Source organism: Sphaerodactylus townsendi, linkage group LG17 (assembly GCF_021028975.2).
Source record: "Sphaerodactylus townsendi isolate TG3544 linkage group LG17, MPM_Stown_v2.3, whole genome shotgun sequence".
NCBI classification, from domain to species: Eukaryota; Metazoa; Chordata; class Lepidosauria; order Squamata; family Sphaerodactylidae; genus Sphaerodactylus; species Sphaerodactylus townsendi.
Window position 1 is genome coordinate 24,224,680 of NC_059441.1, and position 57,635 is coordinate 24,282,314.

General features: G+C 45.5%; 1 protein-coding gene across 4 annotated transcripts; it reads right to left on the reverse strand.

Moving 5' to 3' along the window:
- Positions 1–519: 519 nt before the first annotated feature.
- On the reverse strand, positions 520–56,360 carry LRRC28 (leucine rich repeat containing 28). 4 transcript variants are annotated; one of them, XM_048482010.1, is made up of 10 exons: positions 56,242–56,360; positions 54,140–54,366; positions 48,342–48,382; positions 39,549–39,586; positions 37,751–37,888; positions 15,706–15,912; positions 8,253–8,355; positions 4,806–4,981; positions 4,171–4,330; positions 520–2,860 (listed from the first exon to the last, which is right to left on the reverse strand). In XM_048482010.1, the coding sequence occupies exons 2-10, from the start codon at positions 54,329–54,331 to the stop codon at positions 2,788–2,790; spliced, it is 1,128 nt and encodes a 375-aa protein (XP_048337967.1). In that variant the 5' UTR covers positions 54,332–54,366; positions 56,242–56,360; the 3' UTR covers positions 520–2,787. The 4 variants fall into 4 exon arrangements, with proteins under 4 accessions (XP_048337967.1, XP_048337968.1, XP_048337966.1 ...); XM_048482011.1 differs by lacking the exon at positions 56,242–56,360 and adding an exon at positions 56,055–56,233 and having other exon boundaries at positions 37,751–37,882; XM_048482009.1 differs by lacking the exon at positions 56,242–56,360 and adding an exon at positions 56,055–56,231.
- Between the last annotated feature and the right edge of the window lie 1,275 nt (positions 56,361–57,635).

A 57,635-nucleotide genomic window follows, 5' to 3' on the forward strand; every position in this document is an offset into this window, starting at 1 on the left:
ACTCAGCAGCAGTGGCGTAGTGGTTAAGAGCAGGTGTACTCTAATCTGAAGGAATCGGTTTTGATTCCCTGCTCTGCCGCTTGAGCTGTGGAGGTTTATCTGGGGAATCCAGATTACCCTGTGCACTCCAACACATGCCAGCTGGGTGACCTTGGGCTAGTCACAGTTCTTTGGAGCTCTCTCAGCCCCACCTACCTCACAAGATGTTTGATATGAGGGGGGAAAGGGAAAGGAATTTGTAAGCCCCTTTGAGTCTCCTACAGGAGGGATATGAATGGGGATTCAAACTCAGGTCTCTCAAAACCTAGTTTGACCATAGAACCACACAGCCTCTTATTAAAGCCATGCCATCCTTTCTAACTAAGTGACTCTCGGGCGGTAGGAGGACGCCTCGCAGTCTTCTTTGACTGGCCGTGTTTTTTACTTTTCAAGGCCAAGCCGAACGCGCCTGAAAGCCCAGAAACAAAACAAGACAGGAAAGAGCAAAGTGGCAGAAATCCACACGTACAAACACCAGCCTTTGGATGCTTCGGTTTGGTTTTATTCCAGCACAGGTGCCTTTTGGAAGACAGAGCTCTAAAGTCAAGTTTCCAATCTGAGGCTGCCCCACAAGGCTTGAAGAGCAAACTGGTGTGCATTATGGCTGCATCTGGGGGTTGTTTAGAAACCTAGAAGTCTCCCCCCCCCCCCCATAACCATCCAAATGGGCAGGAAGACTAAAATGTCTCATGGCTGCTCATGGATTCTCGCCCACCCAGAAAGGCGTGAGGGTCACAGGTCAATCCAAGAGAAAGGGAATAGCTCTTTGCATGCAGGGACCTCACAGCTGACACAACCTCTTTAATTTTATTTCATCCTCTTCAGGAGGAACTTCCAATACTCAGTCTGCAGGGCTGAGCACAGGAGGGAAATCGAGGAGCTATTTCTGCTTCCTCTCTGATTTGCGCAGGGCTCTCTGGGAGGGCAGGGGAGAGAGAAAAAAATAGTTGATCAGCCTTCCTTGTTGAGTTAGTGCATTGGCTTCCCTGCTTGCTGGGACACATGTGGGGAAGATACCTTGCGAACTGCAAGAAGCTTCTGGCCAGAGGGTGAGAAATCAGAATAGTACTGTTACGTCCTGCAGCCAAGAGCTGATATTTCAAAAGTCTCCCCTACACAAAAATCCTCTTCCTGTGTACAACAGGATAACAACTAAATCCTCTCCTTCCACCTGGCTTTCAAAGAAGGAAGCTTTTTCATGGGGGTGGGGAACTAAAACCATGACTGTCTGCCAGAGTCCCGGATGATACCGTTTCGCTTTGGTCTGCGCTGTATGGAAACTGGGTCTTGTTTGAATGCCAGAAATGTTTCTGGTCTTCCCGTAAGGAAATGACCGATGAAGGCGACTCACCCTGCTCAAAAAATGCCTCTCTTCCAGGCAACACTAACATGTCTGCTGTTGCCACTAACATGGAACGTGTTTGCATCCCCACTAGGGATGTCCCAACTCCCTTAAATATGCAGTTTTCAGGATTCTGATCTTCCAAACACGTTAACTACTAAAACCCCAAAAACTTCATGTGTCAAAACCCACAAGCAATTTGTGGTCCTTAACTACACTGGCACTAGAGAATTAGTGAAAATAAATATCAGTAAACTGTCTAAGCAGGGCTACGCTTCACTCTTTACTTATTTTTAAAATCAAAGTGGCAAATCACACCCTCCTCCAGGGCTTCCCTCCGGCTTTTGGGCTATTAAGCGCAATGAAAAGTTTCCAAGAAACAATCCTCAGAAGGCAGGAAGAATATTTGCGAGGTACTTTTCAGTTCCAAGCATCTTGAAAAAGCCTCACAGCCCTTTTAAAGAAAACGGAACCTCAGGAAAAAAAGAGAATTTGTTCTGTCTTCCCTTTTGCGGCCTCCTCGGAGGTTGGGATGTTTGACTGAAGCTTCTTGGAAACTGACGGCAATTTTGAAGTGAAGGCCTTTGTAGACTGCGTCATTTTATGTCTTACGAGTATTGTTTGTTTTCACGTGACTCGTAAATTCTTAGTCGGTCCACGGCTTGCAGAATTAAGAGTGCAGCCTTCGACTCCAACCTATTGTTACTTTCTAAGTCCTTTTAACCACCTCAGGATGCAAAATTAGAATAATCTACAAGCAAGACATTTGTGGCTCCTTGCGGCAGACCCATGGCTTCACAGCTCAGCGTGAACTCCTGATTTTCCAAAGAAGATTGACACTTCTCACCAATAGTCAAGAAGGTCAGTTTGGTGGGGGGTGGAGAGAGGGAGAAAATATGGAAATGGAAAAAAGAAAGGAAGCAATATTCTCATTGGCAAAAACAAACTGTTACCTTAAGTGGCTTTTCTCCAGGGAGTAGCAATACATAGCTAAGAAGGAAAGCCACAAAAAAAGTATCATTCAATCAGGTTTTTTTGCATTCAAATAGGTGAGCCTGGTTTTAACATAAATCTTATGTGAATACAGCTAGAGTCCTAGAGAATTCCAGAGGCCATTGGTTCATCTCATGTTCGCTTGTGTACATTCTGCCTGAAAGAGGGACGGGGAAGGTGTTAACTTCCCAAAGAGTTTTTGCCTTGCATCCAAATTTATTAGGTATGCGGATCCAAGTGGTTCTCAGTAGTTCCTGCGTAACCAGGCAACTCCTCTTTCACTGCTTTGGCAATAATACGCAAATAAAACAGCCAAACGCAGCGACGTGGAGCTCCTCTTCCGGCGCCATCTGGAGACACAGTTGAAAGAAGCTTGGAAGCTGGCTATCCTCCTGAGCAGCTATAAGTTTTTATCAGCTCAACAGGTCAAAAGTCTGCAGACACTGGGTGGAACAGCAGTACGCCACGAAACTAACGCTCGTCCTCCTGGAACACAGAAGGGGGTGGGGGGGGTGGGGGGGGAGAAAAAGAAAGCAGGCATTGGCTTCAGATAAAAACTTGGGCTCTCCTCCACAACAGACAACTTTTCTGGACAGTTTAAAAACACACAGAGAGAAAATTAAACTGAGTATACAAAACATTTGAGCCTGTAAAAATAGCACAATGGCTTTCTTCTGTCAACACACGCAGAGTTCAGTTAAAATATTACAGCTGTGATTGCTGTGTAGCTAGCATGGACACATCTGGAGAATTCCACAATTCATCCTGCCCTTCAAGTTTTTAGGTGACATGCTGTGAATGATACTTCCTCTGTTAACTGCCTGTGCTTAATGCTCCATGCTCTAGGTTCTGGCACAGGGGAAGCTTGAAAAGGAAACCTATTAAAAAGGTGCGCCTTCCCCACAAATCAGCCCCCAAAGGAATTCTGGGTTATTGCTCTTCTGCTGTTTCACCCCTTTTAAATTAAGCCACAGAAATGTTCCGGCTGAACACTGCTTCAGGCATGAGACACGGATTTGGGGGTTCTTCGGCTGTCAAGTCACATGTGACTTACGGTGACCCCTGGGTGTTTTTAAGGCAAGAGTTGTTCAGAAGCAGTTTGCTGTTGCCTGCCTCTGCATCATGACTTTGTTATTCCTTGGAGGTCTCCCGTCCAAACACTTGCCACGGTTAAAATTGCTCAAGTTCTGAGATCTGATGAGTGTTCCCCTAACACCTTCCTGGTTCCCCCCACCCCTGACAGCCCAGCTAGTGCAGTGGCAGCCCCTTGGTGGCCATTGCTCCACCAGGCCCAACACCCTCCCGCTTCCCCCCACCCCGAGCTCCCCATTCCATAGAACAGGACATCATTTTGAGAGAGGGTGTAAATATTTGCATGCATGTCACTTTCAAGAACGCAGAAACAGAAGTCTTGGGGACAAAGATTGATCTCTCTGGCTTTTGAGGGGGTTCCGGGGTCTGTGGCCATGGTCTGGTAGGTTTTGCTTCTAACATTTCGCCTGCATCTATGGCTGGCATCTTCAGAGGCATGTCACGGTAAGGTGTGCTTGGTGCCACCGAGAGAAACCCATCTTACCATAACATGCATCTGAAGATGCCAGTCGTAGATGTGGGCGAAATATTAGGAGCGAAAACTACCAGGCCATGCCTGCACAGCCCAGAAAACCCACAATAGTCAGTTGATTCACTATAGAACCGGTTAAATATACACACATATACACACACGCATCTAGCTCCATGCAGATAGTACTTTCCCCTGTAGCCAAAACCCCAGGGTAATTTCTCCCTATAATTACCCCTGATGCAATCCAGCCATTGGTGTTTCTCTCAAAGGGAAGAGCTTTGGGTAGACAATTGTAAACATGGGTTGGCTGCAACGGTGGCAGTGTCCCAGAGGGCAGCGCAACAGTTCTGAGAGACTTCTGGGTAGCAAGATCGGAGTCAGGAGCTGGAGATCTAAAGGGGAGAGGGGGGGGGGGAGAAAGCAAAGAGACTGATTATGATGACTCGAAGACAATATACTTGTGGTTCCCTTAAAGAAGCAGAAGAGATGTACGTTAAAAAGAATAAGAGTTTGACTTTTAGGATGCCTCTCACTCAGCAGCTAAGGAGACTCAAGGTGGCTTACAAGCTCCTTTCCCTTCCTCTCTCCACAACAGACACCTTGTGAGGTAGGTGGGGTGGAGAGAGTTCCAAAGAACTGTGACTAGACCAAGGTTACCCAGCAGGAATGTAGGAGTGTGGAAACACATCTGGTTCACCAGATAAGCCTCTGCCACTCAGGTGGAGGAGTGGGGAATCAAACCCAGTTCTCCAGATTAGAATCCACCTGCTCTAAACCACTACACCACTATGGAAGGGTTTGACAATTTACCCATTCAGGTGCTCAATGATGTGTGATATGGCAGGAACCCAACAGCAGCTCGGTTACCTTTGGAAAACCCGCAGAAGGTGTTATGCAGCACCCGCATAGCCATCTCTTGCAAGGGCAAGACAGGGTCCAAATGGGTCCCGATCAACTTCACCTCTGCTGGGAGAAAAACAGTCAGCTGCCCCGAAGAAAAGGAGAGCAGCTTCGCCTCGGACTTCTGAATGGGAGAACCACAGCTGGGGAAAGTTGTCGAAAAAGAAGACCGTTTCAAAGGAAAGGACTTCACACAGAAAAAGCCACTACATGATCTATTCCAGAGTCTTTCTTCTGTAGCATGCTGCTTTTTCCAAACAGCTCTTACTTTTATACACAAACACACATGAAACAGCACTGAGGAGGCCTACCTTCACAAGCCCTGGGAACTGAAGTTGTGCAGTTGCACAAACACTTAAAATGGATTACAAACTATTACAAGTTATGGGTTCATAAATGCATTTGGGGCATTCTCGTTGACATTCTTCGGTACAACTTAACTGCTCTTCAGTGTATACTTAAAAGTGTGAACTGGCTGGCAAAATGGGAACAGGTCACAACAAGTCAAGTTTTAATGCTATAGTGCGATTCCAAGATAGATTTTCAAAAACCCACTAAGCCCAACTCCTAGATTTAACTAGTTTGGCTGAAATCTGCAGTTTCCATGAAGCAAGCTGATAGGCAACTAATTTAAAAGTGCTTTGGAAGGTCACCATTAGAGTTCTTGTATTATGTTCGATTGGACACTCCACCTCTATCCTATATGAGCTGCTCTGAGAAGGCTTGCCCGGATTCCGTGGGGGCGAAAAATAAGCCATGATTTTAAAATGTTTGCTTTTAGTATTCGAGAAAAAAGGGAAAGGTCTCAGATTCAACGTGGTATGGGGAGAACTTGAATTTAATCAACATTTAATGCAAATCTAATATATAATAATCAATAAACTCTGTTTGCAGAGTAAATAGAACTTCTCGGTAGCATCACATATCCACACTGTGAAGAACTGGGCTACAGAGACTTTTTGGGGGGGGGGGGGGAAGGGGGGTAATTCCAAAGAACAGAAAGAATTCTCCACTTGGCAGGCCTAATCTGACCCAATCAATTTTCATTAGCCTCAACGGACATCTGACAGATGGATGCAGGATTCTTTCAAAGCGGTGTTCTTGCAATGGGTTTTTTCCCGCTGAGGTGATTGCTTTATCTCACAATAGTGCCAGAGATTATTTAAGCGGAAGTGTCTATGAAATTTTGGCAGGTTGCAGGAGGTTGTAATTGTACCTCTCTATTCCGCATTGGTTAGACCTCACCTGGAATACTGTGCATAGTTCTGGGCACCGCAATTCAAGAAGGATATTGACAAGCTGGAACGGGTCCAGAGGTGGGCAACCAAAATGGTAAAAGGTCTGAAATCCATGCCCTATGAGGAGAGACTTAGGGAGCTGGGGATGTTTTGTCTGGAGAGGCGAAGGTTGAGAGGGGACATGATAGCTATGCTTAAATATTTGAAGGGATGCCATGTTGAAGAGAGAGCAAGCTTGTTTTCTGCTGCCTTAAAGACTAGGTCACAGAGTAATGGATTCAAGGTGCAGGAAAAGAGATTCCACCTAAACACTAGGAAGAACGTTCTGACTGTCAGGGCTGTTCAACAGTGGAATTCACTGCCTTGGAGAGTGGTGGAGTTTTCTTCTTTGGAGGTTTTTAAACAGAGGCTGGATGGCCATCTGTCAGGAGTGTTTTGACTGTATCTTCCTGCATTGCAGGGGGCTGGACTTGATGGCCCCTGGGGTCTCTTCCAACTTTATGATTCTATGTCTGGGGTTCGAATCTCTGCTCAGCTGGGAAACCCACAAGGCCTTGGGGAAGCTGTTCGTTCAGACAATGCAAACCAATTCAGACAACGCAAACCAATTTCCAGATAAATCGTAATTCAGTCAAAGTCAAAGCCACTGGCCCGTTTCTCACTAACATCCTCAAACTTTAAGAAAGGAGAGGGAAAGAATCTTGGCTGCAAATCCTGGTGTGGAGTGAAATGTTTGGATTTTGGAAGCACAGTCAAGTTTCAAGGATACAGCGGGAGATAAATCTGAAACCAGACGAAGTTGTTATAGCTGCCCTAAAAGTAGATCGAAGTTGGTTCTGCAAACTTGGCATCCTAAATAGGTGCTTTATTGAATTTATATTCAACGCGTCTACCTCTTCTGAAGTTAGGATTTTATACCTCGAAGAAAAAAAAGCCAGTTGGTGAATTTGCTGTTTTGATCACACAAAAAGTCATGAGGTTTTGGCAGTCCTTCGTCAGAGAACTTCCAACGGCTGTTGTGGGTTTTCTGCCAAGTGCATGTAATCACGCTGCCAGGCTTATGGACATAGTTATCCAGCCTCGGAGGTAACCTACAACAGCCAGTTGATTCTGGCCGTGAAAGCCTTTGACAATACATTGAACTGGAAGAATCAAGTAGACTTCCTTTTCTTCTGGACAATTCTGACAATGAAACTTGTGAATTGGTTGCACAATTTTTACTGGAGGTGATGCACAATCAATAATTTATATTTTATCTTAAACCTTTGTATTTGTATACCTTTTATCTTAAACCTTTGTATTTGTATACCTTTTATCTCAGGTTTTTTATTGTGTTATGATTATTGTTATGCCAAATAAAGGCTTATTATTATTATTAATACATTGAACTTCCAATGCTTTAGCCAGCAGAAATGAACACAACATGAATACAGAAATGAACACAGAGCTTCCTTCCTTCCCCAAACACATCCACTTCCAACAGCTCTAGTTACACGATCACCTTGTAAGAGGCAATTCAAGCCTCCAAGAGGGTAGATCTGCCATTGCTATTTTTGTTTATCTGCAAGCTTTTAAGTTTTGCCAAACATGCCTACAGCAAATAGAAAAGGAGCATTTTACAGGACAGGTTTCTCCAAAATTAAACTGGGAGGTGCTATTCAGTTTGCTAAGGCAATACATTTTTTTTGCCACAAATTACTGTCTTCACGCAGCAAGGCAAATAAGAACCTACATGCTGTCCCATACTGAACAAACAATTCAGGAAAATCCTTACTGATGTATTTAATCTCCAAAAAGAAAAAACCCCAAACCGAAAAAAAACCCATGCCCCCAAACCAGAAGAACAGTCAGTTGATTAAAAAAATGTCCAAAAATTGCTTATGAAATGCACAAACTGAGACAGACTTTTATTCCATTGGCACCAAGTTACCCAAAAACGTCCTCTATAGCATCAAAGAAATAGACAGCCTGTCAGGAGCTTATGGAAACTAAATACTAATATGAATGGTAAAAGGACTCCATGTTCAGAAAATTAATGTAGGAGATTCAGTCAACTGTCGGGAGCTGGCAGCCCAAGTAATCCTTCCGAAGTATGAATAAAGCTTCCCAAGGTTCTACCTGAAGAAGGCAGCAGAAGTGATAAGAGGACGCGAGACAACTTAATCCAAACACTTACCCACTGCAGCCAATGACTTTGTTGTAAAGGTAAGAGGGAAGCCCTTTCAAGTAAATATTGTTATCCACATAAACGTACTGCAGTTCTCGGGAGCGACCTAAATCTGGATTTGGGAGACAAAACAGGGAATTTAGAAAAATCAGATTTCTGCCAGAAATTATTATACAGATGACCCCCCCCCCCCCCCCCACACACACACACATTCCAGCATCCGGGCAAGGTGCTGTGTAAGAAGAAGCAGCAGAAGAGTTGGATTTATATCCCCCTTTTCTCTGCTGTAAGGAAACTCAAAGGGGCTTACAAACTCCTTTCCCTTTCCCCACTCACAACAAACACCTTGTGAGAGAGCTCCATAGACCTGTGACTAGCCCAAGGCCACCCAGCTGGCATGTGATGGAGTGCACAAGCTAATCTAGTTCACCAGATAAGCCTCCACAGCTCAAGTGGCAGAGCGGGGAATCAAACCCGGTTCTCCAGATTAGAATGCACCTGCTCTTACCCACTACATCATGCTGGCTCTGAAGTATTTTGGGCTTTGAAGTATTAATGGCAACTGTCCAAAAACTCATTTGTGAAAAGGATGGGGTTTGGGCAAAACCAAACACTTTCCAGATAAATCGTAATTCAGTCAAAGCCACTGGCCCGTTTCTCACAGGAATGTCACCACGGGTGCTCTTTGTGTCTTGGGATATGTCATAAGAACCCCATGAACAGATGAAGGGCAGGCAGAAAGGGATTCTTCCAAATGAAAGTTAATTTGATTAAAACCTTTGAAAGAGCACCATAGCATCAAAAGGTATATATTGATCACCTTTAGAGCAGAAAAAACATACAAGAGCATTTGTATCTACTTGGGCGATTTTTTTGAGGCTAAGAAAATACGAGCTTTCCATGCCAAACTGTAACTCAAACTAACCCCTAGAACCGTGGTGGCGAACCTTTGGCACTCCAGATGTCATGGACTACAATTCCCATCAGCCCCTGCCAGCATGGCCAATTGGCCATGCTGGCAGGGGCTGATGGGAATTGTAGTCCATGACATCTGGAGTGCCAAAGGTTCGCCACCACTGCGGCCTAGAATGTATTGTCAAAGGCTTTCACGGATGGAAACGTTATACACTAACGAACTTCTCTCTGTGATACACCTCTGAAGATGCCAGCCACAGATGCAGGTGAAACGTTAGGAACAAAATCTACCAGACCATGACCACATAGTTTGGAAAACCCATAACCCCTAGAAATTTTAATCAGGGTGCTTGTTCTATTTCCATTTATCTTCCAGGTTTTTTGTTTCAACCTTTTGAAAACACTACAATTTAGAGCTCTCAAAATGGACTGACAACACAATGATGTGAGCGCCTCGGGGAGCGGAGAAAAAGAGAAGTAACATCAGTCACAGGTTCAATCTGCAAATATTCTTCACAAAGAAAGGAAGACGCTCCACTCCAAGTAATGGGGATTTTGTCACGGGACGGCAGCGGCAATCTATGGGGTACACCTTTTCAGGGGAACAATATAGTAATCAAATTACTCTTGAGTGGCGATTGCAATAAGATTTTGGAGCCAGTAGCAAACATTTTATGTCTTGTTATTGACAAATGTGTACAAATGGGTTTTTATTGTATTTAACTTGTATCATTATGCCAACAAAGGTAAATAAGAATAAGTGTAAAAACTAACTTTGGGGGAGCTGTTCTCATCCAGCTAGAAATCCTGACCTTTTGCAGAATCAGCTGGGGGTAGAGGTGGGAGGGAATGGTGCCCAGGGCAAAACCTGCTCTGGGCACCCCCCGCCCCCGGGGCCCACTTTCCTGGCTGGGCCACTGCTGGGCACCCTTCAGCCCCGCCTTGCAAGACTGCTCCTTCAGCCGTTGGCGGCTCCGCTGGCTGAAGGAGGAGCCTGGCGGGGTGGGGTGGGACCAAGGGGAGGGTTGTGGGGGTTTTCCACCCCTACGTGACCAGCTGGTATGCGCCCGGGGACATGTGACCCCACATGTCCCCGTGAGCACTCTGTCTCTGGCTCGGGGGAAGGGAAACAGGGCAGGGCACCAGGATCCAAAACCACATTTCTTTTTCCATTTCAGACGACTCTGAGCCAATCTTGCCAGCAGAGATGAATAATAATAACGGCACGCCAACACGTTGCAACTGCCTCATGGCGATCCCTTGACCAACAGCTGAGAACTGCCTTCCTCTGCACAGATAACCTTTTCTTCCTCGGTGGTCTCCCATACATGCGCTAATCGTGGCTCACTCTGCTCAGCTTCCAAACTATAATAAACTCAGGTAAGGCTTAATGGATCCGGGTTCTAAAACAGATTGTGGACATTTGATGGGTTTCAGGCTGAACTGAGCAAGTCAAAAACTCAACAGCATAGTCAACTGGGTGTTGTGGGTTTTCTGGCCTGTGTGGCTGTGGACTGGCAGGCCACGGCCACACAGCCTGGGAAAACCACAACAGCCACAGAGAGCTCTTTTCCCATGACTGCAGTTTGTCAGGATAATACATTTTGTCTTCCTCCTTTGCAACAACTGCCTGACGAAAAGTTCTGATGAGGTCAAAAGCTCGCATGAGGCTGTGAGTCAACACGGTCAGCTCCAATAAAAAAACTTCGTGTGGCGTTTATTTCTTGTTCTGGATTTGGCACAGCCGTGGACAACTTTTTCATCTTTTCTTTCGACATTCAAACAGGGGCCTGGGTGCAGAATTTCTTTCTTGCATAGTACAGTGCAAGTGACCCTCACTTTCAGTTCTCTTGGAAAGATGTTCTGCAGACCAGCCGTCGAGCAGCTAAGAAGCGTCTGGGTGTTGCATCAGCATTTGATACCGTCTCACCTAAATTGCTTGCAGGCAAACAACCATGGCCAGGAGAACCTCAAAAAGATTTTCTAAACATTCAGCTGTTACTGCTGTCAGAGTCTGTCTGTCTGTCTGTCTGTCTGTCTGTCTGTCTGTCTGTCTGTCTGTCTGTCTGTCTGTCTCTGTCTCTGTCTGTCTTTCTGTGCTGTCCTTAATTTTGAAGCATCTCATCATGCAATAAGAGTTCTTTGCTCAATGTATTCCCTTCGGGACTTTGTCCGGTAAAGAAGCTGCCCGTCTGAAACTACAAAGCCAGAGTTTCATGTGGCTTTTTAAAAGCACTGCAGTGTTTTTTCAAAAAAGAGTTTCCACTCTCCTTCTTCAGAGCGAAAGATCAAAGCCCCGCTGCCAGAAAGGACCAACTGCTTTTGAGTCCTTAATAGCACCCCCCCCCCGTTCAAGTTCTTCTCCCCCCTCTGCCCCCATCATGTTTTAACCTCAAGGCACTGGCATATGCATTCCACATGGCTGAGGATGGAACAGGCGTGCTTGTGCCTCTCTCGTGATGTTTTTTAACTCTGTTGCGAAAGCAAACACACAGGCGAGATGTGCACTGGCAGAGGATAACTCCCCCCCCCCCTTTATCACGCAGGGGACACCAGATCAGCTTGTCTAGCACCAAATACAAGTACACCTACAAAAAGACATGACCATAAAAAGATTTTAGCCATAATATCCTGCCACCCCAGAAATTCAGTGCTCACTGCAGCAGTTACTTTAGAAGCTGTAGCAAACAATGGCCCCCTTCGCACATGCAGAATAATGCACTTCCAATCCACTTTCACAATTGTTTGAAAGTGGATTTTGCTATTCTGCACAGTAAAATCCAGCTTCAAAGTGGATTGAAAGTGGATTGAAAGTGTATTATTCTGCATGTGTGGAAGGGGCCCATGGGTTGGATGCAGGCTAAATCAGGTGGAATGAATGATAAATACAAACAGGCAGTGTGATGCAGCGGCAAAAAAGGGGATCCCAGTGGATTGACAGAGGCATAACATCCAAATCATAAGGTGTCACATTCCCACTGTACTGGCGTGCAGTTCTGGAGGCCTTACTTCAAAAAGGATGATGAGGAAGAGTGAGTTTGGATTTATACCCCACCTTTATCTCCTGTAAGGAGACTCAAGGCGGCTTACAAACTCCTTTCCCTTCCTCTCCCCACAATAGACGCCTTGTCAGGCAGGTGGGGCTGAGAGATCCTGAGAAAACTGTGACTAGCCCAAGGTCACCCAGCAGGAGTGTAGGATTGCAGAAACACATCTGGTTCACCAGATAAGCCTCTGCCATTCAGGTGGAGGAATGGGGAATCAAACCCAGTTTTCCAGATTAGAATCCACCTGCTCTTAACCACTACAGGAGCAGCAGTGGCGTAAGAGGTTAAGAGCTCGTGTATCTAATCTGGAGGAACCGGGTTTGATTCTCCGCTCTGACGCCTGAGCTGTGGAGGCTTATCTGGGGAATTCAGATTAGCCTGTACACTCCCACACACGCCAGCTGGGTGACCTTGGGCTAGTCACAGCTTCTCGGAGCTCTCTCAGCCCCACCTACCTCACAGGGTGTTTGTTGTGAGGGGGGAAGGGCAAGGAGATTGTAAGCCCCTTTGAGTCTCCTACAGGAAAGAAAGGGGGATATAAATCCAAACTCCTCCTCCTCCTCCTTCTTCAGAGGTGTCTGGCTCTCAGAACAGAATAGAGTGGGGTGCAGAGGATGATCAGGGGCCTGGAGATCAAACCCTGTGAGGAAAGTCTGAGGGACTTTGGAACGTTCAGCCTGGAGAAGAGGAGGCTGAGAGAGGACATGATTGCTTTTCTTAAGTATCCAGCAAGCTGTCATTTCGAGGAGGGCAGGGAACTGTTCTTGTTGGGAGCAGAGGATAGGACTCACAGTAATTAGTCTAAATTATGTGTGGAAAGGTCCTGAGAATATTAATACCTCTGGATATTAAGGGAAAAATTTTTTTACAGCAAAAGTAATCAGCCATAGAATTGGCTACCTAGGGAGGTAGTGAGCTCCCCATCTCTGGTGATCTTCAAGTAGCTGCAGGACAAACACTTTTCAAGGATTTACCATCTAGATCCTGAGTTGAGCAGGGGGTTGGACTAGATGGCCTGCATGGCACCTTCCAATGATTTCAAGTGGTAGAATCATACTTTCCTAAGATTCTACACTTAGGCAGAAAAAATGAAATGCACAGATATAGGATGGGGGACACCTGGCTTGGCAACAGTACATGTGAAAGTGATCTGGGAGCCATAGTAGGCCACAAACAGAATATGAGTCAGCAGTGTGATGTGGCAGCCAAGAAAGCCAATGCTATTCTGGGCTGCATCAATAGGAGTATAGTGTCTAGATTGAGGGAAGTAATGATACCACTCTACTCTGAATTGGTCAGACCTCGTCTAGAGTACTGTGTTCAGTTCTGGGCACCACAATTTAAGAAGGATATTGACAAGCTGGAACGGGTCCAGAGGAGGACAACCAAAATGGTACAAGGTCTGGAATCCATGCCCTACGAAGAGAGACTTAGGGAGCTGGAGATGTTTTGTCTGGAGAGGCGAAGGTTGAGAGGGGACATGATAGATGTGTTTAAATATTTGAAGGGATGCCATGTTGAAGAGGGAGCAAGCTTGTTTTCTGCTGCCTCAAAGATTAGGTCACAGAATAATGGATTCAAGGTGCAGGAAAAGAGATTCCACCTAAACATTAGGAAGAACCTTCTGACTGTCACGGCTGTTCAACAGTGGAATTCACTGCCTTGGAGAGTGGTGGAGTCTTCTTCTTTGGAGGTTTTTAAACTGAGGCTGGATGAACATATATTAGGAGTGCTTTGATTGTGGGTTCCTACATGGCAGGGGGTTGGACTTGATGGCCCTTGGGGTCTCTTCCTACTCTATGATTCTGTGATTTCCTGTTCCACGCCCCCACCACTAGAAGCAAAAGATGCCAACAATAATAACTGCAGTGGAGTATTCCATTGTAAATGTGACCTCCTGGGCTATTCAGTCTACCACAGTTTTTATCTTGATAACTCTTTTGAACTCCCTTTTACTAGCATATGCCTCAACCTGCATTCTCAACACAGCTATGATAAAAGGTACCAAGTCCTATTTGGACTATGATTTCAAACCAGCTTGGCAAAGACCAAGGAGCTTATTGCTACATCAAGAGATGCTGTTGGCAGCCAGAAAATAAATGGTGTGGGTATAATTATACATTATAGTAAAATATTTGCCAGACAAATCTATTTATTCGCCTCGATCAGAACATTTATTGAAGGCCCAGAAGCCACCAAATCTAATTTTAAAGCTTCTCCCCCGCACCTTTTGACACATTGGTTGACTTTTTAAAATGCAGATATATAATTATGACCGGCCTCACGGAACTCAAACTGCAAACATGTGGGAAGACAGCTTGTGTGTACATCTACGACCATCTTGACCAAACTATAGTTAAAGCCCTCTGTGAAGAAGCCTCTCCTATACAGGAGGCAAAAAGGAGAGCTTTCATTGGAAAACGTTCACCAGGCTAGACAGCCGAGAACCAAGGCCACGCATCATGTTTATTTTATTTTTTTCAGAAGGTAGGGCGGTCACTCTGGAGACAGTTCAACAGACTCCTTCAGTCATCATCTTAAAATTTAAAAAAATGGGGTTGCAAACAATTCCCACAACGCTAGTTCTTTAAAGCAACATCTCTCTCCCAAACTAAGACAACTTAGGGGGTAAAGGGAGACATGGCCCCTTTTTTAAGTGTCCAACTCTGCCGCTTCAGATGTTCATGGACTACAATTCCCATCAGCCCCTGCTGGAATGGCCACCCTGTTTTAAACCTTAAGGATAATGTGGAGGTTTTATGTTTCATGTGGAGGAGTGGGGAAACAAATGCAGTTCACCAGATAAGAGTCCATCGCTCAGGTGGAGGAGTAGGGAATCAAACATGGTTCTCCAGATTAGAGTCCACCCCTCATGTGCTGGTGAATCAAACACAGTTCACCAGATATGAATCCGTCACTCATGTGGAGCAGTGGGGAAGCAAACCTAATTCTCCAGATTAGAGTCTGCCCCTAATATATAGGAGTAGGGAATCAAACTCAGTTAACCAGATAAGAATCTGTCACTTGGGTGGAGGAGTGGGGAATCAAACCCGGCTCTCCAAATTAGAGTCCACCACCTCTCAACCACTACAGAACGCTGGCTCTTGAGATGGTTCAAGCAAGAATGGTATCACTTAAGGACGTCGGTGCAAGGAGGGATTTAGAAGGAGGAGAAGAGTTGGATTTATATCCCCCCTTTCTCTCCTGTAAGGAGACTCAAAGGGGCTTACAAACTCCTTTCCCTTCCCCCCTCACAACAAACACCCTGTGAGGTCGGTGGGGCTGAGAGAGCTCAGAAGCTAATCTAGGTCACCAGATAAGCCTCCACAGCTCAGGCAGCAGAGCGGGGAATCAAACCTGGTTCCTCCAGATTAGAGTACACCTGCTCTTAACCACTACGTCACTACTGCTCCTTAGGAATACTGATTGATCAAAAGGAAAACAGAACAACATCACAACACCTCACCGCACCCCCCATATTAACCAAAGCAGCAACTCACCCAGTGGCAAAAACGCCAACCGGTTCCCAGCCATAGAGAGCTCGTTGAGACTGGGTAGTTGGCAGAGGTGACGAGGGACGCACCACAGATGGTTCCGGTCAGCCGCCAGGTACTGAAGAGAGAGGCACATATGGAGCCTCTCAGGCAAAGTGATTAAATGATTGGTCGACAGGTCCAATGTCTGCAGTTCTCGGAGGTCTCCAATTTCTGCAACCAAAACAGCAAATGTTATGGCGTAACATTTTCACGCCATTTCAAACACCAGCTAAACTGAATTTAGGAGAAAGAAAGGGTTGGGGGGAATAATACTAATAATAAGAGTTGGATTTATATCCCTTTCTCTCCTGTAAGGAAACTCAAAGGGGCTAACAAACTTATTTCCCTTCCCCCCTCACAACAAATTCACTGTGAGGTGGGTGGGGCTGAGAGAGCTCCACAGAACTGTGACTAGCCCAAGGTCACCCAGCTGGCATGTGTTGGAGTGCACAAGCTAATCTAGTTCACCAGATAAACCTCCACAGCTCAGATGGCAAAGTGGGGAATCAAACCCTGTTCTCCAGATTAGAGTACACCTGCTCTTAACTACTACACGATACTGGCATTTTACACACTGTAATTTCCACTCAGGTCCATTCCTAATATCCATGGAGGCTATCGGAGAAAAGCATGGGGCCACTTAGACACGAAATGAGTCCCTAAGGGTTACTTGCAATAGATTAACAGATCTTTAACGCATGACAAATGGTTTTTAAATTTCTATTAAAACCAAACATGGTTCAGACAGTAGCTTTGGAAAAGGAAAGCAGCTGAGATTGTGTTGATCTCTTCTCTTAGCTGCCACGGCCCAGTTAGAGCACCTTTAAGAACACCACACAGGCACACAGTTTTTATATTGCTTTTAATCATCTTTGACATTCAAAATACTTTTGGTAGCAATTTTGAGCATCCCTTTGAAGTTATCTGATGGAAAGCAGAATTGGACATTGGCTAAACAGTAAAAATGGTTCTGCAACTTGGTAAGAGCACTTGGAAGACGATTTCTAACGCTCTGCCAACTTTGTTCGTGATGCTTCTCTGCCACCAGGTAAACTAAAAGCTACGTTAATTTGAAGCTCCATTAGACACAATGGAGAGAGAGGGAGAGAAAGAGAAGTATAGAGAGAAGTTACATATCCACAGGGAGGGACACGGAAGAAGAACCAATATGAAAACGTTCTTGCCAATTCTCCGAAGTTTTTTTGCAAACCCCACCACGTAACTTCCAGGGTCGTCTTGAAATGTAATGCTGCAAGACTTGCAATAAAACCACAGCCATCACATTTTAATTAAAATAAGATGGTTTCCAGTGGCCCTGATAAGGAAGAAGCAAGACACCAGCATACACACAAGGATTTTTTTTTAAAAAAATAAAGCAAGCTAGGAGAACAAGTGCTTGTTTTGAAGAGGTGAATAGTTTGTACTTTCTTCAAGAGTTTTGGGGTTTTTTGGCATTGTTTACATCTGATTTCTGGTGATGCCTGATGGCATTTTCAAGGCAAGCAAGAGACACCCAATATTTGGATGGGGGACCACCAAGGCATACCAGGATCATGACACGGAAGTAGGCGATGGACACACTTATACATTTGTAAAGAGTACTCCCTCATCTGCAAAATATTCTAATGGCACTTCTAAGACCTAAACAAAAACCACCACCATCAAACGTGCCACCAAACGCCTACTCCACAGCATTCCTGAACAAGAAGGCCGTATTGTCGAAGGCTTTCGTGGCTGGATTCAACTGGTTGTTGTGGGTTTCCCGGGCTGTGTGGCCGTGGTCTATAATTTGTATAGCCTGAAATGCTTAGTCACCATCTGAAATTGGTTCTATTTAGTCTTATGTATTTTATTACTGATACTGTTTGTTATTGCTATGTGGTTGAAATGTATTGTTTATCATGTTGTTAGCCGCTCTGAGCCCTTTGGGGATAGGGCGGGGTACAAATATAATTGAAATGAAATGAAAAATGAAATGGTCTGGTAGATCTTCAGAGGTGTATCACAGAGAGGCATCTGTTACACACTGTGTCTAGTGAGAAGGGAATGTTTAGTGGGGTAAACATTAAACATTCCCTTCTCACTAGAAACAGTGTGTAACAGACTTCTCTCTGTGATACACCTCTGAAGATGCCTGCCACAGATGCAGGCGAAACGTTAGGAACAAGGTCTACCTGACCACAGCCACACAGCCAGCAAAACCCACAACAACCACAAGGAAGCAGTAGTGCAGCAAGAGGGAATTTCAGAAGTGTTTTGGGGTGTTACGTAGATTTGGCTGGTGGGATCCTTTTCCGAAGCTGTGAAAATGATGATTGAGCATTGGCTACTAAAGACACAACCAAAGATACTACAGTTGACCGGGGCGGGGGGGTGGGGGGTGTCCACAGAAGCAGGCAATCAAAGACGAGGGAGCTGGGTAACACTAAGCTAAGCAGAGAAATGGCTCAAAAAAGGTAGAAAAATAGGGAAGTGGATATTGAAAGTCACAGAATACTCAGAAATAGCAAGATTAACAACAACAATTATTAGGTAATAAAATAATACAGAGAAGTAAGAAGATAGTAATACAGAGAAGTTTGCAGAAAACTGGAAACCTTTTATGGATTATCTATTGAAAAAATACGGTAGAAGAGAAATAATTGCAGGATTTGAGATCAAAAAGGAAACAGTAGAATGAGTTAGAATATTCGTATTGACACAGCGTGTAACTGATTTTTCATTTTAAATGTGTGGTCCTAGAATGGATTTGAATTCAACAACGAGATAGTGGGAAGTCATTATATAGTTTTATGTTTAGTTATAACAGGTTGTGTTTAGTTATTGTAAAAATTATGTTTTAATTTTTTTGTGCTTTTTTTTGTATTTTTTTACTTTTATTTTGTATTAATGTAATGGTAGACATTGAAGTGTTTAGTAATATATGTCTTTTCATGGGGAGAAAATTAAAATTTTATTATGAAAAAAGGTGGGAAAAAAACAGAAAAAGGGCAGACAAAGCAGAGCCAAGTTAGTCAGCATCAGACAAGAAAAGTAAGAATTCTACCCTGAGCCACACAAAAGCTAGACGGGGCAGCAGGCGGATCCACCCAATTACTCATTTGTTAGATCTCAGCCATGAGCGATGACTTATACTCTCCCCTCCTCCCCAAAATTGATTTGCAGAACCCTCGGCCGTTCTGCAGGATAAGGCATGAATGGCCTTGCTTGTGCGCAGAATGTAGCCAGCAGCAGCGGGGGGGAGAAAAGCATCCTCCACAATGCCAAAAACCACTAACTGGCAAGAAAGAACGCAGCTATTTTCAGATACCACTTCTCCACCACGACTAAAAATAGCCGCGCAAAGACCGCCCAGGCCCAAATCCTTCAAAGCTACAGTTGGCAAACCAGCAAAGATTCCAGAGGCGGTGCAGGCAAATTCCAGAGCACACACAAGAGGTATTTTTTTCCCAAGTTTTAGGGAGTGACAGATCGCATGCTGGGCTTCGTTCTTCCATTCAGTTATTGGAATCTCTTTTTCCCTTCCAAGGGCACAAGACATAGTTGACTGAGCCAGTCCAACTTCAGATGATGCTGGAGACGCAAACACTGAACAAATAAATCCATTCAAGCTGGCAGAATACTGTACAGCAGGATTTGGGCTTCACACTAACGTAGTGATCCCAGTGACAAAGGAATTTCTTGTGCAAGGGGCAAGAATCAGTGGAAAGATGTGGAGTTTACTTTTATGTTAAATTTTTTTTTCAAACAGAAAACTACCACCCAAGCAAACAAGAACAAAAAAGTCCTTTAAAAATACAAACATAGAAACAATATAATAACAAAAAATAAATAAAGCCAAATCAAATGATCGACAGAGGAATTAGCATTTAACACATTTTAAAATTTAACTCACAATTACAGGTAAGACAGGAATTCATTCATGGCACTGAGGATTTAAAAAAAACACCACAATTCTTTATCGATTTTGTACTTACCGGTAATTCCTTTTCCATGATCTGAGGAAGGACTTAGATTCTGAATACCTTTCTGATTCATGTTTGAAATAAAATCATGCCACATTTCATAGAAATCTGATATTTAAGCTTTACCTTTGACCACTCTAAGTTGAGGTCTCAATTTTTCTGCCATAACTATTTCACACAGTTCGGAATCCCAAGAGTATAATGTCATAAGTTCGGTGGTTTTTTAACATTTTGCCATTACACTGTGGGCTGCCATCAACATAAACACTATAAATCCTTCGGATGTCACTTTTCCATTTTATTCTCCCCAGACTGTTAACACAGACAATGCTGGTGCACTAACAAGAATGATTTCATGTGTAATATTTGCCATGTTTGTGGAGTGGAGCTTACGAAGAACACTGCACTTAAAAGTTTATTCTTACTCACACGCTTTTGGTGATATTACGGGTTTGAAAGGTTGTATTTACAAAATAGCCAGCTCAGATAAACATATTCACACTAGAGGTTCTCTGTTGCCTCTAGTGTGAATATGTGTATCTGAGCTGGCTATTGAGAAGAAGAGGATTTGAAGAAGGGGAAGGAGGAAAAGCAGAGGAGGAGGAGGAGTTTGGATTTATACCCCACCTTTCTCTCTGGTAAGAAGAAGAGTTTGGATTTATATCCCCCCTTTCTCTCCTGTAGGAGACTCAAGGTGGCTTACAAGCTCCTTTCCCTTCCTCTCCCCACAACAGACACCTTGTGAGGTAGGTGGGGCTGAGAGAGGTTTGAAAAACTGTGACTAGCCCAAGGTCACCCAGCAGGAATGTAGGAGTGCGGAAACACATCTGGTTCACCAGATAAGCCTCTGCCACTCAGGTGGAGGAGTGGGGAATCAAACCCAGTTCTCCCGATTAGAATCCACCTGCTCTTAACCACTATGCCACGTTGGCTAAACAACTGAGGCTCAACGACACGCCCCAGAAGGACAGATGAGAAACTTTTGATGAAAGGTAGGAGCTGCAGCTGTAGAACTAACAGTAACTAAAAAGAGAATTCTGGTACAATTTAATGCATTGGTGGAGAGCCAGCGCTGTGTAGTGGTTAAGAGCAGTGGACTCTAATCCGGAGAACTCAAGGTGTCTGTTGTGGGGAGAGGAAGGGAAGGAGTTTGTAAGTCGCTTTGAGACCGACTACAGTTAAGCAACTATAAAAAGTAGCAGCAAACATAGAAGTTTGCTAAAATGTTAGGACGTGGAGCGCACAGTAAAGTTAGGAGGCTAAAACACTCCCTTACACCCACACATGACTCATCTTGATAGCTGCCATTCTGGGGTGGGGTGGAAGATCTGAATCTCAGGACCTTTGATGATGCTTCCAATGCCCTACCAAGCCAGTGGCTAAAAGATATGTTGAGATACTTAACTTTAAAGAACATTAACTTGTCACGGCTGCTTTGATCATTTGTCCCCCAAGAACGCTGTGATAAATTCAGACAAAGAGCTTCAGGCCACTGCATCAAAACAATGTACTGTATTCATTTTATTTTTTTGCAAATGGAAAGATATATTCACTTCTAAAAATACTGAAAAAATCTGCTAGCAAAAACTAATTAGGAATGGCATAAGTGTCTAGAAATGAAGGTCAAGGAGGGTAGATGTGCCCTACGACAGATTTTCGTTTAATATTCATCTTTCTGTTTTAACCTTTCATATACAGATAAGGGCCGTGTGGCGCAGAGGGGTAAGCGGCGGTACCGCAATCCAAGCTCCGCTCACACAACCTGAGTTCAATCCCGACAGAAGTTGTTCAGGTAGCTGGCTCAAGGCTGACTCAGCCTTCTATTCTTCCAGGTCTGCAGTTTGCCAGGGGTGGAGTGTAGGCGGCTGGGGCAGGCAATGGCAACCTACCACGTGAACCTGACAGCACACACATATGGACATTTCCCACAACTTAGGGGCAAAGTTAAGTATGAACTGCAGGTCGGTCCAATGAAATATCCCAAAAGACGGGCTCATGGCTATTCAGCAAATCGGACATTATTTACTGTGTTGATTGCGAAATGAAACTGCTTGCAGGGCAGTTTGCCTGAAGCAGAGGAATCTCTTTCCTCCATGAAGCCTTTTAAAGTATTAGAGTTGTCCATGGAACTTCCTGTTGATGTTTGTCTAAGGCCTCTTCCACACATGCAGAATAATGCACTTCCAATCCACTTTGCAGCTGGGTTTTACTGTGCAGAATAGAAAAACCACTTTCAAACAACTATGAAAGTGGATTGAAAGTGCATTATTCTGCATGTGCGGAAGGGACCTAAGTTTCCCTTAGATAAAGAACATAATGAGAGAGGTTTTGTTTAGACAGGCCAAGACATCCGCCGAGAATTATATGCCCTTTGCAAACACCAAAAAGCAACTTTAACACATTTCAGAGTTTATAACTGCAAATCAACACCCCTGTTTCCCCAGCCGACAAATTACAGCCGAATGAACATGTTATCCTGCTGTAAGAAATATTACAAAGTTAAGGAAAGGGATTTTCAGAAGAAACAAATCGTTATGGAAAGAAGAGAAGAAACAGAGTACATAAATTCTCAAAATACAGGGCAGCTCGCCAAGAAGTCTGAAATTTTTGAGTACCCTATACAGATTTTAAGAACATAAGGAAGAGCCTGCTGGATCAGACCAGAATCCATCTAGTCCAGCTCTCTGCTACTCACAGTGGCCCACCAGGTGCCTTTGGGAGCTCACATGCAGGATGTGAAAGCAATGGCCTTCTGCTGCTGCTGCTCCCGAGCACCTGGTCTGCTAAGGCATTCGCAATCTCAGATCAAGGATTTTCTTAACCTCCAGAGCAACTAGCTAGCTATTGGGTGAGATGGATGCTGCTCAGATCCAGCAGAACTCTGCTGTTTCTATTCGTTTTTTTTAAATCCACCATCCAGTCACTCCAATTTAAATATGTTGCTATCTCCTAAACACAGATAATCTGTAAATTCAAAAGCTGATGACGACAGTTCAAACCCCTTCTTGCTGGAAAATCTGGCGTCAGCCACAAGGACTCTCATTGACAACAAGAAGAGTTTGGATTTATATCCCCCCTTTCTCTACTGTAAGGAGACTCAAAGGGGCTGACAATCTCTTTTCCCTTCCCCCAACACCCTGTGAGGTGGGTGGAGCTGATAGAGTTCTGAGAGAACTATGGCTAGCCCAAGGTTACCCAGCTGGCATGTGTGGGAGTGCACAGGTTAATCTGAATTACCCAGATAAGCCTCCACAGCTCAAGCAGCAGAGCGGGGAATCAAACCCGGTTCCTCCAGATTAGAATGCACCTGCTCTTAACCACTATGCCACCAAAAACGGAAAAGGCAAATAATATTCAATTTCTATCAGATCGTTTTGACCCAAACATACGGAATATTAGCATACTTTAAACTTCATGTATTGCATGCAATGATTTGATACTCTCCTTAAATTACTGACTCTTGAAAAATTATACACTGGAAAGTTTGTTATCAAATCTTGCTATACCCACAACATTAATAGCTATTTTTCTCTGACTGCAACATCAGGCCAAGATAAATATTGTGGGTGGTGGTGGTGGTGGTGGAATGTGATATCAAGTCATAGCTGACGTGCGGTGACTCTCCACGGCAGGGGTGTTAAACTCTGGACCTCCAGATGTTCATGGACTCCAGCCCCTGCTGCAATTGCCCATGTTGGCAGGAGCTGATGGGAATCGTAGTCCATGAACATCTGGAGGGCCACAGTTTGACACCCTTGCTATAGGGTTTTCAAGGCAAGAGACATTCGGAGGAGGTTTGCCATTACTTGTTTCCGTGTGGGTGGAGAAAGTTCACCCAGTCAGGATGCCATAGCTGGGAGGGGGAACTAGCTGGGGAGAGCTTTAGCATCTGCAGGTGTAGCTTATCTGTTTCCCTGGCCTTGAAGCTCTGAGCTGGGACGGGACTTCAGGCCAGACTGTTTTGCTGTATTGGTTCACATGTGGGGGGTGGGGGGTGGGAATTGCTACATCATATTATCAACTGTTCTGGCACCAATTTGGCAGAATAGCTTTTTGCTGTCTTTCCCATTTTTTCAATAAAATCCTTGAACCAGTGGTGGGATCCAAAAATTTTAGTAACAGGTTCCCATGGTGGTGGGATTCAAACTGTGGCGTAGCGCCAATGGGGCTGGGCAGGGCACAATGCTGGTGAACTACCATGTCAGAGGGGAGATGTGACCCTGGGCCCCCAGATTCTAGTCCTCCCCCCTCAACGCTAGATCCTGATCAGATGTTATTCTTTGAACAATCAGAGGGTATTCTTTGAAAGCAAGCATTTGTGTGTCAAGCATTCCTTGTTGGCAGCCCAGCATCCCTTTAATACTTGAAGAAAAAAGCGGCTTCTGGAACTGAATGTTGATCTCAATCCGCCCCCCCGCCACAAGTCCATTTATTTAAAAACACCCTGACCCTGGAAACGTGCCTGACGTGCCAAACCAGTTCTGCCGTGCATATTTCTACAGATGTTACTAAATTAGGGAAGCAGAGTGGGATGTGTCTGTGCCAACTGTGAACCAGAAAGGGGTTAGATCAGTGATGGGGAACCTGTGGCATGGGTGCCAGAGGTGGCACTTGGAGCCCTCTCTGTGGGCACGCACACACAGAGTTTGTCATGTGGGGGGCGAAAAATCACCCCCCCCCCCACACACACATATCTAGCCTGGGCTATTGAGCACAACATGTGTGCACCGTGGTGACCAGGGAGGACTCGGCTGGTGGGCTTGGTGCCTGTTCTTCAGGTGGCTTCTCCTGAAGGGGGGGGGGTGCAGAAGAGGCAGAGATGCTAGAGAGGCACAGAGCGGTGTATGCAGGATTTGCTGGAGGCTAGAGCAGGCTGGCCCCTGCTCGAGTGGGTGGGGCAGAGGAAAAGGGAGCCAACCGTTTTTTTCTAAACTAAAACCTCAGCATTCAGGTTAAACTGCCTGGTTGACACTTTGCGATAAATAACTGGGGTTTGGGTTGCAATTTGGGCACTCGGTCTTAAAAAGGTTCGCCATCACTGGGTTAGATCTTGTGGGCAAAGCCAGAGGCCATCAGAGATATTTAATCTTTGTTGGCTCATGTCTCTGTCCTGAAATTCAGAGCCAACAGGAGTGAAGAGACAGTGTGGAGTAGTGGTTAAGAATATTGGTCTAAGACAGTGTTGGGCAACCTTTTGAGCTTGGTGTGTCAAAATTCGCCAAAAAACCAAGCATAACTCGGGTGGTGTGTCACTTCAATTAAAAAACCATAATTTCACGATATTTATAGTTTAAATAACAAAAATGTATAATTGTAACATATAACTATATTTAATAAACCAAAAACTAATTGTTTAACTTACCTGCTTAGTTACTTCTTTGTTCATCTGTCAGTTGGTTTCTTCTTGTTGGTCTTGATATTATTAAACAATTCCAAAAGATTTCCTCTGGCTGCTGATGTGCAGGGTGAGAGATTCTACCTGACAAAGCCTCTAATACTACTGACCTTTGCAGCCAAGGAGCATGACAGGTCTCCTTCTCGTGTATCAATCTGCCTGTCACTTATCATCATCATCCAAGACTAGACGGGCCAGGCTTGGAAAGGGATGCTGAGGTTTGGGAACTCCTTCTCCACAGAGGATCTCCTGGCACTTGAAGTCGCTGGCCCTTTAAGTGCCAGGCAAAGAAGTGCATTCACCCAACTGTGAGATTTTATTGGTTTCCAAGTTTCTGGCTCCAGCATTACAATGTCTTAGCCATCCAATGCCTTGGTGATTTGCTTTGGGGCTATGTTTCCTGTACAGGGCAAGTGATTGCCCTCAGGAAAGTCGGGGCAGAAACTTGGACGATGGTTGCTGTGGTTATGAGGTTGCTGGTAATGGGCAATCACAGGGCCCACAGAGATGCATCCCCCGTGGCATTCCGCTGCTCCCTGCTCCTCTGGCCGGAAGTGAGGTCAAAGATCCTGCCTTGGGCCCGCGTCCTTGTGCTATTGGGGGAGCTCACTCCTCTCCCACCTCTGCCCACCCTCCCAGTGCCTTGCCGGGTGTCACCTGTGGGGGGACCCACAAGCGTCCCTCAAGGTGCCCCCCAGCTGTTCCCCGCTGCGCCTGTCCAGGCCCGGGGTTAGTAGCCGGCTCCGCCACCTCTTCCTCTCCTCTTGCCCACCTTTCCCCTTCCCACACACCCACACGCCACAGCCTCCCGCTCTCCCGTCCTCTGCCCCCTTCCGCCCTTTTATTTCCTCCCCCTCCATCCTCCCCCGGCTCCGGTGCAGCTGGCGCACCCGGCCCCCGCAACCCCAGCTGAGCGGCGCCACACTAATCAGCAGGGCTGCCGGAGAGCTCCTTGGCCTGTCTGGGGCTTTCCCTGCACCTTCTGGGTTCGCGGGGACTCCCTCCAGCAGGGCGTCGGCCCGCACCGGGGCTCCCCTGTCGGGGGGGGGGAAGCCCTGTCACCAGAGGGAACCCCTGGGGCCACCAGCAGCAGTCCAGGCGCCGGCAGCAGTCCGGGCTGGGCCGAGCCCGGACAGCATGCAGCCCCATACTTCTCTGTATGGGGCCGCATGCGGCCGCATGTCAGCAAAAATGGCTAAGCATATCAGTGCTGACACGCATGTCATAGGTTTGCCATCACTGGTCTAGGATCCTGGGGAACCCGGGTTTGAATCCCCACTCGGACCATGGAAGCTTGCTGGGTCACCTGGGGCAGTCGCGCTCTCCTAGCGCATGGATGAGAGGAGAATGATGTAAGCCACCGTGGGGTGACCTCCGGAGAGAAAGGCAGGAAACAAATGAATTAAATAAATAAATATTCCAACACCCCTGTCTTTCTGCCATCAAAAGTCACAGTTGACTTATGGTGACCCTGTAGCAAAGGTGTATCTAGGGGAAATGGAGCCCAGGGCAAAATCTGAATTTTCCACCACCCCCCAGCTCCATTTTCCCTAGATACATCTGGGGGGGGGGGAGGGGAGGAGAAAGATCGAACTGTCTCTCAATCTCACGGAGGAGCGCCAGGTTGGTGATGGTGCCCACATCTACCGCCCGAAGCCAGAGCGCCCAGGTCTACTGGCCAGAGCTGGTGACAGCACTCAGGTCTACCACCCAAAGCTAGCGAGGCGCCCAGGTCCACTGCCAGAAGCCTGCAACGACACCCAGGTCCAGGTCCACCACCCGGAGCAGGCGAGCGCAGCCCGGGCCCGGCACTCCCCCCGCCACGTGATTAGGTGGCATGCGCCTGGGGACATGTGACACCCCCTGCCCTGTAGGGTTTTCAAGGCAAGAGGCATTCAGAGTCGGTTTGCCACTGCCAGCGTGGTGTGGTGGTTCAGAGGTTTCCACAGAAGAGTGGGGATTCAAGCTTGGGTTTCCCAGATCCTAGTCCTACATTTTTACCACTACACCATGCAGGCTCTCACCTAACTCACATTCAGCAAAATTAAAAGCTACAACCTAGATCAACGCCTGACGCAGAACTTGAATACACTATTAAAACAATATATCTGCATTAGCAATAACTACATCCTTTAAAGCCGGAACTGGAATATAACCGCTGTTATTGTCATGTTTTAAAGGCAATGAGAAATTTATCGGCTCAGACAAGAGAAAAGGGAAAGAATTGAGCACTACTCCTGCATAACAATACCCAATATTTATTTCAGAACTGAGCTAGTAAGTAGGGCATTGAGGAATTTTTTACCTGGGGGTGGGAGGGAGGAAGGATGGATGGATGGATGGGAAGCATTTCAGAAGGATACACGTCTGCATGAATAGTAAACACATATGTATTTTTTGGCAGTCAAAAGGGAAGGTCTGGGGGAAGGAAAGGAGGAAAAAATAAAGAATGTAACTTTTCATTCCCGGTGCATTTGTGCACCCCAATTAGCAAAGCAAATTGCCAAGCGAAAACAAACTTGGCGGTAATCAATTACCATTCCTAGGTTATTTCATAAAGGCTCACAGTGACGAAAAAAGTTATAGCCCAATTTATAGTTTTAATGGGAGCAGGAGACTTGTACTTATGTGATCCTCTGCCACATGATTCTATATTTAGAAGTGAAGTGCTCTGATTCTCAGGTCTATAAATTATGCTGTTCTGAAATCAAGCTCCAGCTACTTATCCAGTTGTCCAAACAAGTGAACTACTTACAAACAAACAAAAAGGGTGTTTCATTTAGCTTTGTCACCAAACTCATCACGCAAGCTTCCGACTGAAGATTTTTCAAGAGAATTTAATCCATTTCAGAGAGCAGTGAGGCTGAAACATTGAATGAAATACAAAATACGGTTTAAGGAAAAACCACAGCTGAATTGCCTACGCAAGCACACAGCACCTTCTAATTACAACAAGAAGAAGAGTTTGGATTTATATCCCCCTTTCTCTCCTGCAAGGAGACTCAAAGGGGCTAACAAACTTCTTTCCCTTCCCCCCACAACAAACACCCTGTGAAGTGGGTGGGGCTGAGAGAGCTCCAAAGAACTGTGACAAGCCCAAGGTCACCCAGCTGGCGCGTGTTGGAGTGCACAAGCTAATCTGGTTCCCCAGATAAGCCTCCACAGCTCAAGTGGCAGAGTGGGGAATCAAACCTGGTTTCTCCAGATTAGAGTACACCTGCTCTTAACCACTACACCATGCTGGAGGTTTGATCTTTCAGTGGAACCTCACTTTCATATGCATTGGCTTCCAATAACTTTTGCCATTCATTCTCACCACTCATCTGCATATTTTGACAGCTCACAAGTCGTACAACGTGTCTGGATTGAAGGCCTGCTGTGGGTTTAAAAAGCATGTTCCAATAGGGAACAGAAGTCAGACCAGAACTAAGCCCAATCAAGACAGCCCAGTGGACTTCGTTAATCTGCATAACTTTTCCTTTATTATGACTACATAAAATATATTCTGTATTAACAAATATATACTTGTGCATCACAAATATATATATACACACAAGGTGCTTTTCTAAGGGGGCATGTCTCATACTTTAAGGTTTTGTAGGTTTTCTCACCATGACATGCTTCTGAAGATGGTGGCCAAAGATGTGGTAAAACCCCGAGGAGCAAAAACTACCGGACTGTGGCTACACAGCCCAGAAAACTCACAACACCTAGTTGATTCGGGTTGTGAAAGCCTTCAACCGTACTTTATGCTCTGTTTTCAAATTTCTGTAATCCTGGTCCAATTCTGCTCCTCATTAAATGCCTCAACCTATTGATAGCATTGATTTATACTGTGCGATATGCACAGTTTTAGTGAGAAAATCATACTATAAATAAAAGCAATAAACACCTATTAATCCAGCATGCTGCTGACCAATGTAAGAAGTGGTACTGAATGCGTTGGCAACAGAAAGTGAATTGGAAAAATTGCGGAGGGGGGTGGGTTGCATTTCTATAAAAACGTTCCTTGAGAAAAAAGAAATATAAACAATTCAATTAGTTTCAAGCTTATTTAGTAGTTAGGAAAAATGGTAGTCAAACAAAAGCGAACACTTCTTGGCATGATACATGACACACACTGTTCATGTTCATGGGCTGATGTTCTTGTCCTCAGCCACAGTTACAGTTAGAGAGATAGAGTTTGGATTTATACCCCACCATTCCCTCCTGTAAGGAGACTCAAGGTGGCTTACAAGCTCTTTTCCCTTCCTCTGCCCACAACAGACACCTTGGGAGGTGAATGGGGTTGAGAGAGTTCTGAGAGAACTGTGACTTGCCCAAGGTCACCCAGAAGGAACGTAGGAGTGTGGAAATACATCTGGTTCACCAGATAAGCCTCTGCCACTCAGGTGGAGGAGTAGGGAATCAAACCCAGTTCTCCAGATGAATCCACCTGCTCTTAACCACTACACCATGCTGGCATCTCTTAAACATCTTGCCATTAGCAGTCACAAAAACCCTCCTGTAGAACTGGTATGATCTGTCCTATTAATATGCCACGCCGTTATGGAGTCTCCGGGGTCACGTGGAAAGGCTATCCAAATTTTGGGTAAAGTGGATGAAAATCCTTGTGTCAAGTGGTAGTTTAAGACTTTGGCTAAAGAACGATTTTTTGTGCCAGTAAACCATTTCCACTTCAGAGTGGTAAAAGGACAAGTTTCTGCACGCGGGCAGCTGGAGCAGAGCTGTCATAAATCAAAAGAATTGTCTTTTTTGGCTCTAGGCACCGCTCCTCCGAAAGTGGATTAGGAGCAACCAAGAAGAAGAGGAGGAAAAGAAGAAGAAGAGAAGAGTAGTAGTAGTAGGAGTTTGGATTTATATCCCCCCTTTCTTTCCTGTAAGGAGACTCAAGGGGGCTTACAATCTCCCTTCCCTTCCCCCCTCATAACAAACACCTTGTGAGGTAGGTTGGGGTGCACAAGCTAATCTAGTTTCCCAGATAAGCCTGCACAGCTCAAGTGGCAGAGCAGGGTATCAAACCCGGTTCCCCAGATTAGAGTGCACCTGCTCTTAACCACTACACCACGCTGGCTCTCGCTGGATGACACTGAAGGCTGTTAAACGCCTTGCTTAGCCACCTATCCCTATTCTGAAACCAAATCAGATAAAAGCAGTCCAGGCTGCATGCACTGTTTTGGCGATCCTGGAAAAGTCCTTGGAAGACTTTAGAAAGCAGCCCAAAGGCAAAATATCACAGAACTACAGCAAAATTACGTTTTGCAACTGCCGAGCCCCAACCAGAACAAAAGAGGGATTCATGAAATCCAATACACTTCCTCTTCTTAAGAGAAGACTTCAGGCTCTTACGAACTCTTCAAATAAACCCAAATGTAGACACATAAGGAAATCTCTCCCTTTACTTCCAGCGGAGACTCCCTAATACACGGTTCTGGCTTGCAACTTAACACACTAACGCAGTGGTGGCGAACCTATGGCACGGGTGCCAGAGGTGGCACTCAGAGCCCTCTCTGTGGGCACGCACAAACAGAGTGCCTCCCCCCCCACATCTAGGCTGGCGTAGTCCGCTGGGCTCGATTATTAGCATTAAACCTAAGACCAAATTTTGGGGAAGCAGTGTAGGTAATCCTATTAAGCGCTGTTAAACCCCACTGATTTTCATGCAAAGAACAAAAGTGCAATCCTTTACCTGGGAGTAAGCTCGGTTGCTGGCAATGGGGCTTGCTTCTGAGTAAACCCTTCCAGGGTCGTGATTCACCCGTTGGAAGAGATGCACAGTTGCTTCAAAGCAAAGCCACTGACTACCACCAAGCTTACTTCCGAGTAACGCACGCCTCAGAGCCAACTGTTTTTTCTAAACTAAAACCTCAGTATTCAGGTGAAATTGCCGTGTTGGCACATTGCAATAAATAAGTGGGTTTTGGGTTGCAGTTTGGGCACTTGGTCTCGAAAAGGTTCGCCATCACTGCACTAACACATGGGCCCCAAATCCCTTTCTTCTGCAAACTTCTGTTCATCTCTGGTCTTGAAAACCCCAACGTGCTAGGGTCGTCATGAGTTGCATTCGTCTTCATGGCACACAGTTGTCCCTACAAAGACCCTGAAGATTACTGCATTTAATTGCAACCCATTAGGGACACAGTGATAACAGGCAGTTATTCCAAGGCAGCCGAGACCAAGTCTAGCATTCAGAACCTGGAAAACAATCCTGTTTTCTTAAACCCCAGTAATGCAAATGGCATTCTGAAAGCCAGCTTTACCGCAGGGTGGGTTGGGAAAGCAAGCCATTGCCAACCCTGCTTAATTAATTCACTTTACATCAAAAGTTGGCAAAACATAAAGCTTTTTTTCATTCAGCGAATCTATAATTAACTGCTAAATGTTTGCTGAGTAAATACTGCCCTCCATTTTTAATTAAATTGTACAGCACGATGCTACGGCTGGCAAGTTTTTTAAGCGACATGCATCTCAAAAGAGAAAAAAAGATCATGAACCGCCAAATCTTGTAAGATATTTAAAAAATTAACAGACCTTTATTGTGCTTATTAACATACATGCACTTTACAAAACCTAGTTGCCAAAACATCGTTCCAAGATTTTTTTTAAAAAAAACTTAGATAAAAGAACTTTGAGAGTTTCTCCATTTGTAACGAAGATGAAATCTTAACGGTTATGCGCTCAGCCACAAAGCATAAAATCATCATCCACACAGAGGTATTGTCTGAAGACATCATCTCTGTAATGTAATTTTGCAGAGTACACAGATTAAAAATGTGAGCTGGAACGAAATGATCCTTATGCAAACATAGTAAATACCATCTGTGAAAGAAAAGACTTTTAATGTGCGGTGCTGGAAGCAAGCAGGAAGACACTTGAATACAATAAGTTATCGCGCATGCTCTTGGCACGTAATTAGGTACGATAAGAACTAGTTCCAGAACAGCAGAAATGTTTTAAGAATCCTGAAAGGGAACTGTAACCGACTGAAACCGACTCTCGTCTCGGGCTCAGCCCATCAGAACAAACTGCGCTGCCAGATGTAAAACATCTGTATGGGGTGATTGAATTACTGCCCATCTGCTTCACAGAGTGAGTCATACAGCTCTGCGGAATGCTTGAATCAAGCTTCAGAAACTGGAAGGGGATGAAAAAAACTCCAATTCTATCTAGCAGTTCTTAAATTGGGAAGGCAAAACACGTGATGTTCAAATCAAAGCAAAACAAGTCCCACAAAAGTTCTCCTTGGCCTATTTATTTATTTTATTAAAATATGCATATCCCTGCTTTCCTCTGTGCTACGTGGCGTGAACGCTTACGATAGACAATGCCTGGGGCAACTGAGACTTTAGACCACCTGAGCACAGCAATTCAAGAAGGATATTGACAAGCTAGAATGGGTCCAGAGGAGGGCAATCAAAATGGTAAAGGGTTGGAAATCCATGCCCTATGAAGAGGAGAGACTTAGGGAGCTGGGTATGTTTACTTTGGTGAAGAGGTGACATGATAGCCATGTTTAGAGATTTGAAGGGATACCATGTTGGTGAGGGAGCAAGCTTGTTTTCTGCTGTTCCAGAGACTAGGACACGGAGTTATGGATTCAAGGTGCAGGAAAAGAGATTCCACCTGAACATTAGGAAGAACTTTCGGACTGTCAGAGCTGTTCAATAGGGGAATTCACTGCCTAGGAGTGTGGTGGAGTCTCCTTCTTTGGAGGTTTTTAAAGAGAGGCTGGATGAACATATGTCAAGAGTGCTTTGATTGTGAGTTCCTTGCATTGCTGGGGGTTGGACTTGTTGGCCCTTGGCTCTTCCAACTCTAGGATTCTATGAAGTCCCCCTAAGCCTGCCGGCAACTTATCCCATCAAAAGAACAGGCATAGGCCATTCACAAACAACGGTGAGTTTTGGGGTCTGGGATTTTCTCGATTTTCGCTCCTTCTGCGTGTCTCTTCAATCCCCTTTGACGGCAGCACGGCCATGCCACGGCAGAGCCGTCCCCACCCGATGGAAAACTGCGCCCCCATGAATTGCACTGCCCATTTGAAGTATGAATGCGGTTCACGTAACGCTTTAAAGACGGATAAAAAAAGAAGCCATGCCAAGTGAAAGGCAGGGACTGGAATTAAGCCAGGATTCCCAGAGCCAAATCCTGTGATCTAATCTCGGGCTGACAACGTCTTGATATTTATCAAAGGGAAGATTTATACCGTAAGCATGCCAACAAGTGGTAGGTGTTTGCTAAACAAAGACACAGTCTGACTCCTGAACAGAGCAATGTCTCCACAGCAGCCTTTGAATGAAAACGCCTTTGATTATTTCAGGGGTGTTTAATGAGAAGGGACCTGCAAAGCAGTCACCGAAGAAGTGGTCAACACCGACTTTCATTTAAACTCAACATTTGTTAATTTCAAAACCCGATGCTTATAAAAGCAGCTGAGGAGATGGAAATAATTCTCTGATCATGGAGTTTATTTCAACGGCAAGCAGCAACACTCATAAAATGGAGGCCGACGCTGGGGTTCTACTGGTGCATTAAACAGCCAATGGGGGATTAAGTTATAGGTTCAAAGTGCCACAAATTGCAGGTGGCTCCGTAGGGTTCTCAAGGCATGAGAGGAACAAGGGTGGCTTGCAAGGGGGGGGGTGGCGCCTGGGGCAATACCTGCTCCGGATGCCCCCCCCTTCTGTGCCCCACTTACCTTAGTTGGTGGGAGCCTGCTGCAGGCCGCCCTTCGGCCCAACCCCGCAAGGCTGCTCCTTCGGCCAGCGAAGGCTCTGCCAGCTGAAGGAGCAGCTGGCAGGGTAAGGCCAAGGGGAGGGGTGGGTGCTTCTCTACCCCCCACGTGACCAGCTGGCATGTGACCAGGGATATGTGACCCCTCATGTCCCCATGAGCACTTCACCTCTGGTGGCTTGGCTGCCTCTAGGTAGGGGCTTTGGGCAAGGACATAGGTAAGGGAGGGGGTTCTCGGGTTCAACCCCCCCATTGCATATCTGAAGCTCCGCCCCACCCCTGTTTATGGTTTTTTTTTGCATTTTTCAGCGTTTTTTGGTTTTTGGCCTGCAGGGGGCACAGTTTTTAGGCTAGCCGCACCAAAGTTCCAGGGATTGTTTGGGAAACTCTCCTGATGATACTACCCAAATTTAAACATTGAAAGTAATGCTGTTTCAGGATAATCCACCCCAACACAGCATCACTTTCAATGTTGTTTTAACTGGGGACCCCAGATTCTCCCTTTAAGGTGGATTTAAAAGGAGAATGTGGGCTCTCTAGTTTAAACACCATTGAAAGTGATGCTGTTTGAGGGTGGATTCCAGCATCACAGTGGCTGCCGAGGGGGCGGCGCAAAACTCAGATTTTGCACAGGGCTCCATTTTCCCTAGCTATGCCTCTGCCGAGAGGGGAGGGCAGAAGGGGCTGCCAGTCAGGAGCCCAGTTGGTGGGGGGCGGGGGAGTCTGCTGTCCCTGGCCTTGGAGAGCTGCTTTTACAAGCACTGGGGCTGGGGGTGGGGCTTGGGAAAGCGTGGCCATGCCCCAGGGGAGGCGTGGCCATGCCCCGACACCCCCCCAATAAAAAATCTATACCTACGTCCCTGCTTTGGGCTATCATGGTGTCCTCCCATCCAAGTACTAACCAAGGCTGACCCTGTTTACCTTCCAAGATCTGATGAGATCCGGCTAGACTGGGTCATCCAAGGTAGGGTGGCCAGAAGTGGACCTGCCAAGAAAAAGCAAGTTCATATCTTGGGGGATGACTCTAGAGCAGGGGTAGGGAACCTGCGGCTCCCCAGATGTTCAGGAACTACAATTCCCATCAGCCCCTACCAGCATGGCCAATTGGCCAATAGAAGATGAGGAATTTTAGTTCCTGAACATCTGGAGAGCCGCAGGTTCCCTACCCCTGCTCTAGAGATTCTTTGATACCACCATGGGAGGGCCCTACTAGTGCTGAAACAAAAAGCCATCCAGAGGTCATTTTTAGCAGAAATATAAAGTAGCAGTGAATATGAAAAAGTATACAGAGCTGACACAACCAACAGCTTTTCTCTGCGGGCTGCTGCAGGCTACGAAGGATGAGGTTTAGTCAGAATGTGCAACCTAAATACCAGAACTGCTACCATTTCACAAAATCAGTATTGTCATACCAGGCACTGTCCTTACCACTGGAAAACGACCTTTATCTTATTAATTCTGCATGGACCCTGTACCATGAGGCCCACTACAACCTCCAAGCTAAAGCAACAGGAACAGTACAGCGCTAGCTATTCAGATAGCTGCTGTAGATTTCGTTCACCCTGTCTGTAATCTTGATGAGAAGCTCCCAACACACATACACAAAACAACGAGCCAAATTCTCATCAGCTTTGCATCTCAATTTCAATTTCCATAACCTTTAATGGCATAAAAGGACAATGAATTACAATAATATTTAAGATGACATAAAATAAAATAAGCATTTGGGATAAAAACAATTACTTCAAATGTCAATTCAAATATAAATTAGTTATAGAAGTAAAAATTTGCCCCACCGCTTTAAAATTAAGGGTCTATGATAGCTTTGCATTTATGAAAAGAAACAACCTGTTCAAAACACAGCTGCAAAATTAACTTATTTACTTATTCGACTTTTGCCCTGCTGTTTCCCAAAAACCGTCAGGCTCAGAGCGGATGACGAGGGAAAGCGCCAAGTACAAAATTGTTAAAATGCTCGATGAAGCAGACCAGTGCCAATTTTTAAGCAGGTTATCATAGAAGGGAAAGATTAATATACATTGTGTGAAAGGCAATATTGAAAAAGGCAGGGAAGAGGAGTAAAGTATTTGTTGAAGAACCTTGCACAAGCCCCCAGCTCCAACATTCCCCACAACGGCAAACCTTTTCCTAGCCGAACGGTTAACAAATGGTGATATTTTTAGCTGAGAGAAATCATACCTAAAGCTTTGAACACACAAGAGGAAGAGGTGTAATGCCCTACATTTCATATAAAAGACAGAAGAAATAAACTACGCTTCCATGAACAGTAAAAACCATTTCCTAAGCAAAGTTTAGCAGACACGCAGTCAATCATTCTGCAATATAAACTCTCCTTTTTTTCAAAGTTCCTTTTCCTGGAATCTGCAATAAGAATGCGTTAAGTTCTATATAAAATGTTGGGTTTCCTTTGAAGAAACTTTGCTTTCACTGTGCATAAGCACAAGGCAAATTATTTTCAGAGGCTCAAAAAAGTCCAGGTTTAAACATAAAATCAGAAGCAAATTTTTATCGGCTTTCCACCACACATATTTAATGATCCATCCAATTTGCACAATTTTATATATTTTGTAATCCACTTCCTGCATTGTTTAAAGAAGAAGAGGTTGGGTATACCCCCATTTCGCTCTTGTAAGGCGACTCAAGGTGGCTTGCAAACTCCTTTCCCTTCCTCTCTCCACAACAGACCCCTTGTGAAGTAAGAGAGGCTCAGAGAGTTCTGAAGAACTGTGAGTAGCCAAGGTCACCCAGCAGGATTCATGTGTAGGAGTGGGGAAACAAATCCAGTTCACCAGACAAGAGTCAGCTGCCCAGGTGGAGGAGTGGGGAATCAAACCCAGTTCTGCAGATCAGAGTCCACCACTCCTAACCACTACATCACACTGGCTCTCAAGCACTTTTTGTCTCGCGCAGTTTGTATTGCTTTCTCATTCTGCAACCCTATTTCTATTGCATTGTTTAATGGAAGTCTCATGCTGTCTGCTAATAATGTATTTTTAAATAATTTGTAATCTGGTGTGAGTCTCGGCAAGAAGGGTGGCCTACAACTAAAGCAAATAAATGAATTTATAATTTACAAACAACCATCACGCTTTGCTTCTTCCATTATGGTTAAAAATGAGCAGAAGAAGAGGAGGAGGAGGAGGAAGAGAAAGAAGAAGAGGAAGAAGAAGAGGAGTAGTAGTTTGGATTTACATCCCCCCAGAGGTGGGATCCAACCAGTTCTCACCACTTCTCTAGAAGTGGTTACTAATTTTTTCTGAGTGCTGACATGGGGTTACTAAAGCAACCTCCCTGCCCAATAGGGACTGGAGGTGCGTGTGTGCGGCGGCGCCACTGTTTGAATCCCACCACCATTGGAACCTGTTATTAAAATTTTTGGATCCCACCACTGTATCCCCCCTTTCTCTCCTGCAAGGAGACTCAAATGGGCTTACAATCTCCTTTCCCTTCCTCCCTCCCCCTATAACAAACACCCTGTGATGTGGGTGGGCTCAGAGAGCTCCGAGGAACTGTGACTAGCCCAAGGTCACCAACCTGGCATGTGTTGGAGTACACAAGTGAATCTGGTTCCCCAGATAAGCCTCCACAGGTCAAGTGGCAGAGCAGGGAATCAAACCCGGTTCTCCAGATTAAAGTGCACCTGGTCTTAACCACTACAGCACACTGGCTCCTGTACAGCACCTGGACTCAATAAAAAGGAGCAATGCGAATTCCCAGCAATGATCAGGAAGCCTATTTTCCACGCCCTTCAGGAAGCGTCCTACGTACCTTGTGCAAGCATGAAAAATACAAGATTAACCTCTATATTCATGTTGTTGTTTAGAAGGCAACAAACGAAATCTACATCATCAATGAAACAGAAGTTGCCTGCGCTGAAAAGCTTCTTGACATTTACCTGCTGGCAAGTATTTTAGTCGGTTATTAGCCAGTCGAAGATGGCGCAAGGACCTCAGACGGCCGATCTCAGGGCAGACAAATTCGAGGGCGTTGTCACTCAAGTCCAGGAACTGCAGTTTAACCAAAGAGCCTATTGCTTCAAAAGAAAAGCGGAATCAATACTGCGATCTTAAGCGTGCGCTACGTTCCATCCCTACATGTTGAAAGAAATGGGATCAAAAAACCCCTCCCAACTGAACATGCCAGGGGTTTGGTGAGGGTTTTGGCAGATTATGTGCAACTCAGGGCAAGACTGTTCTCCCATCATATCTTTCATCGCTCTCCATTTCCCCTTGTTTTGCCCACACTCAAATTCACAAGTCCCACAAAATTCTGCTTGGGATGTGGAACACATTTTTTAACAGAATTTATACTCCACTTTTCCATCAAGCTGGCTAACAATTAAAAGTGGAACATTATAAAAGCACACACCTTTTTTGTGCTCCCAGATTCCTTTTACCAGGAGGTTTTGTTTTGTTCTTCTCCTCTTTAAATTTTAATGTTTTATCCTTTTAAATTTTATTTTATTTACTTTATGCTGGTTTATGACCCTAATAAAGATGGATGGATCGATTGATTGAGGTCAGGTGTATCCAAACTTGGTTAACAGGCACAGCTGAGCCACAAGACTCAATACAGCTGTTCAGTTAAAAAGAAGAAAAAGAAGAAGAGTTTTGGATTTATACCCCCTCCCCCTTCTCTCCTGTAAGGAGACTCAAAGGGGCTTACAATCTCCTTTCCCTTCCCTCCCTCCCCCACAACAAACACCCTGTGAGGTGGGTGGGGCTGAGAGAGCTCTGAAGAGCTACGACTTGCCCAAGGTCACCCAGCTGGCGTGTGTGGGAGTGCACAGGCTAATCTAGTTCACCAGATAAGTCTCCACAGCTCAAATGATAGAGTGAGGAATCAAACTCGTGCTGGGCAGTACCATGCTGGACAACTTCAAGCAGAGGCCAGACAAGAACAAAATCCATATAGTGCCTTCCTCTAGGAATGCTCTAACTTTCGATTTCTGCACCAAACATGGGGCTGACCTAGATGGCCTAGAAAGCCTTTTCCCACTTCCTGACTCTAATAGCACTGACCAAATGTCAGTGTTGGTTCCCCCATCTGTAAAAGGGGAATAGCAAAAACCCATCTCGCAGGGTTCGTTTGTGTGTTTATTTAGTCTTACATGCTGAGCTCAGAGCATGACCAGCGTAGTGTAGTGGTTAAGAGCAGGTGCACTCTAATCTGGAGAACTGGGTTTGATTCCCTGCTCTGCCACTTGAGCTGTGGAAGATTATCTGGTGAACTAGATTAGTTTGTGCACTCCAACACATACCAGCTGGGTGACCTTGGGCTAGTCACAGTTCTTTGGAGCTCTTTAAGCCCCACCCACCTCACAGGGTGTTTGTTGGCGGGGGGAAGGGAAAGGATATAAATCCAACTCTTCTTCTTCTTCATGGATAAAGCAATTTACATAGTTGAGAAGAACAGGGACAGATGAACTGGATAAATGATTAATAGAAAACATCCAACAAGTCCAAGCCAAATGACATAGTGCTAACTGTTACGACTCAGCCTTGTTCTACTGATAAATCCCACTCTGCTCTCCAAATAGGAGCGAAGTATGCAGTATTTAGGATTATCAGGGCTGAGATACTTGGTGATATAAAGTCCGCTGCTTAAGTCACGGAAACTCAACCTTAAAAACATTCATATTCCGAGGTTAACCACAGTTTCTTTCATTATTTGAATGTAGTAAGAAACTTTACCTTCAGGCACAACAACAATGTTGTTTGAATGGAGATACCTGAAAAAGAGAACATACCACCTGTTATTTTCAAGGGCTGGCTAATAAAAAAAATAACAGCTCTCAAATGTCCACTTTGTAGTATATGTAAGACTCGAAGTGGGGGGAATAGAGAGGACTTCAAAGGTAATATCAACACAGCAAAACTACAAACTTTTGATCACCCTGTCCTAAACAAGTAACAAATCTTATACATCAAAGCTTTTTTTCTGGATTCCAACTTCTACTCTACAGACAACACTTCACTCAGGCCCCTTCCACACAAGCCGGGCAGGAGGGCTCACACTGGTGTTCTTGACTCCGGAGGAGCCTCAGAACCATTTGCACACGCTCGTGTGAGCAGCCTCGCAGTTGCCGGGGACCCCGGATGTGCCTTCACATGGAGGCGTATCCGTGGTTCCCTTCCCTGCTGCCTCCTGCCGGTGTTTGTTGTGAGGGGGGAAGGGCAAGGAGATTGTCAACCCCTTTGAGTCTCCTACAGGAGAGAAAGGGGGGATATAAATCCAAACTCTTCTTCTTCATCCCTGCTTGCCTGCGAAGAGAAGAGCAGCTTGGCGGGCAGGCAGGGCCGACCCCTTGGGCCACGGGACAGCCCCTTTTCCCCTGGTGGCTCTGTGAATGGGAGCTGGGGAAGGGGTTGTGCAAGAGCGATTCGTCTGTTTACAGTGGCTGATGGCAGCAGATGTTCATTCGGCCACGGCTGTGCTCCGCTGTAAAACAAAAGAATCGCTCACTGAGTGATTCTCGTATAACCCATTCCGAGGCTGCTGGTGCGGGTTAAGGGCGGTTTAGAGTCGTTTGCAGGGAAGGAACCTTGTGAAGTTCCTGCCCCCAACCCAGCTTTATTGGCCAGTGCAGAAGGGGCCTCAGCGTGACTACAGTGCGACAAATATGTCGTAGAGCAATTAAATCAAAGGAGGAAATTAGGGGGACTTAAAATTGCTTAGGCCCTACATTTCTAAAACTCTAGTTCTTCACCCCTCTGCACAGCTCACAGGGACAACTGTGAATGCGCCTATAGAGGTACTATCAGTGTGCCAGTGCATCAAAGGTACATGAGAAAGCTTTCCTGGTGGGTGATGCCAGATGATAGAATGCGGCTCACACATGGTTCCTAAATGATTGCCCACCTAGTGTTTCAAGGTGGGGCTGGGAGATCTCCCAAAATTAACATTGATCCACAGAATACAAAGGTCAGTTCCCCTGGAGAAAATGGATGCTTCGGAAGCCGAGCTGTCTGGCATTATACCCTGCTTTCTAAACAAGTGGAATTAGGGCCAACAAGAAATTTTGAAAAATGGCAGCAGAACACCTGGAGCACCTTCCTTATGAGGAGAGGCTGCAGCGTTTGGGACTCTTTAGCTTGGAGAGGAGACGTCTGAGGGGGGATATGATTGAAGTCTATAAAATTATGCATGGGGTAGAAAATGTTGACAGAGAGAAATTTTTCTCTCTTTCTCACAATACTAGAACCAGGGGGCATACATTGAAAATGCTGGGGGGAAGAATTAGAACTAATAAAAGGAAACACTTCTTCACGCAACATGTGATTGGTGTTTGGAATATGCTGCCACAGGAGGTGGTGATGGCCACTAACCTGGATAGCTTTAAAAGGGGCTTGGACAGATTTATGGAGGAGAAGTCGATTTATGGCTACCAATCTTGATCCTCTTGATCTGAGATTGCAAATGCCTTAGCAGACCAGGTGATCGGGAGCAACAGCCGCAGAAGGCCATTGCTCTCACATCCTGCATGTGAGCTCCCAAAGGCACCTGGTGGGCCACTGCAAGTAGCAGAGTGCTGGACTAGAGGGACTCTGGTCTGATCCAGCTGGCTTGTTCTTATGTTCTTATGTTCTTAACAATTAGAGCTCTATCACTTCACATCTGTCAGGGAGCTCCGTACACAACCAAGAAGCATAAAGTTTCACAGATTCAATTTAGGAAAGGTGCAACCTGTCCCTCACCTTGTTCATACAACCTTCATGGTGGGGAGGGGGGGGAAGTTAACTCATGGCAAGGACCAGAGTAGAACCTGCTTTTGCAATTAGCTTAAATATGTGCCTCTTTGGCACTCAAATCTAGCATGTGGCGGACAAAGCTGAAATCGGTTTCTTGTTGCTCAATCCAACCACAAATGTTGCTGGTATTTATCTTGGGCTGCTGAGCTGTTCAATCACTGGACCACCCAAACTCACACTTTCCATTTCCATTACAAATATATTTGTACCCCGCCCTATCCCTGAAGGGCTCAGAGCGGCTAACAACATGATAAACAATATATTTCAACAATATAGCAATAATAAACAGTAACAGTAATAAACAGTAACAGTAATAAAATACATAAGACTAAATAGAACCATGACCCTCTGCCAGTGATCTCAAAGTCCAGGTAGAGTCATGTCATGCTGGATGTTGTTAAAAAATGCTGGAAAAATCAGAAATATCCTAGAAATGGGAGCTAGGACTCCCAAGCGGCCATACATTGGCCCATGGTACAAAGCTTAATTTGGCACATAAAGCTACCAAGTGGGGTGCCCCCCCCCCCCCAGAATGTTATAAGTTTGGGTTTATGGTTAAACTGGGGAAAGAGGAATGAGGAACTGGAACCAGCTTGTATATCATGGCTTGGAAGGAATGGGATAGAAAGGGCTGTGATTCCTCCATTCATAGAAAGAAGAAGAGTTGGATTTATATCCCCCCCTTTCTCCCCTGGAAGAAGACTCAAAGGGGCTTACAAACTCCTTTCTCTTCGCAACAAACACCCTGTGAGGTAGGTGGGGCTAAGAGAACTCTGAAGAACTGTGACTAGACCAAGGTCACCCAGCTGGCATGTGTTGGAGTGCACAGGCTAATCTGAATTCCTCAGATAAGCCTCCACAGCTCAAGTGGCAAAGCGGGGAATCAAACCTGGCTCCTCCAGATTACAGTACACCTGCTTTTAACCACTATGTCACTGCTGCTCTCACATGAATTTTCATATGAATCGGGGGGCTGTCCGAAAAATATTTCATGCTGTACAAAGTACTGAAGCCTCATCATCTAACAGAATTTGTAGCCAGAATGTGTAGCTCATAATCTATTATGATAATGATGATGGTAGATTTCACAGCTGCCAGATCTTTAGCTGGTTGTTGGCCTTCATTACAATCTGAGCCTCACCCAGAGGCCTAGGAAGTTGTAATGTATTGGTGTAGTATTTGTGCGGATCCCAGCAGGGCTGCCTTCTGAATTTGACAGATGTTAATTTTGTCAATTTGAAGATGTTTCAAGTGCTGCCCTAGTTTTTTTGGGATGATGATGATGATGATGATGATGATGATGATGATGATGATTGTAGATTTCACAACTGCCAGATCTTTAGCTGGTTGTTGGCCTTCATTACAATTCGAGCCTCACCCAGAGGCCTAGGAAATTGTAATGTATCGGCGTAGTATTCGTGAGGATCCCAGCACGGCTGCCTTCTGAATTTGACAGATGTTAATTTTTTTCAATTCGAAGATGTTTCAAGTGCTGCGCTAGTTTTTTTGGGATGGTGCCCAGCTTGCCGATTACCACTGGGACGACCTCAGCTGGTTTGTGCCATAGAAGCTGAAGCTCGATTTTCAAATCGCGGTATCTAGTGACCTTCTCGTGTTCTTTTTCAATGACCCTGCTGTCACCGGGGACTGCTATGTCGATGATGGTCACTTTCTTGTCCTCGATCACGGTGATGTCTGGTGTATTGTGTTTCAACACTTTGTCCGTTTGGATTTGAAAGCCCCACAGGATCTTGACCTTCTCATTTTCCATTACTTTCTCTGAACAATGTTACCACCAGTTCTTAGCTGTTCTTATGTTGTAATTCTTGCATACATTCCAGTGGATCATCTTGGCCACTGAATTGTGTCTCTGTTTGAACTCAGTCTGGGCAATCTTTTTGCAGCAGCTGAGGACATGATCTACAGTTTCATCAGCTTCTTTGCACAATCTGCATTTTACATCATTTAAGGATTTTTCGATTTTGGCCTGGATCGAATTTGTTCTAATGGCCTGCTCTTGGGTGGCTAAAATCAGGGATTCAGTTTCCTTTTTCAGAGTTCCAGTTGTTAACCACAGCCAGGTCTTTTTGTTGTCCACCTTGTCTTTGATTTTCTCCAGAAATTGGCCGTGCAGTGCTTTGTTGTGCCAGCTTTCAGTCCTCATTTTAATCACATTTTTTCTGTATTCTTGTTTGGTTTTCTTGGGTTTGCAGCAAATCTGTTCTTCACTTCAATCAATGCCTGTTCTTGACTTTCCTTCACATAATCGGCCAGTGCATGCTTCTCCTCTTCCACTGTTTGCTGCACTTGCAGTAAGCCCCTGCCTCCAGATCTCCGGGGAAGGTATAATCTATCAGTATCACTGCGTGGGTGTAAGGCATGGTGAATTGTCATAAGCTTCCGAGTTTTTCTATCCAATGCTTCCAACTCAGCCTGTGTCCAGTTGATGATTCCCGCAGTGTACCTGATGATGGGTATGGCCCAGGTGTTGATAGCCTTGATGGTATTTCCACCATTTAATTTAGATTTCAAAATTTTCCTGACCCTCTGGGTGTATTCTCTGCTGACAACAGTCTTCACTTGCCTGTGCTTGATGTTATCCAGCTGCAAAATGCCCAGGTATTTATAAGCTGCCTCTTGGTTGCACTTGATGAGTTGGCCATCAGGTATTTCAATCCCATCACTCTCAGTGATCTTGCCCCTCTTTATTGCCACAGTAGCGCACTTTTCCAGGCCAAACTCCATCGAAATGTCTGTGCTGAATATTCGGACTGTGTTTACTAGTGACTGGATTTCTGTGTCTGATTTCCCATACAGCTTCAAATCATCTATGTACAGCAAATATGAGATTTTTTTTTAGTCTTTGGCCATTTGATAGCCCAACTTTGTTTTCTTTAAAATTACTGTTGTTGTTGTTGTTGTTGATTCGACTTAACAAACCGCTCTCCCCCAAAGGGCTCAGAATTTGTATAATTTGTAACTTCAAAAGGAAGGGGGAAATGGGATTGATCAAGATATCACAGTGGTAGTTTGTACATGGAAAGAGGTATTTCTCCAGTGCTTGGGAAGCCCTCTTGGATTAACTTTTACATTCAGAAAACTCTTAGGTGAATATTTATTAAGATTAGGGTTTTTAAAAATAAATGAATAAAAAGGCAGACACCTACGTTGCATTCCACAGAAAGGTTCACCCACTGTTAGATGCATTACAAACAGCATGACCGGACAAGTTAATGCCAGGTTCCAAACAGTTATTTCAAGCATGCCCAAAGGTCTGGGTGTGTTTACTGAGAGATTTTTTTAAAAAATATTGCCTTTGATCAGTTCACCCTTCAAGTCCACCCCCCACCCCACAATCTGATGTTGAAAAGTCCCCCCATCTAGTTTCAACAGCAGTTTGCCATCTTTGAAACACAAACTATAAGGGCCCTTGGGCACAGAGAATTAGACTACGCAGAACAAACTGTGCAATAACAGCTCTCTCAGCTTTTATTCCTTACTGTAAGGGCTGATAAAATGTTATCGAGTGCTCTCTGGTGGGGAGTTGTTGCAACTACCACTATTTTGGAACAATACTCTGCAAATTCCCTTTGCTAGACGTCCCGAAACTGTTAAGATTGATAATCGCTACTGGAAAACAAAATGGTTTCGCTCATGCCAAAGAACATGAGCAAGCTCTTACGAGTACTGGACAAATGCAGATCAGATCAAACAAGATGTTGCTGGCCGGCAGAGTGTAAGATGTTGCAGTCTGTGGTAAGAATTACAGAGAAGCTGAATGAATTATTTTCATCTGTCTTCACCCAAGAGGAGGTGAGGAAAATTCCTGCGCCTGAACCATGCTTCCTAGGAGGCGAATCTGAAGAACTAGCGAACATAGTGGTAGACAAGGAAGGAGTCCTGGCATCCACTGATAAACTAAATGCTACCAAATCCCCTGGCCCAGATTGTATTCACCCAAGAGTTCTTAAACAGCTCAAGCATGAAATTGCTGATGTTCTCACTTTAATATGCAACTTATCCCTGAAATCAGCCTCCAAACCTGAAGACTGGAAGATGGCCAATGTCACACCAATCTTTAAGAAAGGGTCTAGGGGGGACCCAGGAAATTACAGGCCAGTCAGTTTGACATCTGCGTCTATCATTAAAGATAAAATTATAAAACATGTAGAAAAGCAAGACCTGCTGAGGAAGAGTCAGCATGGCTTTTGCAGAGGCAAGTCCTACATTACAAACTTACTAGAGTTTTTTGAGGGTGTAAACAGGCATGTGGATAAGGGGGAACTAGTGGACATTGTCTACTTGGATTTCCAAAAGACTTTTGACAACGTTTCTCACCAGAGACTATTGAGAAAACTCAGCAATCACGGAATAAGTGAGGAAGTCCTCCTATGGATTCAAAACTGGTTGAGAAACAGGAAGCAAAGAGTGGGTATAAATGGGAAGTTCTCACAATGGAGAGATGTAAGGAGTAGTGTCCCCCAAGGATCCATTTTGGGACCAGTGCTCTTTAAGCTATTCATAAATAACCTGGTAGTAGGAGTGAATAGTGTGGTGGCCAAGTTTGCAGATGATACCAAATTATGTAGGGTGGTGAGAACCGCAAAGGATGCGAAGAGCTCCTAGCAGACTTTTATAAATTAGCTGAGTGGGCTAAGAAATGGCAAATGCAGTTCAATGTAGCACTAGTTCCTCAGTTGGGTTTTATGTCTGACAAATAAATTTCCACTGTTGCTATCGATCCTCCATACAATGCCCCACCGAGGTACAGCCTAATGAAAAAACGCAGTGAAACATTTACAAAACGTGAGTCGATAAGCACATGTCAAATGTTCTCGCCTTAAGAGTAGTGATTAAGAGCTAGTGAATTCTAATCTGGAGGAACCAGGTTTGATTCCCCGCTCTGCCACTTGAGCTGTGGAGGCTTATCTGGGGTACCAGATTCACTTGTGCACTCCAACACATGCCAGCTAGGAGACCTTGGGCTAGTCACAGTTCTTTGGAGCTCTCTCAGCCCCACCCACCTCACAGAGTGTTTGCGGGGGGGGGGGGGGGCAAGGAGATTATAAGCCCCTTTGAGTCTCCTTGCAGGAGAGAAAGGGGGGAAATAAATCCAAACTCTTCTTCTTCTAAACACGGTCTCCATTTCTCAGTAACCCGCCCTGCAAGCATTAATTTCAGGAATATTGGTTCTGTAGCCTAGTTAGCATCTTTGAAAAGTATCTGGTGGCAAGACATGAATTGTATTGTAGAAGCTGCGCTTCAGCTTAATTACGTTACAGAACTCAGATGTCGGACAAGATGAGACAAGATCGTTCTTAAGGAAGCTCAGGATGGCAGAAGCCTGCCAGAGCTCCTGCCTGCACTGGACAGATGCACATCAAAGTACGATGAAGCTCCCTGGGGCCAAGTGAAAAGAGCTGGTGTTCAGACCGCAGTCCTTGATAACCGGCACCAGCTCAGACGGTTCAAAACAATCAGCAACGGCAAAGCCAGCGAGATCAGTCAACAAAAGACTTAACTGAGAATTTCAAGATAAATGGAAAAGGTAGTTTTCTTATCATTTTGAAATGTAAAAGAAGCAATGAGATAAAATGGATTTAGTGGAAATGTTGCATATATAAAGACGATCGCTAATGTGTGCAGGTGGAAGTATTGTGATAACTGCTCTGGGGAACAGAAGAAGTTTATACTTTGATAGGTTCCATCGATTTGTTTTAAAAATAGAAATAATAAAGATGGGGACGGTGTACCAGATAATATCTCTGGCTGATCAATGGGCAGCCCCATCCAAACTTGGTGCCGGTGAGACACATTGCTGATGCGGTGCCACCCTGCCATCCCATAGTGGCTTCCTGGTGGCATGGGGAGGCCTGAACAGTAGAAAAGCCTCCCCACCACTGAGAAGCCCCCACTGGGCTGAATGGACTCATGCTCCTTTTTGGCGGCATGAGTCCAAAGGCCAGGCAGCCTGCATAAAGCTGGAAAAGGCCTGGAGGGGGCTGATTGGCTCCATCCCTGGCCAAGTCCTCCCTATGGTGGCCAAGTCCTCCCTCTTCAGGAAGTTAAGCTACATTTCTTTTTCTGTATCAACTCTTTCCCTCTTTAGGGGGATTCCCCCCTAAAGAAAGAGGTGGGGTATAAAATCAAATTCTCCTTCTATTAATGCCACTGTAGAGGCACACTTTCAACCCATTATGTTCGCAGGAATTGCAGACGGGCAGCAGGAAAATTCTCCTGGCAGTGGTCATATGACTGTGAGATTGTGTGCATGTTGTAAGCACATGCTGTTCTTACAATGTTTGGTACAGCAACAGATTAGACAAACTCATCAGCTGCTACTATCTTATTGCTCCGTGTAAAAAGGTTACAACTCCCTAGTTGATGGGGTTAGAGTACAGGATATGACTGTCACCTTCAAGCCCTGTTTGTGACTGAGCTAGCTAAATTGCAAATAGAATACTGGACTCGTCCAACCCAGCAAGCCCATTGGCACATTCTTAACCAAAACACAAAACAGCATTCTTGTTCATGAAAAAAAACCCCTTCAAAGATAACCAATGTGGTGTACTTCAAAGTCACTCTTTACAGCAGAGGCCTGAGAATTTATGCAGAGCAACAAGAAGAAAAAAACAGATATTTGTCCACCAGCTTCACCATCTCATTTAGGGGAGAAAAACATTTCAGGATCAAATAAAATGTTCCACTGTAAAGAAGAAGGCATTGGGCACTCACAGTTCCACAAGATTTGGAAGCTTTTGGGCGAGGTTTTCTGGCTGAAAAGGAAAAGTTGGGAAATTTAGTTTTCAAAAGACAAAACCCCAACCACGAACCCCAAACTAGTGTGCTACGTTCACAATGGCAGGATTATGTCAAAAGTAAGCATGATTAGAATCTGGCTGTTAGTTGGATCAATTTTCTGCTGAAAGGCCCAATTTAAAGACACTGCACTGATATTCAGTCCTGGGTCCCACATGAGAAACTGCACTTTTCTTTTTGTGGCCAGAAGAAGAAGAGTCGGTTTTTATACCCCATTTTTCTCTGCCTTTAGAAAGCAGTCTCAAAGTGACTTACAACTGCCTTCCCTTTCCCTCCCCACAACAGGTACCTAGGTAGGGCTAAGAGCATTCAGAGATAACTGTGATTGGTCCAAAGTCACCCAGCAAGCTCCATGTGAAGGAGTGGGAAAAAAACTCGGTACACTAGAGAGCATATTCCCCCTTTCGTCCATCCACAGATATTTATTTGGTCTGGTTTTAGAAGAAAAAGAAGAAGAGTTTGGATTTATACCCCACCTTTCTCTCCTCTAAGGAGATTCAAAGGGGCTTACAAGCTCCTTTCCCTTCCTCTCCCCACAACAGACACCTGGTGAGGTAGGGGGGGCTGAGACAGTTCCAAAGAACTGTGACTAGCTCAAGGTCACCCAGCAGGAATGTAGGAGTGCGGAAACACATCTGGTTCACCAGATAAGCCTCTGCCACACAGGTGGAGGTGTCGGGAATCAAATCCGGTCCCCCAGATTAGAACCCACCTGCTCTTAACCACTACACGTCACTGGCTCTTGATTACTAAATGCCAAGGATAAATTTCTCCAAATTCAGCACAGGTCGATAATAGTATGATGGGCATGATATTATAAGATGCAACATTCTTCAGCACGTAACAGACTAGGATCATCTGCACAAAAATTCAATTTACCTTACAACATACGGTGGGTAAATGCCCTTGATTGATATGATTACCTCATACTACTTTTAACAGCCAATTTACTAACACTTTTCAATTACTGTAATGCACTCAGTGAATCAGCCAGCTGCCTTCTAAACATGGAGGTCTTCCAAACCAAGAGATTAAAAAAATCCCTCAAAAGATTGTATTATGGCAGCCACGTCACATGATTTCCGTGTGAAAGCTACTGTTGATGGTTTCGTTTCACAAATTCTGTGCGGATCCTATTTCACACTGTGATTAATTGTTACAGTATTATTTCTCTCAGGCCATTTCCGCATGGGCGGAATATGGTGGCCTGGGGACGGCAAAAACGCTGTCCCCAGGCCGCCATTCGCACAGGGGGCGCAGCTGCTTCACAGCCACGCCGCCCTCGCGCCGTCTGCCCGGCGCCGAGCCGGCATTTCCAGAGTGCGCTGGGAAGCACACTTTTCTGGAAATGCCGGCTGGAAGCCGCTGCCGTGCGAACAGCAGCGGCTTCCCAGCACTTCCCCCTCCCCACTCCCTCCCTTCACTTACCTGCTCTCAGGCCCTCCGGTTCGTCGCGGGGCCTGGGGACACGCCCCCCTGCTCTGTGAGAAGGAAGCAGGTGCGCAGGGCAGGGGAGGCGTGTCCCCAGGCCCCGCGACGAACCGGAGGGCCTGAGAGCAGGTAAGTCGACTGGGCAACGGCGCCCAGCAGCGCCGTCTCCCCGGTTCTTTCTGGGACCGTCCATGCGGACGGTCCCAGCGTCGTCGGGTCGGCGTCAGAAACGCCGACCCAAGCCCTTCCGCCTCCATGCAGAGAGGGCCTCAGTGTGGTGCATTATCTTAATTTCAGGGAAAGTATGATTTGAAATTCTCCAGGCTCAAGCTGGGTGCGGAAGGATACCAAGTCACCAGCATCTGCTGTTTGTATTCCTGCAGCAAACACTTTTCATATCCCAAGTCACAAACGGTGAACAACTTCTTCCTAAACAGTCATCTTCGAAAGAAGGTTGGGAACAAATACGCTCTATGGTACATAGCATTTAGACCCAGCGTGGTGTAGTGGTTAAGAGCAGATGGATTCTAATCTGGAGAACCGGGTTTGATTCCCCACTCCACCTGAGTGGCAGAGGCTTATCTGGTGAACCAAATGTGTTTCCGCTTTCCTACATGCCTGCTGGGTGATCTTGGGCTAGTCCAGGGGTAGGGAACCTGCGGCTCTCCAGATGTTCAGGAACTACAATTCCCATCAGCCTCTGTCAGCATGGCCAATTGGCCATGCTGGCAGGGGCTGATGGGAATTGTAGTTCCTGAACATCTGGAGAGCCGCAGGTTCCCTACCCCTGGGCTAGTCAGTTTTTTGGAACTCTGTCAGCCCCACCTACCTCATAAGGTGTATATTGGGGAGAGAGGAAGGGAAAGGAGCTTGTAAGCCCCTTTGAGTCTCCTTACAGGAGAGAAAGGTGGGGTATAAATCCGAACTCTTCTTCTTCCTAGGTTAGCCATCTGAATATGGTTCAAGGAAGGAGTCATAATAGCAGACATTTCAACAATTCTTCTGAGGATAATGTTTTCTTTCTTGATCACTATATTTTCCCTGGCACTTTTGAAACAGTTAGGAGAGCAACCTCAGCACGGTCTGACAGCAGACGCATCATTGTAATTTTGAAACGGATAGAAGAATTACGCAAGTCTACCATGCTGCAGTAATCTGAATGTTTGTTTCCACCTACTGGGCAGCTTATGTCAAAGCATCCATGTTGCTCTCTGGAGCAGCAGGGATGAAAATATAAACAGAAGGTCTCCCAGATTTACTAGCATGGGTCAGAGGGAACACCGAACTATAGTTTTACGCCACGTGAATGAGTCTATAGCCTCAGTCATTCAATCCTTCCTCACTTCCTCCAGCAAGTAACCTAACGTGGGTTCATCTTTGAAAGGTTGACATTCACTCGCCTATTTCAAAGCACTCCAGTAAAACATTGAACATTACTGAAAACAAAAATGTATTGAGCCATAAGATAGAGTTACCAATAATAAACAGCAGCCACCAGCTGGGGGAGGACCCTTGAGTCCCCCTCACCCCCAGAACCCCAGAAGCAGCACCAGAAGCCACAAGCCAGCCTGCAGGAACGGTGACCCAGCAGCAGGCTGGCAGCGAACAAGGCTCAACAAGGAGGGAAACAACAGCTGTAGGAGATTGGATATTGCTGGGTACAACATTTAGCACAGAGTTTCCCAAATGGTGGGTCATGAAAGCAAAATGATGTGTCACCTAATGTCCAGGGTTGGGGCTGACCATCAAATCCCCGTCCTTGCTTGGAGGGCATCACCCACCTGGAGCCAGATCAGCCAGGACAATACAGTAGCTTCGGGGCTCCTCCCTGGCCCGCTGGCCATCCTGAAAGGGGCTGGGGATCGAGCCGCAGCTCGCGGCAGACACTGGTGCCGTGAGGGAGGTGGGGGCAGAAGCTGCACCCTGAGGGCTTTTCCTGATGCCGCAGTGTGCAGATGAGGCCCAGCGCGAGGCTGGGCTTGCCCCTGCCAAGCCAGCACGGGCAGATGCGTGGCGGGGTGACATTCAAGTTTTACTAATCAATAGGCCAGTGATGGCGAACCTTTTCGAGACCGAGTGCCCAAATTGCAACCCAAAACTTATTTATCGCAAAGTGCCAACACGGCAATTTAACCTGAATACTGAGGTTTTAGTTTAGAAAAAAACGGATGGCTCCAAGGAATAAGCTTGGTGGTAGTCGGTGGCTTTGCTTTTAAGCAACCGTGCAACTCTTCCAACGGGTAAATCATGACCCTAAGAGGGTTTACTCAGAAGCAAGCCCCATTGCCAGCAACCAAGCTTACTCCCAGGTAAAAGATCATGATTTAGTTCTTTGCACGAAAGTCAGTGGGGTTTAACAGTGTTTAACAGGGTTACCTACACTGCTTCCCCAAAACTAGGTCTTAGGTTTAATGCTAATAATCGAGCCCAGCAGCCCAGGCCAGCCTAGATGGAGGGGGGGGGGCACTTTGTTTGCGCGTGCCCACAGAGAGGGCTCTGAGTTCGCCATAGGTTCGCCACCACTGCAATAGGCCATAAAAATTTTAGTGGCCCACAGAGGAAAGTATTAAAATAACCGGGGTGGGAAACACTGATTTAGCATATAAGGTTTTGGGAACCAGGCTGCATTGAGGCAGCAACATGTCATTTGGATTAGGCCACCGTCAACCTGGCGTAGTTACTTTGGACTCTTGTTGGGGACTCTTGCTTTGGACTTTTAGTTGTCTTTGCCTGTTTCCAGCACACTGATCTGACAACTGAACAAGCTGACGACTGCCTGCGACTTTGTTCAGTGGGGTTCTGGGATGCGGCAGATTCACAGCTGCAAGGGGGAAGCGGCAGAAATTACCTTATGGAAGCATAACATTGAGTCTGGACCTGCCCTACAACCTCCTTGCGTTGAAATGGAAAAGAGTCATAGCACATGATGGCACCGTACTCCAAATCTCCAGAAGAATTTTCAGTGGTTTCATGTTCATTTTAAAGAATGAGGAGACCAGACGGAACCCTCCTAGTACACTGCAGGCCAAAAGCTGGGAGGCAAAGAAATAATATTCCCAGTACCACTTGCTAAGATCTCAGACAAATATGGCTGCAGACACTGTTAAACAGTCCCTTATAAGTTCACCCTGGCAAGTCAACCCAGAACGATACATGACTGAAGGGACTGAAGGTCAATGAGAGAAGTCTGGAAGAACTGAGTTGTGCTAAGGCAGTTCTCTGTCTCAACTGCCAAATGACTAAGGCAGTTCTGTCTCAAACCTACAAAGGAAACTAAATGAAAGTGATTTAGGGAATGCAAGAGAGTTTCCCAACAGTGATGCCAATAGGAGGTGGTGTTGGCTACACTGTGAAAAAGGAAAAGATGAAAGGAACCTCTATAATCTCACCTGTACAGAAACAGAGGACTCGAACAAAGTCAAGACATCTCTGGCAAGGCAATGGATTTGGCCACTAAAATGTGGCTTGCTAAGAGAGCCAGCTTGGTGTAGTGATTAAGAGCAATGTTGTGTAGAGGTTAAGAGCAGGTGTACTCTAATCTGGAGAACTGGGCTTGATTCTCCGTTCTGCCACATGAGCTGTGGAGGCTTATCTGGGGAACCAGATTAGTTTGCACACTCCAACACACATGCCAGCTGGGTGACCTTGGGCTAGCTACAGTTCTTTGGAGTTCCCCCACCTCACAGGGTGTTTGTTGGGGGGGAGGGGGAGGGAAAGGAGATTGTAAGTGAATCTCTTTACAGGAGAGAAAGGGAGGGATATAATCTAAACTGTTCTTCTTGGAGACTGCTTTGTTCAATTGTCAGGATGGAGAGCATGCTTGGCAGATACACCGTAATGCACTTCTTTCAAACAGCTGAGAGATTGGGATCATTTTCCCTACGTAGAGCCAGAACACAAGTGAGGAGCATTCTGAAAAAGGAAGGGGGAATCCCTATGCAGAAGCAACACTGCACTGTTGGTTTCCTTCTGGTTTCCCAGATAACTAAGTGGGGTCCTGCAGAATCAGACCTGTGGTCCCCCTTGCCCAGCATCCTGTTTCATGCAGTGACCAAACAGCTGCAAGATCTCTCAAGGCTCAGGAATAAGGACAACACGCTCTTCATAGGGGCCCAATTCATAGGGACTAGTTCTCACTGAGACTGTAAAGCTGTATCCAGTACACCGTAACGTGTCCACTTCTCAGAACAACAAAACACAGAGCTTAGTGATTCAATCTTCCACTCACAGACATCACTGGCTGTGGATCTTTTGCTAGCTTTTTTGAAAAAATAAAATCATACCAAAGTGGTCAGTGAATTTCTCTTCATATAGAGTCGCTCCAAATACTGCAGGCCTTCATCTTTCAGCAATTCCAGTGGAAAGTGATGCAGATTTCGGTAATTTAAGAACAAGTTTTTATGCCTTTCAAGCTTTGCCTCAGAAATAGTTTTGCAAAGTTCCGAAGCCATGGCAGAGACTGTCCCAGCCACCATATTATAACTCTATATGTTGCGGAAATCGATCATTTCTAAAAGGGGGAGAAAAAAAAACATGCAGCATTTAAACAAGGCTGGGGTTGCCTCCTTCTTCTGAAATGTTACCCGTACAAATCTACCTACAGGGAAGGCAGCCAGATACCTGAATAGATCCCTTGGTTCAGTTTCAAGTGTTCATTATTTATTTATTTAGCCAATTGTTATCCCAACATTCTAATACATCCCAGAGCAGGTTACAACAATCTATAAATGAATTCAACATTTTAAAAAATCACCGTAGAACAGAATCACAATCAGATAAAAATTCCTAAAAACATACCTTAACGCAATTAACCACCCCACAACCATCAACCCCCAGGTGAAGGGGGAGGGCAAGTTCAGCACAAGCCCAATGAACTGGGGGTAGATGGCATCAATCAGCCAAATGCTTGGATGAAAATGACGGTCTTAACCAGGTGTTAAAAGGTGTATAGTGTCTAATGGAAGGGCATTCCACGAAATGGAGGCTATTGCAAAGAAAGGTCTCTGCATGGCCACCAATCCCCTCATGTCAAAGGGGGAAGGGACCACCAGAGGGTCCTTCTGCCCCATGACATCAGCACTCGGGCTGGTCTGTATAGTAGAAGGCACTCCCACAAGAAGGCACTCCCACAAGCAGTCTGGACCCAAGCTGTTTAATAACACACACATGAAACTGCCAAATACTGGATCAGTTAGATTGGCGTCTGATAGCACCTTCGAGACTCACGTGATTTTCAGGGCATACATTTTTGTGAGTCAAGCTCCCTTGGTTGTGTCAGACAAAGGGAACTTTGACTCTTGAAAGCTTATATCCTGAAACTTACTGGTCTCTAAGGTGCAATCAGACTCCAATTAACTGGTCTAGCATTTCTCAATTTCATGTGTTTTACTGCAGACCAATGTAGTTGTCCTCTGAAACTATCTACCACTGAACCAGACCATGAGTCCATCCAGGTTAGTACTGTCTACTCTGGCAGCAGCTCTTCAAGTCACAGGGAGAGGTCTTTCACATCATCTACAGCCTGGCTCTTTTGAACTGGTGATGCTGGGGTCGAACCTGGGACCATCTGCATACCAAGCAGATGCTCTGCAGCTGAGCCACAGCCCCTCTTGAAAGACATAACGCTGCCTTATATTGAGTCAGATCAGGCTCATGTTGTTTACTCTGACTGGAAGCAGCTCTCCAGGGTTTCAGATTAAGGTCCTTTCATTTCATGTACTCTCTGATCCTTTTAACTGGACATTTACCTGGAGACATGAACACAAGATGCTACTTATACTGAACCAGACCATTTGTCCACAAAGATAGATATTGCCTACTCTGACTGGCAGCCACTCTCCAGGGTCTCATGCTGGAGTCGTTTTTTTTCTGTTCCCTGAACTTTTAAACTAGACATTTACCTGGAGATGTGAACACATGATGCTGCCAGATCACTGGTCCACAAAGGTAGGTATTACCTACTCTGACAGGCAGCTGCTCTCCAGGGTCTCAGACTGAGGTCCTTTCATTTCATCTACTCTCTGATCCATTTAACTGGACATTCACTTAGAGATGTGAGCACATGATGCTGCCTTGTACTGAGTCAGATAAACTGGTTTACCAAGGTAGGTATTGCCTACTTGACTGGCAGCCACTCGCCAGGGTCTCTCTTTTCCTCCCCCCATTTTAACAACAAAATTCCTGGACACGGAGACCCACCTATTACAAAATTATTATTATTATCGTCTCTAAAACTCCATAAAGGCGCCCAGGATGCTGCCACCAAGAGGGGAAGAGCAAGAATAGGCCAGCCCGCCTCTCCTCCAAGCGTCTCCATGGAAACGGCCCCGTTGTCCCTAACGACGAAGGTACATCAACCCAGGTAAACTCTCCCCCTCCGCCTCACCTTCACAACCACATAAAAAAATTAAAATTAAAAAGGCACGAGAAAAGCAGGCTGGCCCAAGCGGCGCACCGGCAGATGAGCGGGATGAAAATGGCTGCAGGGACCGAGAGGATATCAACATCCGGGTCAGGGGTCGAAGGAGGAGCGGGGGCGCTGATCGGCAGTTGGGCCGGACGGGGGGATCTCGCGAGAGTTCGGGGCCGCCGCCCCTCGCAGGGAGGGGAGGTGGATGGAGCATTCATGCCGCCTGAACGATAGACGGAGCGGGTTTAAAGCCTGACGCGCTTTTGCTGCACGGAATGCAAAACTAACCTAGGAATTCTGTGGGGTCTGCCTGCCTGCCCGCCCATCTACCTACCTACTGTCTGTCCGTCTACTTGGCTGTCTATTTATCTTCCTGTCCGCCCATCTATATACCTGCCTGTCAGTCCATCACCCTGTCTATCAGTTTACCTACCTGTCCATTTGTCTGTCTGTTGACCGACCGACCGACCGACCGACCGACCTATCTGTCCGGCCATCCATCTATATACCTGCCTGTCTGCCTGTCCGACCGTCAACCTGTCTGTCTGTCTGTCTATCCATTTGTCTGTGTCTGTTGACCTACCTGTCTGTTCGTCCGTCTATCTAACCACCCATCTATCTACTTTCCTTTCTGTTTGCCTGTCCGACCATCAATTTGTCTACCTGCCTACCTACTCGTCCATCCATTTGTTTGTGTTTGTTGACCTACTCTGTCCATTCATCCATCTATCCCTCCACCTACCTGTCTGTCTGGCCATCCATCAGTCTATTTACCTACCTGTCCGGCCATTTATCTGTCTACCTGTCTGTCTACCTACCTGTTAGTCTGCCTACCTTTCTGTCCGTCCATCCATCCAGCTACCTGCCTGCCTGCCTGCTTACCTACCTATTATGTTGCTTGATATGGCTATGTTGAAGCAATACAGTTACTGATGATAAATAAATCAATTCAGTTATATAGCTTCGCTATTGAGCTCTGAGTTTTGCTTTTTTTCATGCAGTTATGTTTATTTATTTATATATTGGTGTGTGTATAAACAAACAAACAACAATATATCCATCTCATGATGAGTATTCCTCTTTTTCTTGTACCTGGAAGTGATGTAACATTGTTAGTGGTGATTTTGTGGTTTATTTTTCTTTTGCCAGCTGACAGTTGCCAGAAAGGGTTGCCGGTGATATTTATACAACAATCATCAGGGCTACGAACAAATTGTAATGTCATTTGCCTTATCCTGGTCTATGACTGTAATAAAGATTTGATTGAACAGACCATCAGACTGATTTGAAAAAAAATGGAACCTCTCAGCTAAAAGCTTGGGTCAACAGAAATATTTTGGCCTGATGCCTAAAGGAAAGGAAAGTGGTTA

Coding starts and splice junctions, on each gene's coding strand:
- LRRC28 (XM_048482010.1), bottom strand. CDS start 54,331: ATGGTGGCTGGGACAGTCTCTGCCATGGCTTCGGAACTTTGCAAAACT. Junction 39,587..48,341: donor CTTCCAAATCTTGTGGAACT/GTGAGTGCCCAA, acceptor TCTCTTTTTCAG/GTATCTCCATTCAAACAACA. Junction 4,982..8,252: donor AAAGTCATTGGCTGCAGTGG/GTAAGTGTTTGG, acceptor AACTTTCCCCAG/CTGTGGTTCTCCCATTCAGA.